Source organism: Marmota marmota, unplaced genomic scaffold, assembly GCF_001458135.2.
Source record: "Marmota marmota marmota unplaced genomic scaffold, marMar, whole genome shotgun sequence".
Taxonomy (NCBI): Eukaryota; Metazoa; Chordata; class Mammalia; order Rodentia; family Sciuridae; genus Marmota; species Marmota marmota.
Genome location: NW_026000172.1, coordinates 2,132,975 through 2,203,247, shown reverse-complemented (window position 1 = coordinate 2,203,247; position 70,273 = coordinate 2,132,975). Strand labels below are relative to the sequence as shown.

The 70,273-nt window shown below is 49.6% G+C and overlaps 1 protein-coding gene and 1 long non-coding RNA gene across 2 annotated transcripts; one reads left to right on the top strand and one right to left on the bottom strand.

The window, feature by feature from the left end:
- Positions 1 to 11,441: 11,441 nt before the first annotated feature.
- LOC125611931 lies at positions 11,442 to 15,078 on the bottom strand. Its single transcript, XR_007342189.1, has 2 exons — positions 14,655 to 15,078; positions 11,442 to 11,872 (listed from the first exon to the last, which is right to left on the bottom strand). It is a non-coding gene; the product is annotated as an uncharacterized LOC125611931 (long non-coding RNA).
- A 176-nt stretch (positions 15,079 to 15,254) lies between these two features.
- Positions 15,255 to 66,589, top strand: Eif2ak3 (eukaryotic translation initiation factor 2 alpha kinase 3). Its single transcript, XM_015506355.2, has 17 exons — positions 15,255 to 15,668; positions 27,040 to 27,169; positions 40,368 to 40,562; positions 41,079 to 41,212; positions 42,598 to 42,832; positions 43,029 to 43,191; positions 45,448 to 45,588; positions 46,362 to 46,484; positions 47,143 to 47,363; positions 49,405 to 49,517; positions 51,986 to 52,108; positions 53,976 to 54,125; positions 55,090 to 55,870; positions 58,035 to 58,202; positions 62,956 to 63,057; positions 64,212 to 64,274; positions 65,530 to 66,589. The coding sequence occupies exons 1-17, from the start codon at positions 15,394 to 15,396 to the stop codon at positions 65,704 to 65,706; spliced, it is 3,294 nt and encodes a 1,097-aa protein (XP_015361841.1). The 5' UTR covers positions 15,255 to 15,393; the 3' UTR covers positions 65,707 to 66,589.
- Positions 66,590 to 70,273: the final 3,684 nt, after the last annotated feature.

Sequence of the window (70,273 nt, the reverse complement as noted above, 5' to 3'; positions counted from 1 at the left end):
TGAGCAAAGACTTTCCTTTAATTAGACCTGCTTAGGAAATATGCCCCCTCAGAACCAATCAGGGTGGGTGGTGGGTTTCCTGAGCTTGAAGTCCAATTCTAATTCTTTAGAAGCTAGAGCCATCTTCCTCAGAAGCCCACGGAGTGTGGAGAGGAGACTAGGGATAAGTCAGAGCACTGTTTCTGGTGAGAGGAAGGAAGACCCTGAGGCTAGGGAGTAAGCAATGGCCTGTGGCCATTGTGCACAAAGGGACCCAGATATTCCGTCTTTCGCTTGTGTTTGTTATCTTCAGCTTTATTGCATTTGTGTTTTCATAGTAGGTGGCTCCAAATTCTTTTTTGGAACCAGATGGAGCTTTAAGAATATTAAACAATCAATAAAATACGCTAGTCATTGGCATCTCTTGTCTACTCAGCCCCATCTGCTAGTGTCTGGGACATGATCCTTGAGTGAGCCACACAGCAAAGGGAAAAAATAGCTGGAATTAAAATGTTCATATAGATGATTCTTATTCTGGGCATTTTGCACCAAAAAACAACAACAACAACAACAAAAACTGGTTTACAATGCTAGTCCAGTCAAACCACGACCTGCCAGCGTCTGCTCTCTGCGGAGGACAGATCCCAACAACCAGCAAGAGCACGGCAAGAAGGGTTTCCAAGCCAGCGGCCCCAAGCAGTCCTGGGTCCCCTTGTCCCGCTGATCCCATCCTGCCTGCAGGGTTCGCCTCCTCCGCCCTCGGAGCCCGCCCTTCTCCCTACCCCTGCTGCTTGGCACAGGGTTACTTATTCCAGGTGACTGCATCAGCCTTGCCCCGGGGTCAGCTCTAGTCTATAGCCATCAAAGCGGTATCAAAAAGCCAAATTGGACCATGCCGGCCGTCCCTGCTCAAATCTTTTGATGCACCTCATTTCGGGGTCAAGTCCAGACTTCTTAACAAAACACCCAGGAGCTCTTCCTTTCACGTTCCTCTCCCCGCAGCTCCTCGCCTCGCGAGCCCGGCGTTTCCTAGAGTCCCGCGTTCTGCTGGGTCTCCACGCCTCGGCAGGACCTGGTGCCTCAGCCCAGAACGTCTGCCCTGCCGCCTCCATCCTCCCTGGCCAACGCCTATCGCTGCCCCAGACCCAGGCAGGCCTAGCACTGGACGCACTCACCGCGGCCCTGCTCTCCCCTCGTAGTATTGCCTGGCACCGTGTGCACTCTCTCGCCGGTCTCTATTTTCGTAGATACACCTATTCCTATTTCGCCCACTAGAGGGCAAGTTCCTGGGGGTCCGAGCCTGAAGCCTGCGCCTCTCAGGGCGGTCCGGAGGGCCTCCCACCCGGCGCGTGAGCACTCCGAGTGTAGTTATTGGACGGGTGAGTGACGGGCGACTAGTGCATCGAATCAGCCTATTACAAGTCATGCAACCCAGGAATTGTAGAATTGCTTACAGCTTATCAAAATATGAGTTAATATATGTGGCTTCCTGGAAAGATAAAGGAAGAATGGAAACTGAGTTACAAGAACGAATTTTCAGGCCCATCCTAATCAAAAACTGGTGGAGGCTGCTGCACTTCTTGGCCCCGCCTTCCAACATCTTGGTCCTCTGGTGACATCCACCACTCACGCTGATTTCCTGCTTCCTCTTACAAGGGTGATGACACCCAGCCCTTGTAGATAACCCAGGATGACCTCACCTAGAGAAGCTTTATGCAACACCATGTGACAAACCCCTTTGCCCCACTGATGTCATTCAGAGGTTCCAGATCTCTGGTAGGGCTGGGAGAAAGAGCACTGACTGACCTACTGAGCAGAACTACAGGCAAACAAAACTAATCCTACAAGATGTTCACGATCTAGGCAGGGCATGAGGAAGGGATCTTAGACACAATGCATGATCCATTTTTTAAAAAATTGGTGTATTGAACTTCATCAGAATTTAAATTTATTAAATTTAAAACTTCACTAAGGGCCAGGCACAGTGGTGCAGGTCTGTAATCCTAGTGGCTCAGGACCTGACGCAGGCGAATGGTGAGTTCAAAGCCAGCCTCAGCAATGGTGATGCAGGTATTAAGCAACTTAGTGAGACCCTGTATCTAAATAAAAAATACAAAAGAGGGCTGGGGATGTTACTCAGTGGTTCAGTGCCCCTGAGATCAATCCCTGGTACCCAAAACAAACAAAAAATCAAAACTTTATTAAAATCTAAAATCTAAAGGGCGAAAAGCATGAAGACAAGCTACAGACAAGAGAAAATAAAAGACCACAAATCTGAAGAAGGGCGTGTATCTAAAACACCTAAGATCATTCCAAACTCAACAGTGAAAACAGTAATAATGAAACCAGATGTCCAAACCAAACAGCCAACTAGGAAATGTGCAAAAATCAAAAAGGCATCACCGAAGAGGAGACCCTAACGGCCAAAAAGCAAGAGAAAAGATTTTCAATATCACCAGCCCTTGGGGAAATGCAAAGGAAGTTAAATAGCACTCCCCACCTCCAGCTAAAACTTAATGGTGATGAGGCCAAATGCTGGCCAAGATTGGAGAAAGTGTCTCTCCTCATTGCTGGTGGGAGTGCAAAACAGTATAGCCACTCTGGAAAGCTGTTCAGGAGTTACTTTTAAAAACTAAACATGTAGCCCAATGTGGTGGTGCATACCTGTGATCCCCAGCCACTTGGGAGGCTGAGGCAGGAGGATTACAAGTTCAAAGCCAACCTCAGCAACTTGGCGAGGCCCTAAGCAACTTAGCAAGGCCCTGACTCAAAAAAACAAACAAACAAACAAAAAAAACTGAGCTGGGGATGTGGCTTAGTGGTTAAGCGCCCTGGGTTCAATCCCTGGTAACAAAAAGAATTTTCATAGGTAACTTGTGCTATTTTTCGTTGCTAGAAATATAGCTAAGGACTTTCCTAGCTCTTCTATGTTCCTATCCTGTGCAGGAGAAACACCCCTCGGAGGTGTGTACTTCACCAAGGGCAGTGCTAAGAGTCGCCACCAGGTGGCAGACCATCCTCTCTAGTGACTGACCAATTGGGCCTCCAGGGGATGTGGTAACTGGCTATATTTAGATTATGAAGTTGTTCTGTTTCTTGCTGTGAAGAATTTCTGGAACAGTGCAGTTTCTTAAAATGTTCTGACTCGGAGGTTTTGAAATGGTATACTCTTTTAAACTCGGTTCTGTGGGCTATCAACTATTTCCATTCATATGCTGGATACTGTATATGGAGGACCTGGGGCTGGTGCTGTATGAGATGTGCAGGTTGTGAGGAGTGTGTGTGTGTGTGTGTGTGTTTCAGGGTGTCCTACTGAATCCACCTATATGTCATTGTATGTCATAGAACGATCCATTTCTGGAACCTGACTTCCACAACCTGAGCAAAGCTAGAAAGAAAATCTAGTGGCCAAAGATGTTTCTGTTGCATTTCAAACCACCTGTTGAGCATCCCCAAGAACTCTCTGGATCTATGTGAGCACTCATCCCAATTTTCCTGGGAGTTTCTGTTTATATCTGAAAACACCATATCCCATGAAATTGTGGGAACAGTTGTTGGGTGCCCTACCAGGAGCCCACCTCTTCTTCCTCCCAGTCCAAGGGGGTATCAGTATAAGAGAAGGGGTCAGTTCCGGAGGATCTAGTCACTAAGCCTGCTTGTCATGAGGACAGCCAACCAGGACACAACATCTTGCTATCCGGTGGACCTAAAGCTGCCCTTGGAGTCTTGGGACAATATCCATAAGCAAATCTGGATTGCAGAAACCTGGGAAAACCCCAGTAGTGGGATGGAGAATAATTCTTTAGGGAAGGAGGAGCTTTAGTTTGGGGGTCAGAAGTCACCCTGGGGAAGGAGCATTTGAGCTGAGCCCTAAAGAGAAAAGCAGGCAGATATCCGAAGTTCTGGGGAGAAGGGATTGAAAGGGGAGCAGCAGATGCTAAGTTTTTTTAATTGGATGGAATGAAAGAAGAATGGCAATGATTACCAATGTTTGTTGACCACTAGCTAGACAGTAGGGGCACGGAGCAAAAATAACCCAGGGATACTTTAACATTTTAATGGTGGGCAAAATTGACAGAATTTCTGAGTCTTATTCAGGAAATAGTTTTCTCATTTCAATGTGACAGCCCACATCTTTTCATTCTGATATATATCTTACAGTTTCTAGAGAACTCAGAACTATTACTACCTTATTTTCTTGTGACATTAATATTTGTTTAGGAGTGGGATGTAAATATTAAGTACAGACCTAAAATTATTTTTGGCTATAAGCAGTGACCTTTATATGCTTTCCATAAGAATGAGAGAGCTTTGCCCAGTGGTCTTCACTGAGTGACAATGAATTTTCTTCCTAAAGATTACCAAATACATTGCAAATGCACATATTCTTCTATCTGGTAGGTTTGGTGGACTGAACGCGTATTGATTGCCTGCTCTGCTGCAGGTGCAAGGCTAAGTATGTCGATTTGAAAGTATTACGTCATTTCTAAACAAATCAAGTCAAGCAAATTGAAACCTTTCTGAAATCAAGAAGACATCGTCTGATAACTTATCTACTGTATTTCCTATATATGTGGACGTAGAGATATTAAGAGGTCCCGTGGCACTAGTGGTCAAATTCTATAGTGCCTTTAAGTAGAGAAGGAGTCATAATTAATAGTCCTGTCAGTAGAAGAGAAAAGGGAAAAGTGTACACAGTGGTGATGTTATGGCTAATCCACGTGAGGAGAGTTGTTTAATTCTTTGCCAAAAATAGAGTATAACAAGTGTTTTGTAAAGTCTAAATTTAAATTTTTGTTTGTATTTTGTGAAAAGATGTTCACTAAGAAAATAAGTACAAAATTTGTGTGTTAAAAACTTTCACTTGTTTCCCAGCCAAAATATTGATATCCACTTTAAAACAAACTGGGAAAATATCCAATGCAATATTTTCCTTTCAGAGGCTCCCTACAAGTGAAAGCAGATTTTATGTTATTTTATTGGCTTTTGCTTGTCTCTGTTAGATTCCTTTACAGGCTCCCAGTTCCTAGGCTCAAAGGCACAGCCCCAATGTCTGTTGGGCTCTGGGGGAGGCCTTATGGAGGATAGCCTCACAATGGCCAGAGGCTGTGCAAGACAGATCTACAAGAAACCAGGCCTCCACTCGGTATTGGCTCAGCCTTTCATACCGACTCACTCTCGCCAGAACTCCTGGGGAAGTGCCATTACCCTTCCCAAGGGCAGTGCCAGTGGCTCAAGGACCTCCCCCAGGTCCTACTTCTGGAAGACCCCACCACTTCAATACCACAGCGCTTAGGACGAATCTGAGCATGTGAACCCTGGGAATGGCCACAGCCCAGCCAGAGCACTTCTCAGCTAGTTCTGTGCGCCAGCCCCATTCCTCCAGTAGCAACTTCTTAGGTTTTAAACGTTTCCTTTACAATGGTTTAAGTTGGTTTCTGGGGTTAGCCACAGAAGAGTCCAAACTAACATTCCCTGAAGGCCTAGGGTTAATAATCCTAAAATAGCACAAGTGCCACTAGATACAGACCTGGGCGCTGAATGACAGCCCAGCTCCCCCGACCTGGCCCTGGAAGTGCTGCTGACTGAAGACCCTGCTCTGGGTGGCTCTGATCCCTGGTCTCCTGTGTGGCAGCAGCGCCCCCTGCCCCTCCATGTGTCCAACTCATTTGCCTCAGGCAGGATTGCCCTTAGGAATCCCCTTTCCACTTGGCCTGGGGTGGCCAGGACCCCAGCTCGCTGTCTGGGACCACCCTGCAGAACCTGTCCAAGGGGCAGTTCCAGCTGGAGCTGCATGTGGCATGAGGTGAGGCTCCAAGGACAGGAGCAGAGCAAAGCCACACCTGACAGGACCACCTTCCAAGATGGACATCATACAGCCCTGGAAGGACAGCAAGGGAGCTTTCTATGAGGCACAATGCAAAGGTCTCCAAGATACATTCTCTTAACTTTTCAATTAGGGAAAATTTCAAACACATACAAAGGAACACGAAACAGTCCCCTGAGGCCCACAGAAGTGCCCTCAAGCTTCAACAGACACCGGCTCCACTGGCATCTCCCCAGCTAGACCCTCATCCCTGGCAATCCTTCCCTCCAGATTATTCCAAAGCAAATCTCAGACAGTATGTGTTTCACCATGGAGGTTCCAATACCTTATGGCTCTTAGACACCATGGCAATGCCATATCACACCTAGAATTCAATCTTCCCTTGTTGGGATCACTGAGTCCACCTCTCCCTTATTCTCTTTCCCTCTTTTTTTCTCTCTCTAGCTTTTGTTTGTGTTTTTGTTTCAGTTGAGTGGTTTGGGAACAGTGGCCGAGGCCCCCAGATCAAGGCTCTGTGACTCATGACAAGGTCTGCAGGACTCAGCATTTGTGTCTCCTCCTGGCTGTGATTTATTACCACAGGACACAGAGCAAAAATCAGCCAAAGGGATGGGAGGAAGCCCAGAGGAACCAGGGGCAGCTCCCGGGGTCCTCCCAGGTGCAGCCGTGCAGGGCGCACTAAACTCCTCCAGAATTCAACTGCCGCATGCACAAAGTGTGTCTCCTAGGGACGATCACTGAACCCAGGGCCCAGCTTATGGAAGCTGGCCCAGTAGAAACCCCTGCCTAGTAGGTACCAAGGCCCCAGACTCCGAGGAGGAAGGCGGGTGCTCACTGTCAACCCCTCCGCGCAACAGCAGAGGCACAGTGAGCCATGCTCGTCACTGAGGGAATGACTGGAGCCTTCCTGGGTCCAAGTTCCAGATGCCAGCCCAGAGCCCACTGTTTAAGGAGGCATCCCAAGGACAGCCCCAGGCCTGCCCCATCGACCGTTTCCTTTGCAGGTGAATACACTGTGACTGGTTGATATCTCCTCCACCTCTTTTAGTCTTTAGAATTCCTCCTCATCTCTCATCCCTCTGTTATCATTTAAGTTATTTACATCGGAATTCTGCTTGTGCATCCGCACAGAGTCATTTGAAATACTCCTCCATGTGGTTTCTCTAAGTGTCCTTCGTCTGCCCCTCCCAGGTTTGCTTCTTTCCTCCCCTCCTTTCTTCCCAGTGTCTCTAGCTGCGGGGGGTAGGGGGCGTGCTGTGTGATGCTCTGTCCCCCAGCCTGTCTGTCTTCCAGAGCAGAGACCGATGCTTGCCCCTCGCAGGTTTTGGTTTGGTCCCAGGACCCGGTTCCAGTCCTAATCTCCCACCCCACCCGCTTTACCTCTCTGCAGACGGACAGCAGTCCTGGAACGCATGCGCAATCACGTCCAGCGCGGAGCCTGGTCAGGTTTAGGGAGGCCTGATGTTGGTTGCGTGGGGGTGAAAGCCTTCTCCGGGTTCCCTGACGATGGGTGTTGTGGGGTCACCTGTTGACCGAGTTGGATGTTAAGGCAGCAAGCTTAGGGGAGATGGAAAGACCAGGACTCCCGCTGCACCCTTGGCTGCTGGAGACCCTAGGGACCCGCTGTGAAAAGCACTTGCCACGAGCACATGATAGTCCAGGAGGAGGCAGGTCGTGAGGCAGGTGAATGAAGCACTCTGCTAGAGGGGAGCACGGCTTTGTGCAGCCGGAGAGGAGAAGCAGAGCTGCAGTGGGAGGCCGGCAGGACAGGAAGGCTTCCTGGAGGAGGCATCAATGGGCTGCGCTTTGTCTTTAACTTAGATACACAGGCCAGGTAAACTGTCAATAGGTTCATCGCCAAACACTGGAGTGAATGAGGAAGAGACACCGGACACAAACCGGATGCCTATAAAAATGTCCTCACACATGCCAGGCGCGGAATTGAGAGACCAAAGTGCAACTGTCCCTCTATGTGATCCTACCCTGGAAAGCCGTGCTCGGTGACAAGCGCCTGAAAGAACCCACAGAGCACTAGGTTGAAGTCCGGGCCCTGTGATGAGCTTGGGCAGGCAAGTGGGGACCCCTGGACCTCAGGCCCCGGGGCACCCCTCTACCCCTGACTGCCCACCCCTGAAGGCCTGGAGGGACCTCTGTTTGGGGTGTGCGGAGGCATATTTTATTTTCAGCAAACTTCCTCATAAGCACCAAGTGGGGTCCCCATGACTAGAGGGACACAGAGTGGGACAGAAACACAAGAGGCCCTCCTCCAAGGAGCCACCGAGTTGGCAGAAAGAAGAACATGGGGTGTCCCTGGGGGAGACCGAGGCTGGACCCAGTTCCTAGCAGGCCAGCCTCAGGGTGGCATTTAACCCATCATTGGAAGTGAAGCCATGGGATCAACAGAAAACTGTGGGGTTCCCAGGACTGCCCACCCACGACAGGCCAAGGGCAGGGGAAAACAGACTGTTGGTCTTGTTCACTTATCTATTTAAATGGCAGCAGTTGATGGGGACCTTGGTTATTAAATCAAAGGAGATCCATGCTTAAAAATCTCCCTCCTGGTGAGGAGGAGAGGGAAAGGGGAAATTGCCAAATTATATTGTTACATCATTTGCATGTGCAAATGTAACAACAAATTCCATCTTTACGTACAACTGCAAAGCACTAGTAAAAATATGGAAAAAATCTCTGTCCTGACTGCACAATTTGTCAACATATTAAAAACTATTGAACTCTACACCTTACATAGGAGAATCATATGGTATGTGAATTATATCCTAATAAACCTGCTAAGGAAGGAAAATGCCTCCCTTCTGCCCTCCACAACCTGTCCCTTAGCAACCCTTGTTTTCCCAAAGGTAACTCTTATCTTTCTTCTGGAGATTTAGATGAATGGATGGATAGATAAGGTAGATAGACAGGTAGGTAGGGTAGATAAGATGAAGAATTAAGGAGGATGCAAATGAATAGGTGGAGCACAGATGATTTTTAGGACAGTGAAATTATTCTGTGATGATACTATGTGGAGACATGGCATTACACATTTGTCCAAACCCACCAGAAGGTACACCACCAGTGGGGACACTATTGTGAACTGCAGACTGTGTGATAATCATGTGTCAGTTTGGGTTCGTTGTACCATAGTGGGGAATTTTTGTATTGGAAGCATAAGTTTGCTGTAAGCTTAAACTTGCTCTAAAAATAGAGCAATTAGCATATGTGAATCCCTGAGTACTGGGGGGGGGCAGGAAAAAGGGAAAAAAAAGAAAAATATATATTGAAAAATAGTTATTAGCTGGGCACGGCAGCACATGCCTATAATCCCAGTGATTCGGGAGGCTGAGGCAGGAGGATCACAAGTTCAAGACCAACCTCAGCAACTTAGTAAGGCCCCAAGCAACTTAGCAAGACCCTGCCTCAAGATAAAAAAATTAAAAACTAAAAAGAGCTTGGGATGTAGCTCAGTGGTTAAGCACCACTGGATTTAATCCTGCTGCCAAAAAGTAAAAATAAAAAAGTTTCTCCATTACAGCAGCTCTCCTTTCACGGTGGTTTGCAGGACCATCCTTTGGCAACAGGTCTTCCCTTGAAGGTTTGTCTTTGATCTTCTACTCAGCCTGATAAACTGGCTCTTGAGAGAGGCTCTGATCCTGTGCATGTTTCATGGAATCACAGATATTTCGTGGTTTGAATCTACAGTTCCGTCTTCCTTGTCTACTTGTTCCGCCTGTTCTTTGTTTCTCTCCTTTCTTGCTGACTTTGGATAAATCCCAGTGTAGTGTGGACCAAGTTTTGTTATTCAATAACCTCCATCAGCTTGATAGCTGTACATACGACTTCTATTATTCCCTCAGATCTCAACCTAGGATCACAGCATGTATCCTTGACCCAGTGCAGTATGACAAAAATCACCCCTTTATTTTTCCAAACAATGTAAAGATCTTTGACCACTTTATTTGCATCTGGCTATTTCCACCTGTGTGGTCTCATGTATGTTAATATTACATGCCTTCAACAGTACATGTATTCAGAACCCCAGAGACATCAGTGTTGGTCTAGACAACAATATATTCTCATTGATATTCATCCTCAAATTTACTTTTTTCCAATAATTATCTTCAGTTCTCCTGCCCTTCATTCATTTTTTTTGGGGGGGGGGCATAGCAGAGAGAGTGCCAGGGGCACTCCACCACTGAGCCACATCCCCAGCCCTATTTTGTATTTTACTTAGAGACAGGGACTCACTGAATTGCTTAGGGCCTCACTTTTGCTGAGGCTGGCTTTGAACTCATGACCTCCTGCCTCAGCCTCCTGAGCCACTGGGATTAAAGGTGTGGGGCACTGCACACCACATCCAGCTTTTCGTTTTCATTTTTAAAAGATATTTTCCATGAGTATAGTATTATAAAGTTCTCTGGGCTTTGTTGGTGGTGGCAGGTTTTTTTTTTTTTTTTTTTAACATACGGGGGATTGAACCCATTGTACCACTGAGCTGCATCCCAGTTCTTTTATTTTTTACTTATTTCTATTTATTTTGGACTGGGGACTGAACCCAGCATGCTGTGCCACTGAGCTGCATCCCCAGTGCTTGTTTTTCATTTTGAGACAGGGTCTTGCTAAGTGGCCCAGGCTGGCCTCAGACTTGCCATCCTGCTGCCTCTACCTTCTTAGTGGCTGAGTTGACCGGGAGATTGCTTCAGCCAGAACCCTGGTGATTGGGGTCCTGCCACGTCAGCTCCTGATTGGCCATTTCAGGTCTACTCAGCCAGTGGAAAGTCCCTTCCCACAGCCACCGTGGAAGGGGAGAGGGAGGTCGACCCAACACCTAGGAACTTCAGCCACCAGGAGAGCCGAGGTTTGACACCCACGTGTGTGGTGGGCTGGCCTTTTGCGTTTCTTGACTGCCATGAGAACTCGCTCCAGTCATGGTCTTCATTCCATGGTCACCCAGATGTGACGGCAGAGTAAACCCTCCCTTTTCAGGTGTATACTTCTGAGTTTTTATATACTTGTACACAAACCACCACAACCAAGATTGGGACTATTTCAGCCACCCTCTGTGGCCCTTCCTTTGGTCACTCCAGTTTTTGCCTTTTCCAGGATGTAGAAGGCCTCCGACAGTTCAGCCTTGGGATCTGCCTTCTCTCTCCTGGCACAGGGCTTTGAATGCACCCAGGTTGTAGGGGATCAACATGGTCCCTCCTCATTGCTGGGGAGCATACCATTGTGTGGATGTAACACAATATGTTTATTGTGGCTCTTAATTTTAGTCATCTAGTGTGTAGGCAATGGCCCCCCACGTGGTTTGGGCTTGCAGTTCTCTGAAGAACACTGATTCTGAGTATCCTTTAATGCACTTATTTGGCAGGTTTCTCTCCTCTGCTGACACATTATTCGAAGTATTCATAAGGGGAAGAATTTTTATTGGTAGGCCTCCAGCAGAATTTGCCACACTAATCTGCTGTGCTGTATTAGTTATCTATTGGCAAAATTCAGTGACTTAAAACAGCAGAAATTTATAGTCTCACATTCTTCACCCAGAGCTTACTGATCTAGCCAGAGCAAAGTTTTCTTATGGAAATGGCAGAAACATCGGAAGCCAGACAAAGTCTATACTATACGATTGCATTAAAGATTACAGAAAAGGCAGACTAATTTATTGTGACAGAAAACAGATCAGTGATTATCTGGGGCCAAGATGGGAGGAGGGATTGACTGCTTAAAAAGGGCCCAAGGACAGAAATGGGGACTTTCTGTATCTCGACTGCGGTGTATGTATTTATTGAAACTCGTCCACGGGTATCCTCCCAGAAGGTGCAGCATGGGGGACATGGGTCAGACTTCAGTAAGGCTGGTTGCAAGTACCCCTTCCTCCCGCATTGGCATTAGCTTCCCTTGTACTTCGGTGGCTGTTTGAAACAGGCTGATCTGTGAGACGCAAACAGAAGCTTGGAAAGCCCTTTGATAGGACAGATCCAGTGTTACACGCTCTTGTGCTTCCCTTTCTCTTCCTGTAGAGAGTGATGCTGGAGTTGAGATGACCACCAGGAGAAATGAGGGACATACCTGAAGTATAGAAGAATAGAGCATAAGTCTAAATCACTGTGGGGCTGCTGGAGAAAAATAAACCCTGCATGCATCTTTGCCACTGGTGAATGTTTCTGATATTTACAACCAAACCCATCCTCAACTGTTAATGCACTTTCAATTCCTAAATCTCAGCCCTGTTTTGCTGACCTCCTGGTCTAAGCTCGCTGTTCTGGCAGCCCTGGTTCAGGGTGGCTAAGTGCCAGCTTCTCCTGGTTCGGACACATTGACCATCTGTCACTCTGGGTCCCACTTTCTTACTGTTCCCTGAGACACTCAGACTCAGCTCCCAGAGCTCCCGCCTAGTCACCAGGACTCCATCCCACCTAAACCTGGCAGGCGCTTTTCAAGAGAGACCCTCCTTCAAGTTATTGTCCCAGTCAACTGACCTCGACTAAGAACTTTAAATTTTTTTTTTTTTCAAAATGGAAACATTTGCTTGTTTCTTCCTGAGTGAGAGAAAGGCTCTTTATGGCCCTTCCATTACCATGGCTTTCTGCCTGCACCTTGTCCATCTCAGCATGTATCTCTGTTTTTGTATCTCTGGTTGTTGAAGTGATGTCTGCTTCCTGGAAAGCTGGGTGTCAAGGACCAGAGGGGCAGGGACAGGGCTGTTTTGGGCACATTTTTATTCCCATTACTTGCAGGTGGCCATTTGGCATTCCCTGAATATCTGATGAATAAGTGAAAAACTTTCCCAGTGTATACAGGTGGCAGCACACTCCTAACTCATTAGCTTGGATTAATAGCCTTGCTCATGCCATGTTTATTTTTTGAAAAAAAAATTTCAAAACTATGAAGACCAGGTCCTCCAAAACACATGTTCAGGCCATTATAGGCCATTAACAATAATTTTTACCCTGTGTTAATTGTCTAACATTTTCCTTATGTCATCTATTATAATCCCTTGCTTAGGAGATCTTCCTGTTTTGCTGTGTAGGTAATAATCTGCGGTCTCTTATCTATTTTCTCTTCATGTTAAAATCAGGTATTCTCTAGGGGAACCTCCTAGTCTTACTTTCAACATGAGGGCTGCTGCTGTCCTATTTCCTCAATGTATTCTAGGATCTTGCTTGCCTATCGTCCTCTGCCTGCAGCAACTAACACACTCCCTTTCACCTGTCCTTTCCCCCATCTCCAGGCATTTATGCATCCATTCAAAAACATCTACTCAAGCTTATGGCCACCTTGCCCTGTGTGAGGGCTCTTGGAGTGCGTCAATGAGCAAATCATCACAGAATATCAGTGTGTGGCGGGAGACAGACAGTAAACAAAACAAATATGGCAATTAGTTTTTAAGGGCTAAGGAGAGAAATAAAGCAGGGAAGGCATGCAGGAAGTAAAGGGGTGCAGTTCAGTTTTAAACAAGGTGTGCAGGAGGTGCTTTGATAGTGAGGTAATAAAACCTTGACTAAGGGAACACACCTTGTGGCTATCTGGGTGTTATGGAGTTGTGTTCTATCCCCCCTAAATCTGTATTTCATATTGTTGAAATCCCAACTCCCACCCTCAGAATTAACTGTAATTGGAAATAAGATCTTTAAGGCCATGACTAAGTTAAAATGAGGCCAATATGACTGATATGTCCTTATAAGAAGAGAGAGCCAGCAAGGGTGCCTGGGCAAGTGAAGAGGCAAGAGGGTGGCCATCTACAGCCCAAGGAGGGCTCAGAAGAACCCTATCCTGTGGCACCTTGATCTTGGACTCCAGCTTCCAGAGCTGTGAAAAATTAAACTCCCATTGTTTAAGCCACTCAGTCTGTGGTGCTGGACATGGCAACCTCCGTACACTAATACACAGGGAAGTGTCCTAGGCAGGCAAAGCTCACAGGAAGACCCCTAGGTGGGACCTGGCTTTATCACAGCAAGGCGGCCACAGGGTCAGGACAGAGTGTGCACATAGTAGGAAATAAGAGGCATGGGACTCAGATCCTGGGGCACCCTGTGGTCTACGTGAGGCCTGGCTCCCGTTCTGAGTGACTGGGGCACCGTCCCAGTCCCAGTGACTGCCTTATGGGGAAGCAGGAAAACCAGTGGGAAAGTATTTCACAAGGCAAGGACTGAGTCGCTGAGTCAAATGTGGCACGGAAGAGCGGCCCTTTGCTAGCAACTGCCAGAACGATTCTGGTGAAGTTTAGGATGGAAGTCCTGACTGTAGTGAGCCTAAGAATGGGAGAAAGGAAATGAAGACAGGAGTCTAGAGTTTTGCTGTGCAGGAGGGCAAAGCAACGTGGTGAGAGCTGGAGAGGGAGATCAGGTTTTGCTTTGTTTTGGACGGGAGTAAACAGAACATGCTTGTACGCGCATGGGGAATCACGTAAGTATATACACAAATTGCCAGCCTCCTAAGAACTCTTCTTGGGGTTTCCAAGAGGTGTCATCTTCACCTCTACTCTTCTGAACACACGGATGAAGGGTGCAACTAATCGTTCCTTTCATCTGCTCAAAAATCTCCCGGGCGTTCTTAACTGCTGCAGAAGTTCGCAAGCCTTGATTGGCCATTCGCATCTCCACTTCGGGCTCTGCGTCTCATCTTGATGGTTTCAGCCTGGCGGGAGGTATAAAGCCTGCCACACCAGAGTCAGAGAACTCTGAAGTCCTATTCTGTAACTTGCTCTGTGACCTTGGACAATGACGTGAGTGCACCGGCCGGGCCCTAGCAGTCGGTAAGGAGCGGACGGGGTTATGTACAGGTCCCTGAATCCCTAACCAGCGTCCAGGCCACAGGGCTGTCCCCTGCACCGCCCCATCCCTGCAGGCACCTCCAGATCATACCGCTCTGCAGTCGCTTTATTTATTTTTTTTTCTGACTCGCTTTTGCCTTTCCAAACAGACACGGAGGCGCCGCAGCCAAAGCCTCTTTACTCTCGGAGCCTCCCGGCCACGAGGGACTTAGCCCCGACTCCTCCTTTCCCGGGGGTCCGTCCAGACCTTCACAGTCAGAATCCGCCACGTAGTAAGTGCAGCTTCCAACCAATCAAGAAGCGGTTAGCTCAGCCCTTTGAAGGGCATCCACTTCCACCATCGACAGTCACGTCCTCAGCAGCCCACCCCCTGGGAGGCGAGGCCAGACACCAGGATGGCCAATCTGCTTCAGAAAAGGTGTTCCGGGAACTGCCGAGCTCGCCAATCAGAGAGGAGCACTCGGGGCTGGGCATTTCTCATTGGTAACGCCGTCCGGAAAAGAGCCAGGCTACGAGGAATGGAAACACGATTTGATTGGTAGGTGTGATGTGGCCCATCAAGAAGAGCCCGCCCTTTGCAGAGTAGCAAGGCCCGCAGCCAATCAGAGAGCACACAGCCGACGTCGCTCCTGGGCGCTGCCAGCGGGCGGCTGTCACTCAGGAGGCGGTTCCCGCTGCCGGGCTGAGACGTGGCCGGAGCGCGGCGGGCTGCTGGGACCGTCTGGACGACTGCTGGTCTCTGGAACGTCTTGCGCTGGTTGGGGCTCGGAGCGGCGCGCGGCGGCACCTCCATGCGCGCTCGCGGGCCGGGCCGCTGATGGCACGCGCCGGCCGCCCGGGGCCGCGGGCGCTGCTGCTGCTGCTGCTGCCGCTGCTGCTGGGATTGGCGCGGCCCGGAGCGGCGGGACGCGCGCGCATCCCCGCGCCGGCGCTTGGCTTGGGCGCCGCGGCCGCCCCCACCTCGACATCTGCGGCGGGGCCCGGGGCGGCCGAGGTGACGGTGGAGGACGCCGAGGCGCTGCCCGCCGCCGCTGGGGAGCAGGATCCGCGGGCGCCGGATCCCGACGCCGCCGAACTGCGGCCGCGCGGCAGGTGAGGGTGTTCGCCGCTGGCTGCGGGCGGAGAGGCGTCCTTGCAGCCCGGGCGGGCGCAGGCGGGCTGGAAAGAAGCCTCACCCGCGGGTTGTCCTCGTTTCCGGGCTTTCTTCGTCCTCCAAGCCTCCTTTTCCTTCCCCTTGCTCTTTGCCTTGCGGGAATCACCCGGTGCCTGCGCTGCGGTGACAGCTGTTTTGAGAATGGGCTGCGGAAGGGAAGCTACGTTTTCCTTCAGACACGGCTCCGCGGTGTCCCCGACTCGGGCTGCGATCAGTATTCCTCTAATTGAGGTCTGCGGAGCACCTGCATCAAAACCACCTGGGATGTGGGTTGGGTGTAGTTTTCTAGGCTCCACCCCGGGGCTGCTGAATGGGGCTTCTGCCGGGCAGGAGCTAGATCTGCTTTTTTTAATGAGCGCCGCAGACAGTTCCTGAACGCTCTAAAAGTTTAGGAGCCATGCATGTTAGGTTCTTGAATACTGGCCACTCCTTGATAACGAAGGCTTTACTGGGTTTGGAGATGTAGTTTTGAGGTTCGAGCGCTTGCCCAGCGTGAGCGAGGTCTTCAGGTCTTGGGAAGACAAGCCGGGGGTGGGGGTAAGGGGCTGCTGTATTAACAGTAATATACGGAACTTGTAGGATTTCTTAGCCGCCTTAAACATATTGCTTTGAGGTACATGTTTTAAAGCACTTTTCAAAGACTTAATGCAAACCCAAGACATGATAATGGTAAATAAAATCTTCTGCAGCCGTCCAGTCCTAGCAAACGTGGAAGAATGTGGTGTGCTCCTTAACAAATGGAATGATGAAAGGATAAAAGGAGCATTAGGTACATTAAGCCAGGAGGGCAAGAATTAGGATCACAAAGTATCTTAAACTTACAATATAGTAATTACTAGATCATAACATGTTAGATTTAATTTTTAGTCAAGTGTCAGAACCTTGATCTGTATGCCTGGAGAGTACAATAAATAGCATAAGTGGTAACTTTCTTTAGGTACCATTTGAATGTTTATATTTGAATACTTTAAGTAACATATGTCACAAAATTGTCATAGACTTGCTAATGAGTCAGCTCTTCTGAAGAGCTTTTCTTAAAGAAGCTTCTGAAGCAGCTGCTCAGCAAATTATATGGAGTAGGATATTTTGTTTTTCTAGAATACAAGTACTGTCACTGACCAGAGCTGGAGATGCCCTGGGGTTACAGATGCTGAGCAGGCAGCCCCTGCCCTCCTAGGAGGGTGTAGTCCAGCATGAGAGTGAAATAAGGAGACCACTGTTGGCAGTACAGAGCAGGAGCAGTGCAGATTAGTGTCATAGGTGTCCCAGGATTTTCGTGGTGTTCGTTGGGTGAGACATGCTGTAGCAGGATGAGTGAGTTCTTGAAAAGTGGGTAAATATATATATATATTTTTTTTTAGAAAAAAGGAAAAAGAAGGATTATTGCTTTCCTAGCAAAGGAGAAACACAGGGGACTCCTGTCCCAGAGGCTGTGGTTCTAAGTGGGTAGAATTCTGATAGACATTGGAGTTGAGAAATCGGCAAGAGACACAAAGGCAGGAAATTACATTTAGAAAATGTTTTGTTCCATGTACATCTGTGGTGTATGTAAGCTGTGTCACAGAGATTCAGATGTGTGCTGGGCAGGGAGGAGTAGTAGAAGATGAGGCTAGACAAGTAGAAGATGAGGCTAGATTGGGGTTATTGTGTGTGTGTGTGTGTGTGTGTGTGTGTCCCCGTCCGTCTGTCTGTCTGTCCCTGTGTCCCCTTATGCTATTTAATAGTACCATCCCCTTGGAGTGCAGCAGAACTCCATAATCAGGTACCCCCTCAGACCCACTGGACCATGTAATTCACACACATTAGTTTGGGAAATGTTATGTAGCATATGTTGACATATGCTTCCAGTGTGTTTCTCTAGCTATGGTGTGTGTGGAACTGGAGGTAAGGATGCCAAAAGGCACAGGCAGGACAGGCCGAGGGAGACAGGTGGAAATGAGGGCCTGGGCCTGAACAGCATTCAGGGCAGAGAGCTGAAGTTGTGAAAAAGAGGTGGCACCCATGGATAAACCTCAGGAAATTCCCCCTCCTTGGGAAGGCAGAAGTGCCGCTGGCTAGGTTGGAACAACAAGACTAGGACGTGGAGAGGAGAGGCTGGGAGTGAGCACATGGACAATGTAAAGCAGACCCAAGTGCAGATTGCAAGAGCTCTTTGATCCCTCCCTCTCTGCCCCACTGCCTCCTGGCCTCACTGATAATAGGCAACTTTTGGGACAAGGGACCTCTGATCTCGTTTACAGACTGCAAGGAGGGAGCCTGTATAAACAGGTTACAAGTGAAAAGAGTAGACAAAGAGGTGAAGGGAATTGGGCAGGATCTAGTTGGCAGGTAGAAGGTTCAGTTTTGCTCAAATACAAGACTAAACATAAGAGGAATTTTGCCTGGAAGAGCAAGTGATCTCTGGCACATAGAGTTGGCTGAGAGGAGATGGTCCTGGTTTAGGGGTGTCTGGTAGTGTAAAGTTAAGACAGTGTGGAACAGAATTTGATAGTCAATAGAAGGTAAATATGCAAAGTTCATAGAAGTTTTTTCTAAGTGCTCTTCAACTGGAAAAGAAAAACATAGACATGCAAAATTCATAGAAGTTTTTTCTAAATGCTCTTTAACTGGAAAAGAAAAACATAGACTATCAGCTTCATAATAATAGACCAATATCCTGTTTGTTTCAGGGAGGAAGGTTAGAGGAACAGATTTGAATTAACCAACCATTTATTACAAACAGCTGTGAAGAACCACAGTCCTTGCAAAACTCACTGACCAGAGCTGGTGTGGAGGGGGGGAATCGAGATCTTTATTTTTGCATATTGTGTTTTGATGCTCAAGAAGCAAGATGAGGCTCACCTGCTCAGTGCTTTTTTTCTCTTAAAAGGATTCTTTACTCTTCACTGGTTTCATTCAGGATGCTTACTCTGCATCTCAAGCATGTGAATGAACTGTTTTTCTTTTAAAGTAGCTAAAATGAGCTTTTTTTTTTTTTTTGTGGTAGCAGTCTTGTGTTTCCTCTGCTAAACATGTTGAAATTTGAATGGTTTGGTGGCTGCAGACGTCTAGAAGAAAGCCTTAACCTTGCCTCACTCTTAAGTTTTGTGGATGTCAGTGTGACTTATGCCACGGTTTTGGACTCAACCTCTGACGTACAGATCGGAGCGTGTTCCTTGTGGTTCCTGCAGAGGGCTGGGCATCTTCACAGGAAGGCATCCTGAAGACACTGGGAAGAGCCCCTTTAGCCTGTCACACCAGCTCGGAAGTCTGTTTTCTTTCTAGTCAGCCTCTAACCGCTTGCTGTCACTCCCTGGTGCTGCCTCAGTTTGCGCCTGTAAGCAGAATTTGGGGGATTAAGAGATAACATGAAAAGACTTCGCAAATGTGAGATGGTTTATTTCCTTAATTTCTCTTTGTCTTTCCTCTCCATCCTTTTTCACAAGCTGACATGATGTGAAACTACAGGACAGAAATCTGGTCTTCCTCCTGATTTTTAGATCCATGATTTTTTTTTTTTTTTTTTGGTGTGGTACTGGGGATAGGACCCAGGGGTGCTCTACCACTGAGCTTCATCCCCAGCCTTTTTATTTATTTATTTTTTGAGGGTTCCCGAGTGTTGAACTCAAGGGCCCTCTACCACTGAGCCTCATCCCCAGCCCTATTTTATATTTTATTTAGAGACAGGGTCTCATTGAGTTGCTTAGTGCCTCGCTTTTGCTGAGGTTGGCTTTGAACTCTCCAATCCTCCTGCCTCAGCCTCCCAAGCTGCTGGGATTATAAGCATGCGCCACTGCGCCTGGCTCTTTTTATTTTGAGACAGGGTATCACTGAGCTCGGGATCCTCCTGCCTTGGTCTCCCATGTTGCTGGGATGGCAAATGTGCACCACCATGCCTGGCCATAGTCATGGTTTTGTCTGTTTGTTAACTACCAGGACCATTGACTCCTTAGCATCTCAGAATTCAAGGTTGAAAGGGAGCTCAGTCATCCAGTCCCAACAATGCTCATTCTTCTGACTCGAGACTCTCCAGGTTACCTAAAATCACATTTAAAGAATTTACACATAACTTTGAAAGCAGTTTATAAGTCAAAATAAACCTACTCTGGACAAGTGATGGACTGTCCTTCCTGTCTGCAGTTGTTCTTAGCTGCCAGTCTGGTGTCACATGACAGGAGTGGGGGCCACTATTCATTTCAACTGGGCTCCCTGTGCTGTGAGGCATCTGCAGAGGGACCCTCTTGATCTTGCTCTGAGTGGTAGTTGCCGTGTGGCTCTTCAGTCCCTGGGAACTCCATCTGCTTCTCTCCTTTTTCTGTAAGAGAGGAGCTCATATGTGCCTGTTACCAGCATGTTTAAAGCATGCAGAGGAAGGCTTTGGCTCAGGGGTGAGCGCCCACTTCATATGGGAGAATCCCTGGGTCAGTCCCCAGCTCCAGCAACCACAAGCCCTGGGGAGGACGTGTGAGTCACAGACCTGAGTGAGCACAGGAGACTAAACGTGTTTTTCTAACCGTTGTGAATAACCATTTTGATGAAAAATGTTCCACGGAGTAAAGCAGAAGTGCTTCCACAATGTTTTGGTCTAACAGGAAGAGACACCTGTCACTCTTACATCACCTGTAGCATCAAAAATCAGGTTGTTTCTTCAGGATGCAGCTGACGTGTGGAGGTGGTGGAGAACAGTTGGTGATTTCTCATATTGTACTTGTTTTGATTTGGGGCGCAGCTCGCTTGAGGGATGTTGACATAAAGGAGTTGATCTGAAGGTTCCCTTTGTAGGCAAGGAAAGTAAAGCCCAAGCAGTCTGTTTGTTTTGGAATGAGAATGTGAGAGCTTAAGGGACAGAGGATTCAGGGGAAAGAAACAAAAACACACCAGATTCAACCAGATCCCATTTTCACCTCTGTGAAAGTTGTCCCCCAGGAAAAGAAAGAAAGAAGAGCAGTTGCCAGTGCAGAAACGGCTCAGTCCATGGGACACTGTCCTGTCACCTGCTTCTCTTCTTACCCATGGGAAATTTCTACAGGAATCTGGCTCCTGATGGCTCCTTTGAAATTGCTTTATGAAGGACTTTAGCACCTGCTTCTCAGAACCCAGCTTGACTGAAGTAGGCAGATGTTCTGAGTGACTAATTCTTTAAAAAAAAAAAAAATTGCGTATTCCTTCTGGTCTTTTCTGCTAAATTGAGTGCACACTCAGAGCAGTTACAGGATAAATGACTTCTGGTGAGACCCCTGGCAGGAGGAGCACTGTGTCTATGGTGGGATGCAGCAGTAGCCACTTAGGCAGACTTAGGGTGGCAGGGCAGTAGGGTGAGTGTCGGGGATCCCCTCTTCTTGCAGACACGGCGCAGGACCCTACCTGGCCTCTGTCTTGTTTGATGTGGGTAACGGGTCTGTCCTCCTGGGTTGCTCAGCAGACACTGTTGCCTCTCACCAGGACGAGGCACTGCTCCGTCCTAGAGTGCATAAACATCTCTTCCTTGAGAGGGGGATGATTGTGTTTAATGGACTTGTTACAATGGCAACGAGAGTCCTGCAGTAGTGGAGAGTGAAGAGGATAGAGTCCTCCAGTGACAAGGGACGGCCAAGGACAGTGTGGGCCACAGGACCCTTTGAGCAGGGGCCCAGTGGGGAGTGGTATGGTGAGCCTGCGGCAATGCTCCCAGACCCCAGGGGTCTGCTTGGAGATCTGTAAGTTCCTCAGTGTTGGAAAATCACCCAATGGAAACTGGACATTTAATAAGGAGGAAGTGAACTTAAAACTCAAGTTTCTTTGCTTTGAACTAGAATTATATCAAACCTTAGATTATAATTATGTTTATTTCTTTCCAGAAATCCTGAATAATTAGATTGACTCTTAAGTATTTCCTTTAGAGATGGAGTAATTCATGAGAGACAGTATTCATTTGGCAAATGAAATATTTGAAGGCACAGGTGAAAACATAAATGAGCAAAGGAACTTTGTTGAAGAGGAAGAACCCCTGGGGTGCTGCAGGAGAGGGGGGCAGGGACAGGTAGACCCCTAGGGTGCTGCAGGTGAGGAGTGGCAGGGAGAGGTAGAGCCCCTGAAGGTGCTGCTCATTTGAGAGGTGCAGGAAAGGAGGTTGCATGGGCAGAAGAGGCACAAGGGACATTAGCAAGTGCACTGGTGCCAGGCTGGGGCTCCTGGACAGGCGAGGCAGTGTGGCCTCCCTTGGGTAAGCAGCGGGTTATCAGATCTCAGCTGTAGAACATAGCTGAGGGGAAGAGCCGTGGCTGGAAGATGTCGGAGCCTCTTGGGGTGCTCTGGTCATGGAGCCCCTGTTCTAGCTTGGGCTGGTGGCCTGAGGCAGGAAGAGGTTTCAGAAGTGGATCTGAGTACAGGGCTGGTGTGTCAATGTGGGGTGGAGGGCGCAGGCCCAGTGGACATCCTGTTCAGTGCTGGGAGACAGGTGCTCTGCTGTGTAGGAGGAGGAGGTCCTGGTGGAGAAGCAGGTGGAGGAGAGGGTGCTTGGGACTCTGTGGGTTTGGAGAGGAGGCTGTGGGCGTGGACCTGGAGGAGGAGGATGCAGGACAGAAGGTGTTAAAGGACAGAAGGTCAGAAGATGCAGAAAGGTGCAGATAGTCTGCTGAAGGCTGTCCATGGTGAGGCGCTGGCCTGCCACTGCTTCGTGGCTTCTGGGCGCACAGACGTGATGAGGAGGCGGGTGTGGCAGAGAGCAGCGGGCTCTCCTGCGGGGAGCTTGGAGGACCCAGAACAGTACTCACTGTGGAACCATCCAAGCAAAGCCTTTGCAAACCAAGCAAGGTGTGAGGAACGGACATTTCAAAGCAGTTACTGGCGGACGTGTTCCAGGCCATAAATGACTTCTTTCTTCTTCAAGGAAATGGCTCTCCAGGCCAGTCAGGGCCTGCACCGCTAGCCTTCTCTTTAAACCCACCTGGGGTGTTTGCTGAGATGTGTCCTCCAAGCCCCCTTGTGGGATGGGACCTGTGACCTTAATAGTTTTGAATCAACACTGCAGATTGTTGGTAAGGTTGAGCAGGTAGACTGGGACAGGGGACGTAGCTGAGTTTTGCCTGGAGAAAGTGGGCAAAACTGCGGCATGTGCCCAGGTCTGACTGCAGGCTCTGTCCTGTCTTCCAGTAGTGCCCTGCAGTCCCTTCAATTCTTGAATGAGTGAGTGCTTTTCATCTTCTTTATAAGGTGATCATGGGGAGATGAATGGCCTTTGTTCTCCCTGCTTTTCATCTCTACATTTGTTCTGATGCCATATCTTATTACTGATCTTTCACCCTGCATTCAACCTAAGTACTTTTTTTTTTTTGGTACTAGGGATTGAACTCATCGGCACTCAACCACTGAGCCACATCCCCAGCACTATTTTGTATTTTTTTATTTAGAGACAGGGTCTGCCTCAGTTGCTTAATGCCTTGCTGTTGCTGAAGCTGGCTTTGAACTCGTGATCCTCCTGCCTCAGCCTCCCAAGCTGCAGGGATTACAGGTGTGCGCCACTGTGCCTGGCCTCTAAGTACTTTTTTATTTTAAAGCAATATCTATTTAATGCTTTTCTCAGTCTATGCTGGTGAGCATCCCCCTTTTGGATGGTGATTAGGTGGTCTAAATAGTGGCCGGTCTGTACTGTCCTGTGCTGCTGCATCAGCTGCAGCTAAAGGGAATCCCCCTCAGGACACCTGCAGTACGAAGGAGCTAGCTTATAATGCACCCAGGCTTGGGCATGAGAGAGGGTGAAGGGGGCGTGTGTGTGTGTGTGTGTGAGTGAGTGAGTGAGTGTTGGTGGACACCTGACTGCTAGCTAGGGGGTTGCTATTACTCACATGAAGAGAGGGGTTGAAATAATGAAAGGTGCCGATGCAAATCCAGGAGCGAATAGCAGTTAGGTCAGTGATACACTCGGTTGTTCCTGCCTGTGTTTGTATTTTGAAATATTGCTCAAGTTTGCAATATTGTTATTCTTATATCATTTAAACATAATAGTTTATTAAAATACCTCATTTACTTTAAAAAACAGAATGGATTGGCCAAAAAGCACAACATTTGACTCAGTTCAGTATACCTGTGATAGTTTTTTAGTGAAAGAATAGTTAACATATTAAACCAAGTTTTTGTTAAAATGTGTTTTTATATACATATGACATGTGTCTGGGCAAATTTTATTGTTTAGTTTCTTTGTTCTGAAGGTGAAGGTAGAGTTAGCAACACTCAAAGACCAGTGCAGGCTGTGTAAGTGGAGTGCCCCAGGCGGTCCGTCCACATGTGGGTTCTCAATCTTAACACAGCCACGTTCAAGTGCGGACACCCTCTGTAGGTTTTCACGGGTTGCTGCTGCCTGCACATCAGTTCTGTTTCAGTTGAAGATTTTTGTTACTGTCGTTGGGCCACTTATTGGCAGTTAGAGATCTTGAACCAGAAAACTGGATGTGTCCATAGTGGGACTGGGAAAGAGCCAGCTGGGCTATCACACTGTGGCCTATCGCTTGATGAGATTCTGTCCTCAAGCGTGGACCTTCCTGGAAGCCTCCTCCAGCTGCTGCCGGGTTGCTTTACCCAGGAGTGCATGGTGGGAGGGGAGCTGGCTCTCTCCTGCCTGTCATCTGGAAGTGTAAGATTTGTAGCCGGGCAAAGCCTTTATTTTTGCAAACTAGACCAAGAGTTACCATTAGGAAATTTCAAAATGAGAATGAGTGTATAGTTTGGAAATGAATAATTTTGTGGCTTCAATTGGTAGACTGTGCTTTGAAAGGTCTCAGGTGGGTTTACACTCCAGATTTGTCTGTCTGTGCTCCTGGTCAGTGGAAGGGAGGGGGTGGTTTCTGTGGTCCCACCAGCAGCAGGGCCATGTGCTTGGGATTTGCATGTTCTTTAGAGCAGACATGTGCCAGCAGGTCTAGAATCCCTGCAGCACTCGCCTGTGACTCAACAGAGGTTGATGGAGGGCCTGCCTTGGATGGGGTGTGTTCCAGGCAGAACCACAGTGATGCAAAGGCCTGAGGGAAAACTATGCCTGCTGTGGTGGAGGAACTCTGGGAGTCTCCCTGCAGAAGCTTGTCGGGCACTTGGAGGGGCAGGTGGTTAGACAGGCATGTCCAGAGCCCAGGGAGAGGCCTGGAGCCAGAGAGAGAGCCAGGTGCTGCTAGCCTACAAGGTGTTTAATACCACGGACTGGATCAGAGCACCAAAAAATATACACGTAGGTAGAGAGTGTTTTATGAGAAAAAAGATGAAAAGGAACTAAAAAATGAAACCAAGAAAGAATAGCATAGAATTGAGTGTGTAAAAAAAATAAAATAAAAATTAGGAGCTAGAAGCCACCAAGGAGTGTGCTTCGTGGAGGGTTGGGGAGCTGGTCCACCTTGCTGGATGGTGAGCTGAGACCTGAGCCTGGCCCCAGGTGCTGTCTACAGGACTCCTGGGGACTACTCCAGGAATTGCTGGACAGGGCGGTCAGGCAGAGATCTGGTTCAAAACGGAGGGAGGACGTGGAGACAGTACGGAATGCTCTTCCAAGAGTTTTGATACAAAGAGCAAGAAATGGGGTGGGAGCCAGAGCAGGAGAGAGTTTTGTTTGTTCTGGTTTCTTTTTTTTGGGGGGGTGGGGTACCAGGGATTGAACTCAGGAGCACTCGACCACTGAGCCACATCCCCAGTCCTATTTTATATTTTATTTAGAGACAGGGTCTCATTGAACTGCTAACTACCTCCTGTTGCTGAGGCTGGCTTTGAATTAGCAATCCTCCTGCCTCAGCCTCCTGAGCCGCTGGGATCACAGGTTTGGCCACCTCACAGGTCTCTGGTTTCATTTTTCAGCAAGAGGAAGGTTTGATGCTGGAGGTGTCCTCGCCTTTGCAGGAGGGCCAGTGCTGTGCCGAAGTGGGCGGGGGGGCTGATGGAGTGGACCCTGAAGCTCACCTGCACGCGGGAGGGAAGCTGGAGTCCCGTCCGGTGCTGGTGAACAGGTCCCGTAGCGGGAGGCGTGCTCCAGGCACTGCCTTTCCTTCCTTGGGCAGACTGGCGAGCTCAGAGGAGCTGGGGGCCGAAGTCCGGGGAGGGGAGGCCACGTTAAGCTCCTTCCTGGGGTAGTGAGGGACATGGGAAGGATGTCGGGTTGTGCAGTGTCACCAGCCCTTTTCCAGAGTGGTGGTCGTGAGTGAAGGTGAGCCGTCAGCACAGCCGGCTTTTCCACCTGCCACGGGTCTGTGCGGTGCAGGGCAAGCTGAGGGAGCTGCTCGCAGCTGGGTCTGGGAGAGGCAGTAAGGGCCGTGTGCAGGGGCTGCTCCAGGGGAACGGCACGATGGGGTGAGGGCCATAGACCAGTGGCAGGAGGGGCCAGGGGCAGGGAGTGAGCTGGACAGAGGCGTTGGTACTGGGCGGATGCTTGAGATCTCAGAGGGCAGGGAGGTTGATGCTGGTAATGCCCTGGTCCAGGTCTGACCACCGCAGTGGCTGAGAGAGGTGGACGGAGGGGTGAGAACCCACAGAGGCAGGTGAGGCCATGACCGGAACCCGGCAGTTGACAGACACCCTGCAGGAGTCGGCTGGTGACCCTGGGGCCCTGCAGAAGTCGGCTGGTGACCCAGAGCCCTGCAGGAGTCATTTGGTGACCCTGGAACCCTGCAGGAGTCGGCTGGTGACCCCTGGGGCCCTGCAGGAATCCGCTGGTGACCCTGGGGCCCTGCAGGAGTAGGCTGGTGACCCTGGGACCCTGCAGGAGTTGGCTGGTGACCCCCGGGCCCCTACAGGAGCGGGCTGGTGCCCTGGGGCTCTGCAGGAATCGGCTGGTGATGTTGGGCCCTTCTGTGACTCCTGGGAGAGGTGATGCTGGAACAGTCTGAGCCCAAGGGCTCCAGAGGGGAGAGGGGGACCACGACATGGAGACACAGCAGCACACACACCTACCTATCGGGACCCAGGGTCAGGGGCCATGGAGAACAGCATGCTCTGCTCCTCTAGGGTATAGGTGTCCTTAGGGAGCGCCCGGTTTCTATGTGAGCAAGATGAGCGAACATTTGGGAGGATAGTTCAGGGGAAGCGCTTTGGGGAGGTGGAGGAGGTGGGAGGAGAGGACAGCAGGAGGTAGTGAGTTCCCCATGGGATTTGGTGTAGAAGGACGGTGACCTAGGCATTGGGGCTTTTCATGCCTGATATAAACAGCTGAAGGGAGTGTAGTGTCAATGGTGGTGGCAGGATGTGGAAGCGAGAGGTGGGCTCCCCTCTTTCCTCTCCCTAGTGGGGGCCTGGGGGGGCCAGGGTTCCTTCAGGTGCAGGGAATAAGTGCACAGCCTCTTAGACAGTTTTCTGATTTTGTCTCTTCATTTGAATCCACAGGTCATTAGTGATCATCAGTACTCTAGATGGACGGATTGCCGCTTTGGATGCCGAGAATCATGGTAAAAAGCAGTGGGATTTGGACGTGGGATCCGGCTCCCTGGTCTCATCCAGCCTGAGTAAGCCTGAGGTAGGACACTTCCTTTAAATGTCAACTAGAAACCTTGGTGGTGAGGAGAAGTTGCAGACATCTTTGCCTATAAAGCTTGGGCTCTGGGCCCAGCTGCCTGGGTCTGAGGCCAGTCTGGGGCTTGCGGTACCCTGGGGCAGTCACTTAGTTTTCCTTTCTTCAGTTCCCCTCTTGCGAGGGAGGGTGAATCATAGCACCTGGATCTGAGGGTGATTTGGGCCTTGAGCGAGTAGGTCCCAGAGTGCCTGAGGAACACTACCTGCCCATCAGCGTCGCACGCCATCTGAGCGACCGTGCAGCCCGACTTCTTGGCTATAGAGCCCTAGGAATAATAAGGCAAATATAAGTAAAAAGCTTGGGTTTGACAAGTTAGAAATCCACGCTGCAAAATACCATAATTGCTATTCTATACATCTTCCCTTAAGCATATGTCCTAATTATGGACATAATTCATATGGAATTTTCTTGAAATTCAGGATCCCAAAGTTGATTTCTTGCAGAAAGTTTGTACTTAATAGTTCTGAGCTCCACAGTGGTGCAGGGTGGAGCACAGATCCAAAGACACCTTGCCCCACAGCTGCTTGGGCACAAGCTCTGACACTCTGTCGAGTGGCCGAGCCCCCCAGCTTGGTTTCCTTGTCAGTGCTGGGGATACTGACTGCCTTGATGGAGGGGCAAGGGGAATGTTCCTTGTGGAGGGCGAACTTGTTTTTCTAGGAGCTGCGTCCCCACGGTCTAAGTCACTTAAGGTAAACCCAGCCTTTGGGTTGTGACTGCTACATGGCGGCACTTGCCTGTTTCAGAGTGTCCTCCATCCTCAGCCACTGGAGGCTGCAGGACAGCGCCCACCAGCAGTGAGCTTGGGAGAGGCCAAGAGGAGCCTGAGCCTGACCTGAGTGGTGCTCATGGAACTTTCTGATGGAGGCTGTCACCAGTCACCCCTCTGTCTCAACAGGCCTCCCTCCACTCCCAGAAAACCATCCAGACTCTCCTCTGCTGCCCGGGGCGGGGCGGGAACTCAGGACAGCAGCACTGTCACATTTCCACTCTGGCCGCGTGCTGAGCCAGGCCAGGCCTCAAAGTGCCTGCCGCTCACCAGACAGCGCACTGAGGTGTCTTCTGAGAGCAGCGAGCTTCCGTGGTTTTGTGGATCACAGTGCACATAGGAGTGTGGTTATGAATCACTTAAACTGTTAGTTGATATTTAGACTTTTTTGAATGGTATTCAAACAAGTTGCTGCTCCAGCCGAACTTTTCTCTTCTTGCATTCTGCTGGGACTGTGCTTGAGTGTGTGTGTTCTGCTTTGTTTTTAAACTAGACATAAAGGATGGTCAGCAGAACGAGAAGATTGTAAGCTGCTTACAGCTGAGGTGATGTTAGTGTGTTGCGGTGGTGCAAAGCATGTGTGCCTGCAGATTGAGAAACACGCACACAGATAAGCTGCATGGTCTGGCAAAGCAGGATGTGAGTGTTGTGATAACTCAAGTGCTGCTGAGTGTGAATCATAAGCAGCCAGTTGTGTCCAAAGGCTTTCTTACAAATGGCAAATGAGCCAGCCGTGTTTGAACTACATCCAACTCCCCAGCCGTCCCTAAAGCTTACCGTTTTCTGCGGTTTATCACGGTTCTCCTGTTGTCAGTGTCCTCGGTCCCTCCCATCCCCAGCCACCACTCCGTGGGTAGAGTGCTCTGAAACGTGGACTGAGGTGTGCCTTATGAGTTGTGCTGGCACCTTGACAGCGAAGAGTGAAACGCTTAACAGCCACTTTTCACCCCAGAATCCTGAGAGCAGAGCACTTTACATTATTCTGGTTTAAATTTTCTATGTTACAGGAAAAATAAAATAGAAACCCTGGAGGCGTTGACCACCTGTGAGGGCCCATGGGTCTGCTGGACTTTGCCTGGTCCTGGGAGTGTTTCTCCAGGGCACGTGTCCAGTTTGCAGACCTGCTGGCGGCTCTGGCCTCCTGCTCTGTGTGTGGGTCCCCACACTGCAGTTCCCTCGGAGTCCTCAGGTTGGGTGTTGTTCCCATTTTGTAAAAGCAGAAAGCTGAGGCTCCAGGATTATCTGCTCGAAGCCACAGGCCTACGGTGCTGCTGTCAGGAATGGCCCTGGACTCGCCAGGCTGCATAGTGCTGGCCTGTTCTGCAGTCCGTCCCCACTTGCACCCCAGCCCCGTCAGGAGCTCAGGCCGCGCAGCCTAGCGAGGCCCATGCTCTGCCTTCTGGACCCTTTTACACTCTTAAAATTTATCAAGGGCTCCCAAGAGTGTTTTTCTCCATGGATTATATCTATCTCTGTTTACAAGATTAAAAATTAAAACGAATCTCCAGAAGGCTTAGTAAATTGTTAAATAAATAACAAACCTGTTGCATGATAACATAAATAACATTTTTATTAAGAATAACTATTTTCTAGTACAAAAACAGTTTAATGAGAAAAGTGGGATTGTTTTAAATTTTTGTAAATCTCTTTAATTACTGGTATAACAGAAGCCCAGACTTTTATATCTGCCTCTGTTATTATGTTGCATTGTTGTTCTGTGGGAATTACGTGAAGGGGAAACTCAGCCCTGTGTGTGTGACATGGCTGGAGAAGAGAGAAGCATTCCAGTAGTCTGTCAAATAGGAGTGCAGGTTTTTTTCAGACACTACCCTGCAATAAGTGGGAGCTTCTTTAAGGGTTAGTTCTACTGTGGATCTGAAACCATGGCAGTGAACATTTTGTGCTCTGTTACATTAATATCCTTCATCTGTCTTGACTTTTACTCATGCATGATTTTCTAACATTTAGAAAATACATATTCACTGAGTTACATTAGATCTTACAAATGTTGACTCTGTTTCCCTACAGGATATCCAAAAAAAACTCAGTATTATTATTACTGCTGATTTCATCAGAAAAATAATAATATTATTATTATTATTATTATTATTGCCATAGTTCTGGGGATTGAGCCCAGGCCTCTTGGATGCTAAACAAGCGTTTGTCGCTGTGCTGCGCACCCAGCCTCCAAGAACCCTGGAGGACTGGAAGCTCTCAGCTGGACACCGGCAGATACACACTTTCCAGTCCTCAAGTTTTCACTTAAAATCTTGAAAATTCTTTAAACTGAGAGTCTACTTAATTCATTTCTGAGAAAGTGTCTGCCATATACCCCTCGCATAACCACAGTTACCTCAGTTGCCTGTTGAGTACAAGTGGAGCTCCTGTCTAGCCCTTGCCCTGCCCTGTCCAGCCCCTGCCCAGAGCCTGTGAGCCCTTGCCCCAGCCCCTGCCCAGCCCCAGCCCCTGCCCTGCCCTGTCCAGCCCCAGCCCAGTCCCTGTGAGCCCTTGCCCCAGCCCCTGCCCAGCTCCAGCCCCAGGCCCTGCCCAGCTCCAGCCCCAGCCCTGCCCCAGCCCAGTCCCAGCCCAGTTCCTGTAAGCACTTGTCCCAGCCCAACCCCAGCCCCAGCCCTGCCCTGTTCCGGCCCCAGCACAGCCCCAATACTGTCCAGCACAGCCCCAGCCTCTGTCCCAGCCCAGTCCCAGCCCAGTCTCTGTGAGCACTTGCCCCAGCCCCTGCCCAGTCACAGCCCAGTCCCTGTGAGCCCTTGCCCCAGCCAACCCCAGCCCTGCCCTGTTCCAGCCCCAGCCCAGCCCAGCCCAGCACAGCCCCAGCCCTGACCTAGCCCCAGCCCTGACCCAGCCTCAGCCCAGTCCCAGTCCCAGCCCTGCCCAGCCCTGCCCAGTGCAGCCCCAGCCCTGACCCAGTCTGTGCTCAGGCGCCAGCAGGGGCAGCCAGCACTGCCTTACTGTCAGTGTAGACAGCCACAGCATAAGGAACAGGGGTGTCTCATGAAGCTGTGCACCCCTCGAGGAGGACCACACTTTGAGAATTGCTGATCCAGCATGTGATGGAAACACCTTGAGAACATCTGTGGGATTGAACGTACCAGCAGGAGAGGAGAGAGTATCATGAGCGTGAGCTGTCTGCTGTTCAGTGAGATGCATTCTGCACCACAGCCAGAAGTCACGCGCACAAGCTGGGACAAGACCACAAAGCAGGATCAAAGTCTGCCACCGGAAGTGCCCTGAGCTGAGAGGGATCTGCCACCTGAAGTGCCCTGAGCTGGGAGCATGGAGAAAGAACACATCTCTAAACGCTTCGGGAGCCGTAGTTTACGAAGGGTGCTGACCTCTCTGAGAGTGGGTTCTCCTGACTGCACCCTGTGGTTTGGAGGGAAAGGATCATGCAGGGAGGAGGCTCGTTGCAGCTGTGGGAAGAAGGACCTGCATGTGTGTGGGAGACGCAACAGGTGCCTCCCAGGTGACCACAGAGACCTCAGACGCCTGTATTCACAGGTCAGCTTCTTGTTGCTTTCAGCAGAAGAGGTATGAAGATGAGCAGGAGCTCCTTATCAGTCTAGAGAGAAGCTGAGCGGTGAGGAGTCTGGTCTGGAGTCTGGTCTGCTGGGTAATGCTTATGTGGTTATTGACTGAGGACTTGATTATGGATCACTTGTACATCTGCTGGAAAAGTTAAAGGCAGCACGGGAGCTCTCTAGGCTGTGTGCCTTCTCAGATTTGGGAGCTTCTGTCCTAGTCTGGATTCCTCCACCGAAGGCTCTGTGAGCTGCAGGACAGCTTCAGTTTCCTCCTTGCTAAAGCAACGGGTTGGACTAACTCTCCAGAGGCTGCTCTGACTTCAGGACTCAGTAGAGCCAAGAACAGGAAACACCGAAATACATGTCCCAGGGGAATTGTGCACTTAGTCTTTTCATACATTCCAGGAATTTTAAAATAAATGAATGAAGCATGATCTTAGGGCGTGTGTCCTTGGCCCTGGCTTGCTGACTCCATCCTTCACTTTGTCTGACCCAGAAGGTGTATGAAAGTTGCATTCTGCTGCTTTAGTGGTGTTTTAGTCATGTCTGTGAAAGTCCCTGGGGAGGGGAGTGACAGTTCTGTTAAGAGCAGGTGTTTTACCTTGTGTTAGGAAGGGGGTTGCCTGGGGGCACAGCTCTGGATGGCCACTCTCTGCTGTTGATTCGGTGTCTACAGACTTCCTCAGGGGTTTATCAGTACAGGAGGAGCTCTTCAGGCACATGTGTCAGGGTGGATGACGGGCCCCACGGTTCATCCTTGCAGGCTGACAGATGTGCCCTGGCTACTAAGCCTGGTCTCTTCTGACGTTAATAGCAGCTCAGCATTTTGTGTTTAGTTTTTAGAAGACCTGCTGAGGTGAAATGCTTTATGTTGCATATGCAGGTTCAGCCTTGACTATGTACTGGTGATCCTTGGCTGTGGTTTCTCAGATTGTCTTAGAATTTTGTTTTACACGGTATTAGCATAACAGTCTTCCTTTGGGAGGTCTCTGGGTGTCCTTTGGATCACACTTTAAATCTGTGTAGATAAGATCCTTGAACTGTCTACTTCCTTATGTCTTGCAACATGCATATAAATACAAAAACCTTCTTTCCTCTGTTTAGAATGCTTTGTAAAGAATATTGTAATTGCATCTGTGTATATAACTCATACTAAACAAAGACCTTTATCATCTCATCATTTAGAGATACCACCTTTGTTCCTGTTTTTTATGCCCCTCTTTCCTCCCTAAAAGAACAAACAGCTCTACTGTGAGCCTATACTTAGTTTGGGGCTTTGTTTTATTTTGGGCATACTTCTCCCTGGGGCCTTGCCTTTCTGTTTCAGGCAGGTGCAGAGAAAGGCGGGCAAGCTTGAGGGTGGTGCCATCCTCTCTCCCACCCTGCTGTACCTCCCAGGCCTTAGAGCAGGGTGACTCTGAAGGGGGCACCTTTGTGGTTGCTGACTCCCAGTAGGGGGTCCGTTGGCAGACCCTTGGGCTGCTTTACTGAAAGGCCCTGCGGTCACTTTTAAAGATTCTGTATCTCCTGCTGAAGTCGTCCAAGTCATTCTGCGTTTCTCCATTTGCGCATTAACAGTGCATTTTGAGTCTGGCTGTGTTGTCTGAGATGGTGGTTTATTTGAAGAATGTCAATTCTGTAGTAAGCCGATATTTAAATAATTGCTTGGGTTAATTGCTTTTCTTTTAATTATAGACATGAAACAGTGCTTTGATTTAATTTTGTTTTATGAATCCCTTAGCAGGGCTGAGAGCAGTGCTGTGACCTAAACCAACTTATTCCAGCATGCACATTACCAGATGAGAAATTGATTTGACCCCCTGTTTTGGATGCAGAGTCTTGGTGCTCATCTTTTATCTGACTTCACAAATGCATGTTTATCCAGGCGAAGGCAGAGACCACTGTTAAAATCCGTGTACTCTCGCTGTAGGTGTGCGAGGTTTGCTTGAAAAGCCAGCTTGGGAGTCTCCCTTGAGATCTTCTGTGGGTTGACTAAGGCAAGGAAAGAAAATTTAACCCTTCTCACCTCCTTGCTTGCTGATTGTTCTCGATTATTGATTCACAGCCTTTGAAGATAACAAGGGCTACATCATTCTGGGCTTTTCCTTCTGTGGTTGCAATTAGCTGTCTCTGGAGGTGTGTTCTGGGGACCAGCTGTGCATTCTCTAGGCCCCTGCTCTCAGGCACTCCCCCTAGTGGTCATCCCTGATGCTCCTTCCCTGGGCCTGGGGTATGGCTCCCAGGGACCCTGACTTTCAGCAGTCTTCCTGGTATTTTCCCTGTCAGAGTAATTCTCCTGTTTCCAGGGAAACAGAAACAGTGTCTCCACAGTGCAACAGTTTTGGGGCATCAGCCATCTTGCTGTCTGTGTGTGTAGCTGGTTCATTGAGTTTAAGAGTTACTGAGTTAAGTCCGATACAGTGGATCATTTTGAAGAACTGAAATATGCAGAAATGCACCTGTACCTTCTCTTTGGTGTTCGTTTTCTTTAGTGATTGATGAAGTTCTTCACCGTCCATCAGAGCTTCTGTGTTAATATCAAAGAGGAGTTTTAGGGCTGATAGAGATTTCTGATAAATCAGAAACTGGTATCCATTTGATACCTCTGATTCTACATTAGATTAATCTTTGTTGGTTTTTGAGGTTTTTTTTTTTTTTTTTCTGTTTTTGAGACAGGGTCTTGCTGTGTTGCCCAGGCTGTCCTCAATTTCGCCACCCACTGGCCTCTGCCTCCCAAGATGGGGCTTTGTTTTTATGTTGTGAATCCACAGTTAGGAAAGGGCTGACCTGACCTGATGAAGCTTTCTGCCTCTTCTGCCTTAAATTTGCCTTTGGAGCAGCTCTTTTTTTTTTTTTTTTTANAGGGTGGCCAGTACCCGTGGCAGAGCGGCTGTCCACCTGTGGGATGGCCTCTGCCTCCACCTGCTGGTGCCCGCAGCCCCTTCTCATCTGCTCTGAAAAGCCACTCTGACCAGCCCTCAGGGTGGGGACTAAAAGACAAGGAAAACCGAGTGGTGAGCTAAGAAGAGGGCTGCGGAGGAAGGACGGCTTGTTTGGAGTGCCGCTGTGGGGTGCAGGATGCAGGGAGCCGCGGTCGTGGTGGGGGGCCGAGGTCATGGGGGGGGCTGGGAGCTGCACACAGAAGAGCTAGTGTCGCAGGAACTTAGAACGTCCTCCCCTGGAAGGAGGAGACAGGGGAACACTGAGGGCCACCCTCCAAATGCAGCATCTAGAGAGGGCGGTAATCACGGATGAGTGCTTCAGGGCTGCGTGGGTTCTGGTGGGGCTGCAGGTGCCCTGGGCTGGGTGGGTTCTGGTGGGGCTGCGGGTACCCAGGGCTCTGTGGATTCTGGTGGGACTATGGGTGCCCAGGGCTCTGTGGGTTCTATTGGGGCTGTGGGTGCCCAGGGCTGGGTGGGTTCTGTTGGGGTTGCAGGTGCCCAGGGCTGGGTGGTTCTGGTGGGGCTGAGGGTCTCCGGGGCTGGGTGAGTTCTGGTGGGGCTGCAGGTGCCCTGGGCTGAGTGGTTCTGGTGGGGCTGAGGGTCTCCAGGACTGGGTAGTTCTGGTGGGATTTTATGGACTTTCTCACCTTCCTTCAGTTTTTCCTGTTACTTGGTGTGAGTACTTGAAAGGTATTTTTAACTATAAATATTTCTACGGCTAGCAATGGCTAAATGGCTTAGAACAGGCACAAGGCTCCCAGAGACAGCCCTTGATTCATCAGAGTGTCACTGAAGGTCCACAGCAGAAGAGAATGAATTCCTTTCCTTTTCATTGTGGCAGAATTGGGAGCACAGGAAAAACCAGGAAGGGTCAGGAGGCCTTTGGACACCTAAGCAGTGACATCCTCAGTCAGCAATCTGGGAGTCCAGAAGGCATACCTTTTAAATTGTCTGTGGAGGAGGATCGTGGGGCCAGTGAAGTAGTGTGAGCAACTGTGTTGGCCAGCAGAGCTGCCGTGGGGCCAGCGAGGTGCGCTGTGCCCCTGCGGTGGGTCTTGGTTTCTTGTGTGGCCAATGCCCTCAGCCTCTGTGCAGAGGATCCTGTGGCTCCAGAGGTACCGTCCTGGTAAGGGGAGTTTCCAGATGACAGGAGGCAGGGGTTGCACATCCCTGGACCTTGGGGACGCCCCTCGCACCTCCCAGCGTTGGTGAGGCCGGGTGTTCTTGGTTCCTGGGGTCATCCTGGTGGCATCCATTCCTGTGGTGGCCTGTGGAGGCTCCCTGGATTCCAAGCAGGCAGGGAGTGTGCTCTGGAGCAGCCATGGTGGTGTCCTCCGTCCTCTCCTGACCATCTGTTCCTTCTGCCTTCACGTCAACTCCTGGTGATGCCGTGTCTTGCTACGTTTCCTCCCCATTCTTCTTTTGACTCTCGGGGCTTCCTGGTTTGTCCGTGAACTTGGCTTCTGTGGCGTGTCCCTTTGCTCTTTGCTGGCCTCACCAGCATTCCCAGGCTCGGTGCCCACGGGTTGCCCACATTGGGATTCCACAGTGGTGCAGCTACTAGTTGACGATGTGCTTGTGTACACACAGCTGGCTTCCAGAGCAGAAGGGGAAGTTCCTCATAGGAACATTAGAGCTAATAAATGCAGAAAGAATGACAGAGTTGGAGATGGCATTTTATCCACTCACTTGTTCATCAGTAACTATTAAGGTGGGAGACTTTTTAAAGGAAGGGATGGGGCTGACCCCCTGAGCCCATGGATTGATAGTACATTAGTGGAAGCCAGGCCACCAAATGCTGTACCTCACCGCGTGAAAACAACAGGGACACCAGATGTCTCCTGTCGGGCCAGTTTGTGTGGGGCAAGGAGGTGCTGACTGGAGACAGGGGCGTGTGGCTGCAGGGGGTGGGTCATGGACGTGCCCTGGAGGGTGCACCCTCCCTGTGGCTCCTCCCCTCTTTCTCTCTGCCTCTTGGCTGCCCTGACCTGGGCAGCTGCCTTCCCCCACATCCTCTGCATGATGGTCTGCCTCAGGCCCAGAGCTAGAGTCAGCTGGTCAAGGACCGACCCCTAGAAACCGTGGGGCAGAATAAGCTCTACGCTGTTAGGTGTTTTGGTCACAGCCACAGAAAGCTTATTGGTCACATGGTCTCTATTGCAATTAATGAACTCTGCTTCAAACATACTTGTAGATAATATGCACACGATCGTGTGGTTTGTGCCAATAAAACTTTCCTTTCCCGAATAGTGACCGGGCTGGACCTGGCCCATGGGCTGCAGCTGCGAACTTCTAGTGTAACAGGAAGTACACAACAGCAGCTGTGAAGTGTTCTCGTCCAAAACGTTGAACTTGCATCAGGCCCAAGTTCCCAGTCTCATCACACTTTTGGGGAAATACGGGGAATAAAGGAACAAGTTAAATGACATGCAAAATCCTGACTGTGGGACATTTCTCTAGGACAGACAATCTGGCGTCTCAACATACAGATGCCTGTACAAGTGGGGTGAAGGTGTGCCCGTGGGGGTGTGGGGAGTCAGATGTAACAGGTGGAAGTGACGTGGTCGCAGAGCTGAGGAATGTGGGCTCTCATTGCTCCTGGTGGTTGCGTTAGCAGTCGGACCTCTTTGTTTCTTTGTTTCTTTTTTTTTTTTTAAAGAGAGAGAGAGAGAATTTTAATATTTATTTCTTTTAGTTATCGGCGGACACAACATCTTTGTTTGTATGTGGTGCTGAGGATCAAACCCGGGCCACACGCATGCCAGGCGAGCGCTCTACCGCTTGAGCCACATCCCCAGTCCCTCTTTGTTTCTTAATTGGAGTTCCTTCCACTTGAAAATCCCAGCTCTGGTTCTGCGCCTGAGCTCAGTGAGCAGTAGCAAGCAGCAGGGCCTGGTGCTCCTTAGGCCACCTGCGTTCCTCAGGAGCAGAATTGAATAGCCTTATTGAACTGCTTGGTGGCTGCACAGACTCCCGGTTGCTGTGCTGCAGGTGCCAGACCTTTTACTCTAAAATTATGGACAGGGAAAAACAAACGGAGAAAACAAACACAAAACAACAAGCCTTTATCCTTTTCAAACAGCAAATCCATAATGAGCTTGAGATGCAGAGCAGCGAATCAGAACAGCAGCTCACAGGGACTGGTGTGTGCAGGGGAAGGAGGGCTGGGGAGGGGGAGGAAGCGCTCCTGCAACCCAAGAGGGTGACTCATCCCTTTGCCTGGTGGTGAGGTAATGCCACTGTGAGGGTGATGTCATCCCTACCTGAGCAGCATTTGGACACGCCCTCTCAAGCTCTCAAGGAAAAACACCATCTGCTTCCTCATGTGCAGCCCAAGGCCTGCAGAGGGCCAGGGCGAGGTCAGCAGCCCAGTGACTCATCAGCAGCCAATTGGTGCCGAGCAGCGCCTTCAAAATGGCCCTTGCAGTCACAACCCAGAAATGTGACATGACGACTCAGGATTGAGTCATCCTCCTTTTCTGTCGTTGTTTTATGTTTTGCACTTAGTTAATGCTGTTGAGGATTGAACTCCTAAAATAAAGCAATTTTCTCAACATGGTCAATCATATTGAACTTCCTTGTTTGTTTAAACCACATTTTTTTTGGTACCAGGAATTAAACCTGGGGGCACTTAACCACTGAGCCACATGCCCAGCCCTTTTCTGTTTGAGCGAGGGCCTTGCTCAGTTGCTGAGGCTGGCTTTGAACCTGTGATCCTTTTGCCTCAGCCTCCCCAGCAACTGGGATTACAGGCATGTACCACTGCACCCAACTTAAACCACACTCTTAAAAATCAAAGCTGAGGGCTGGGGTTGTGGCTCAGTGGCAGAGCACTCGCCTCGCACATGCGAGACCCTGGGTTCGATCCTCAGCACCATATAAAAATAAATAAATAAAATAAAAATATAAAAAAAAAATAAAATCTGAGTTTTTTTTTCTTTTGGAGTTCACAGATCATTTTGTGTGACTTGTGCTTTGCACCTACGAGCCCCATGTTCCCTCAGGACCAGCTGCTTCTGTGCAGGAGAGCCATCTCTCTGCTGCTGACCACTAACTCCTGGCCCCGTTTGAAGAGTAATAGATGAAAAAATTAAGTTCCCAGAATTGTGGTGAACCTTCAATTATGGTCTCTGCATTTAATTATGGAGCTCCCACAAGCCTCTTGACCACCTTTATGTGTAACCTCACATCTTGGAAATGGTTCAAACTACAGAAAGCTGCAGAAATGAAAGTGGCAGCACAGAGAACCAACCCTAAGCACCCAGATCTACCTACCCAACCCCAGTGGTTTGCTTTATAACTAACACAAGGGCACTGTGCTCTCACTCACTCTCTGGATCTCTCCCTTATGCACGACATTTGAGAGAAGTCAAACATACACCGTGGTGCCAGCTGCACGCCTGTTTTCTCAGCTACTCCAGAGGCTGAGGCAGGAGGATCACAAGTTTGAGGCCAGGGGTGAGGGAGGGAGTGAGAATCAGGCAGCTTCTTCCAGAGCCCAGGGTGGGGACTGGGGACTAGGAGGGAGAGTGGAGCCCCTGAGGGAGGGTGGGGAGTGCCTGCTGCTCACTGACCAAGAGGGCTGGCGGGCAGAGGAGCTGTTCCAAGGGTGGTGCCGCCCAGCGTGGGTTGGGAGGGGGTTTTGGGGTCTGCATACCACCTCACATTGCCTTTTTCCAAAGTTTGGGGCCTGGATGAGGAGGAGGCAGCTGTGCTGTTGGTTGAAGGAGAGCAGACAGCTCTGCTCAGCCAGGCCGGGTGGTCTAGGCAGGTACCAGAGCTCTTGCTCAGGAGGCTTGATGCCCACAGAGCCGCCCTGGGCTCCCGGAACCCAGCAGGACACCCCCTGCTCGGCCCAGGTGCCCCCCAGCTTCCCACTTGGTCTTGGCCTGCTCTGCCTCTGTCCCACCCAGCTGTTCATGACGGGTCGGCCGCCTCAAGACCTTGGGAAGCCCTTCCAGGTCCAGCATGGTGGTCAGCCAGTGACCCTCCCCCCACTCTCTGCCAGTTGCCGCCACCTCAGCACCCTGGACCCCAAGCACTCTGTGGATGGCCCCCCACGGCATCCAGGCCCCTTTTGCCCGTGGCGCTGCATTCCCTCACACGTTGATCTGCTTACCTACTGGGCAGTTGTCTCCCAATGGGAGTCCCTTTGGCTTCTCTGAAGGATGGACTGCTGGTCTGGCCTGCTTGTCCCTCCTGACCTCCAGACTGCCCTGTGCGCGGGGCCTCCATGCACCTGTCTGAAGGGGAAGGACCCCTGAGCAAGGAGCGCTGCAGCCAGGATGCTTGGGGACCACGCCCTGGCTGGGCAGACTCAAGGAAGTCAGTAGGGTGGCCACGGGTCAGCCCTGTGTTCCCTGCACTGAGTCTGTGACAGCAGCTGTCCTGGGTAAAGCAGGCCTGGAAAGTACTGCCTGTCACCCACGTAGGCAACCGCGCTGCCCTCTGCCGTGTGGCCCTGTGCCTCAGGGCTCCCCGGGCTCGCTCAGCTACTCCTCACCACAGAAGGTCTGAGAAAGGCCAGTCCTAAGGGCTGTGTGTGCGCACTCTGGGAGCGCTTGGCAGGTCTTCACAGTCACCCTGAGCTGATGGGCTGGCTGCTCCCTGTGCTGCTCAGGAGCTTGGGTGCTGCTCTTCCTTCAAGTTAAAGCCCGCTGGGCAGGTGGGCACGCTGTAACCCTAGCACCTTGGGAGGCTGAGGTAGGAGGATGGCAAGTTAGAGGCCAACTCGGGCAACTTAGCAAGGCCCTGCCTCCTAGTGAAAGGGGCTGAGGGTGTGGCTCAGTGGTAGAGCACTTGCCTGGTGGGCCCTGAGTTCTCCCCAGCACTGGAAAAGATAAAAAATAAAAGACGTCGACCTTTTTAAAAGCCAGCTTCTGTTTTAGGTGTTTGGGAACAAGGTGATCATCCCTTCCCTGGACGGGGACCTCTTCCAGTGGGACCGGGACCGGGAGAGCATGGAGACGGTTCCCTTCACGGTCGAGTCTCTCCTCGAAGCTTCTTATAAATTTGGAGATGATGTTGTTTTGGTTGGAGGAAAATCTCTCACGACGTATGGCCTCAGTGCCTACAGTGGGAAGGTGAGTGGCCACGTGTTCTGGGGACACTGAGGAGGGAGAAGTACTCCCAATCACAGTGTCCCTAGTGGAGGTGGCTTGAGATTTTTCCCTGAGGACAGCATTTGTTTTAAAAGGAGAACTTTGAAGTAGGAAAGGGAAACTCAACCACCCTGAGATGGGGAGGAAAGGTCAGTAGCCACGCCTCTGTGTCCCCTGCTTTGCAGACGTTATCTTGACAATTGGAGACCTGGGCAGCGTTCCTGGGGCCATCTGTTTCTATTCCCACCTCAACAGCTGAGGGTCCTCCCAGGGCAGTGAGGATGTGATGATGGGACCAGTGGCTGCCGTGTTTACCTAGCTTGACCCTGTGGACAGCCACCCATTCCCTCAGTGAGGAACCAGTGATCCAACAGATGCTCTCACGTCTTGGACACCTCCTCACACATTTCCTTGATTTCCTTTACTTTTTAAAGTTGTGGAGACTTGTCACATCTCTGCCCTCCGTGACCGTCCCCTTCGCTGGCCTTGTCTCTGTAGGTGAGGTACATCTGTTCTGCCCTGGGTTGTCGCCGGTGGGACAGCGATGAGCTGGAGGAAGAAGAGGACATCCTACTTCTGCAGCGCACCCAGAAGACCGTGAGGGCCGTCGGACCCCGCAGTGGCAATGAGAAGTGGGTGTCGGGGCTGTCGCTCGCAGGCCCTTTGGAAGCACTCTCAAGTCTCCTCCGTGGGGGTCCTGGGACCTCCTATTGCCCTGGAAGCGGCTCCTCGCTTCTGAGACGTGGGCCTCCTGGTTATTTGCAGGGGCTGGTCTGACCTCACTGTGTGATTCTGGACGGGGTGGCCAGGGCCTTGGGGTGGCTGCGAATGAGGGTGATCTTAGGTCCAGATGTTTTCGGCAGAGCCTCAGTGGCAGGAGTTCTGAATGAAGAAAGCTCTTAAGACAAAGTCAACATGCTTCTCTAGGCCTGAGCCTCTTCACCGCTGTAGCTCTGCTAGTAGGGGTTTCATAGCTGGTCTCTCTTCCAGCTTTAGAGTGATCATTTTACTCAAAGTATTAAAAATCATTCACTTGATTAGATTTCTTTTGTTTCCATCTTCAAATAATGAACCCCTTATGCAATTCTTGTATCCCGTGCCAGGTTTCCCAACCCTGATATTCAGTTCTTTAGATCCCATCTTCATCGTTTGAGAGGGAACCAGTTTTGTCCATTCTGATGCAGTGCAATTCAGTGAAGATCCCATTCATCCTCTCTCCCTTTAGTGGGCTGTGCATCTGCCCATGGCCTGGTGTCCTGTATCTGGGTGGGATGAGCTCAGCCCCCAGGAGCAGACATCTTAGCCGAGCTCCCAGTGACCAGGAAAGGGAAGGGCGGGCCCGAGGTCCATACTCCTTAAAGGGTGGGTTTGCTACTTACTAATCACGAGGAAATGTCAATGCCCCTGTGTGGGCAGGGGCCAGGACTTGCCATGGCCTGTCCATGGGGGACACTGGCGCTGAGGGACATGGCCTTGAGTCTGTCTCCTAGAAGACTCATTTGTGTGGCCTCTTGCTTGGGCTCCACTCACTGGCACACCACTGGCGTGTCCATTTCTCTGCCCATGGATGAAATGCGCCCTGATGACTGATAAGCAGACTGCATGCCACCTCGTTTTCAGGTGGCTCATGAATGTAAAGATCTGTCCATCTTTGAGAGACTGGCACAGCCTGTCCTTGGCTCCCCAGAACCAGTCTCTGCCAGGTCAGGATGCTCTCCTGGGCCCTCTCTTCTGGCAGGGAGCGGCAGAGCACCCCTTTCTAGAGTCATTTCTGGTTTTTTGTTTGGGTTTTTTTAGTTAATACTAACTTTGATCATCTAATTAGGGTGGTGTCTCTCAGGCTTATTTTTGATGTATTCTTTTTAGATGTATAGGACAGTAGAGTGTTTTAATGTCTTGACTTATTCTCCTCTTCACAAAATTGTAGCATTTGCTTCTTTGGTTTTAGGAGAGTTCTGTATTGTTTGGTCCCTGTATTTAAGTGTGAATTTCTAAAACACACCTTTGTGAATTTAAGGTGGAATTTCAGTGTTGGCCACTTTGAACTTCGGTATATTCCAGACATGGAAACTAGAGCCGGATTTATTGAAAGCAGCTTTAGACCCAGTGGGAACAAGGAAGAGTCTAAGATTATTTCAGATGTGGAAGAACAGGAAGCCGCCATGCTGGACACGGTGATAAAGGTTTCGGTAGCCGACTGGAAGGTCGTGGCGTTCAGTAAGAAGGGAGGACACCTGGAGTGGGAGTACCAGGTACCCAAAGCCCCTGAGCTTGTGACTCTCTCTCCCCGCTTGGGCAACCACACCAACTGGGAAGGAACAGACACTCCCCTCCAATTCTCAGCTGACACTCTGTGCAATAAGACGCGGGGACTCTCAATGATGTTTTACGAGGTGAAACTTCTAGTGCTATCTGAATCCTTGGTGTCTCTTCTCTGTTTCTGCTTAGTTTTGTACTCCGATCGCCTCTGCCTGGTTGGTCAGAGATGGCAAAGTCATTCCGATCAGTCTCTTTGACGACACGAGTTACACGTCTACAGAAGAGGTTTTAGAGGATGAGGAGGACATCGTGGAAGCTGCACGCGGGGCCACGGAGAGCAGCGTGTACCTGGGTGAGTGCCATCCCTCACCTGGCGGGGCCCTCAGGGACCACGAGAGTGTCTTCCCACATACAGTGGACGGCCTGTTATGGTCCAACCTGAGCACAATCCAGGGGCACATCACCGGTAGATGTGTACCTTGATTTCCATTCCAGCTGTTCTCCATTTGTCCATATCTGAAACCTTTAATTACCCCAGTACATTCTTTTCATCCAAGACCTGTATTAGAAAGGCTTACAGATATTCTTCTTGTGTGGCATGGTGTAAAGTTCCTCACACAGCCTTAGAGTTTACTCCCATCTGCCACTGCGTCTGTGTTCACTTCTATATCAGTCTGTTCTCCCCTGAAAAATTAGGATTTTTAGCTGGGCATCATGGCACATGCGTGTGATCCCAGTGAGGTGGGAGGCTGAGGCAGGAGGATTTCGAGTTCAAAGCCAGCCTCAGCATCTTAGTGAGGCCCTGTCTCTAAATAGAATATTTAAAAGGGGATGTGGCTCAGTGGTGAAGTACCCCTTGGGTTCAATCCTCTGTTACCCGCCTCCCCACCAAAAAAAAAATTAGGATTTTTTTTTCTTCAATGCATACATGTAATTAATCTGAAAAAAAAAATCTGGGGTGCCTCTCAGCAATTGAAAAAGCCTTTAAGAGTGCTGGGCACAGTGGCACACACCTCTAATCCCAGTAGCTCTGGAGACTGAGGTAGGAGGATCGCAAGTTCAAAGTCAGCTTCAGCAACTTAGTGAGGCTCTAAGCAACTCAGTGAGACCCTGACTCTAAATAAAATACAAAAAGGGCTGGGGTTGTGGCTCAGTGGTAGAGTGCCCCTGGGTTCAATCCCTAGTATAGGAAGGAAGGCAGGAAGGAAGGAAGGAAGGCAGGAAGGAAGGAAGGAAGGAAGGAAGGGAGGGAGGGAAAAAGAAAAGAAAAGAAAAGAANAGGAAGGGAGGGAGGGAGGGAGGGAGGAAGGAAGGAAGGAAGGAAGGAAGGAAGGAAGGAAGGAAGGAGAGCCTTTAAGGACTTAATATCAGATGAGCCTACTACAGTGACACAGCCACATCAATGTTTATAGCAACTCAGTTCACAATGGCTAATCTATGGAACCAACCTGTGCCCCTCGAAAGGTGAATGCATAAGGAAAATGTGGTATGTATACACAATGGAATATTACCCAACCTTAAAGAAGAATGTCAGGGCATTTCCCAGTAAATGGACGGAACTAGAGACTGACATGCTAAGTGAAATAAGCCAAACCCAAAAAACCAAAAACTGAATGTTCTCTCCGATATGTGGATGCTAACTCACAATATGGGGGTGGGGAAGAATAGACGTTCATTGGATTGGACAAAGGGAATAAAGGGGGAGGGGATGGGGGAAGGAAAGATAATAGAATGAATCGGACATCACTTTCCTACGTCCACATACGAATACACAATCAGGTAGCTATACATCATGGGCAAGCACAAGAGGGGACGCTGTGCTCCATGTATGTGTGGTATGTCCAACACACTCTACCAGCACGCATGTATGTGTGGTATGTCCAACATACACTACTGGCAAGTGTGTATGTGTGGTATGTCCAACACATTCTACTGGCTCGTCACGTGGAGTCGAGGGAAGGTGGTGGGGAAGGAGAAGGGAGGGAAAGGGGAAGTACTGGGGACTGAGAGCTCCTTATGTTCCAAGCATCTAAAATTATGTCACAATGAATCCTGATGTTATGTACAACTAAAAAGAACCAATGATAAAAGAAGAGTTATTTGTCTGTTTTGGGAAAAAAAGAAAAAGAGGTTTTAATATAGTAATTTTTTAAAACTCTTGAATCCGATCACTTGAAGAAGTGTGGCTCATTGAACACTCGGGATCCTATGAGTGCTGCCAGTGCGCCCCACCCTCACTCAGGGTGGAAGGCAAGGATCTGGAGAGAACGTGTCATGTGTTGTGGGAGTACCTGGCTGAGTGTCCACGGGTTTCTGCTGAACTGGGGGGAGCTGTCTGGTGAGCATGCAGGGATGTCCTGGGTCTGGACTTCCCACGGCAGCAGCTCTCCTGTGATTTCTGCAATGTGCTGAGTGGGCGAGAAGCACGGTGCGGGCCTGAGCCTGCTGCTGAGAATCACTGAGTCAAATTTGAGGCTTCAGCCATCTATCTTTCTTCTTTGAAGATTGCTGTGTAGCATGCAGACGACTAGAATTGATCTAATTTTATTAATCAAAGTGAACCTTTTAAAAACATCTTTGCCTGATTGACAGTGTTCTGTTGGTTCAGGAATGTACAGAGGCCAGCTGTACCTGCAGTCATCAGTGAGAATCTCAGAAAAGTTTCCTGCAAATCCCAAGGCCTTGGAGTCTGTCAGTAGTGGAAATGAGATTATTCCTTTGCCAACAATCAAATGGAAACCCTTAATCCGTAAGTGAATTACACATTTTATATATTGAGACCTAACCCTGTCTTTGCCCTAATTTTGAATACTGCAGAGATAAGAATTATTGCATACTTTATATTTTACCAACAAATTGGGAAGGCATTTCAGATATTTAATTATCACTTAGAGCATTTCTTCTTGGAAATAGCAGTTGTTTCTGTAGAAGTAAATATTAATAAACTATTTCTCTAAGAAAAACTCTTATTCACTGACTCTGCCAAACTAATGTTTAGTTCTTAACACACACATACACACACACACACACACACACACACATATACAAACATAATTTGGTACTAGGGACTGAACTCAGGGGCACTTGACCACTGAGCCACACCCCCAGCCCTATTTTGTATTTCATTTAGAGACAGGATCTCACTGAGTTGCTTAAGGCCTCACTATTGCTGAGGCTGGCTTTTAACTTCACAAATCTCCTGGCCCAGCCTCCTGAGCCACTGGGATTATAGGCATGGGCCACCAAGCATGGCTAACATATTAAGAATATTTGCATAAAAGGTTACCTGGTGATCACACCATGAGGCCTGTAATGAGCTGGGCTCAAGTGATGAGCCACCTCTGTGTGTCTTTCCATTGCTTCTCCAGATGGCTCGTGAGACATTGCTTTTGGGGGGGGGGGGCAGGAACCCTGGGCCAGGTGTTTGACATGTGTCTGACCTGAACGTTGGCTTACCCAATGGATGGCACATGCGTTTTACATTAGTGGCATAACAGTTAATGTTTTCTCATTTTCTTTCAGATTCCCCTTCCAGAACCCCTGTCCTGGTGGGCTCTGATGAATTTGACAAATGCCTTAGTAATGACAAGTTTTCTCACGAAGAGTACAGCAATGGTGCCCTTTCAATCTTGCAGTATCCATATGGTAGGTGTGATTACTCCTGAGTTGAAAATACCGAATTTTATATGTTTTATGACTTGAAATTAATTAATAGAATTAAAAAGAAAGGAGGTTGATTGGAGCTGGGCATATTTTGGGCCCAGCACAATGGTATGCACCTATAATCCCAGCTACTTGGGAGGCTGAGGCAGGAGGATCATAAGTTTAAGGTCAGCCTGGACAGCTTAGTGAGATCCTGCCTCAAAATAAAATAAAAAAGACTGGGGATGAAGCTCAGTGGTAGAATGCCTGTTTTCAATCCTAGTACCCTCACCTCCAAGAAAAAGAAATCTTGAGCACTAATTCTTGCATTTAAAGGATTGAATTAGTAATGAGGTCACCAATTAATTTTTTTTCTAATGTTGTTTATTATAAAAAAAGCTTAAGATGCTTATGTTATAAAGGAAAATGCCCGTATTTAAGGAGAAAGAAGGCTAGGGTATGCACTTAGTGGTAGAGCGCTTGCCTGCCATGCATAAGGCTAGCACTGCAAAGAAAGACAAAGTAAGGCAAAGGAAGATGTTTGACCAGAGGAGAGATGAATTTTTAAAGGAACTGGTGTTGTGGACAATGGATAGTCTGAGAAAGACGGCTTGTTGGGTTCATCTTAAATTCTAAAAGCCCTTCAATGCTTGCTTTAAAGACAACGGGTATTACCTGCCCTACTACAAGAGGGAGCGGAGCAGGCGGAGCACGCAGATCACCGTCAGGTTCCTAGACAGCCCCAGCTACCCCAAGAATGTCCGCAGAAAGGACCCGGTGCTCCTCCTGCACTGGTGGAAGGAAATCGTGGGGACGATCCTGTTCTGCATCGTGGCCACCACTTTCATCGTGCGCAGGCTCTTCCACCCTCAGCCACACCGGGTGAGCAGGCGGAGCTGGCTGCACTGGGGCGGGACGCGTCACCTGGCCGCGAGAAGGCGCTGCGGGGCGCACTGCTTGGCTATCCATCGCTGTGGGGCCTTGCGCTCTGGCGCCTGCACACTGGGCTCCGCGGCACCTGCAGCTCCCAGGTCGCGGCAGCCAGCTTGCTGTTGCACCCAGTTCCACATGGTGCTTGTGCACTGGAAGTGGAAGACATGACAGTAAGGACTTGGCAGTGCCATTATGACCATGGGACACTGTCCTGTGCTCCTGACACTGGTGCCGTGGTTCCAGCACCCCCTCTCCCTGCTCAGCCCGCTGCAGTCTGGCTGCTCCCATGCCTCTGTGGCTGCTCTCGCCTGGGCTCTGGAAAAATCTTTTTAAATGTAGTGGGTGAGCATTTCCCATCCTTCCCTTGACACCTTGAACACCTTCCTGCCACCTCCCCTTGGCACTGCTTTCCCCTGCTTGGGCATGTGTGGGTCCTCAGGTTGTCCTCCGCCTCTTTAGGTCACCTTCCTGTACCTCCTCTCTGTATTTCACAGTCTACAGTCACAGTAGACTGTGAAATAACTTTCAAGTTACAGTCTTTTCTTTCCTGGGGCCTTGGGTTCCACCTGTAGCTTGGGAGGGGACCTCCAGCCCTGAGCCCCACCCGGTGCTCCAAGCACCTTATGAACATGACCCTAGATCCCTGCTCCCTCCAGAGCAACTCCCAGTAGGAGCCATGGAGCCCCCAGCACCGACCCCAGGCGGCCTGCTTCACACTGCTTCCACCTGGTGCTGTGGGCACTCTTCCCTCGTGAAATGCTCAGCCACAGTCACCAGGGCCAGAGTTGCACTCTCATCAGTCCCCAATCCTCTTCCTCCTAAATATCTTAAAACTTGTGGTCTTCTCCGTCTCCTAGTTTCTGATTCCCTGGAGCAGACACTCACACTGAAGTTGCTCACACTGACCTACGCGGCCCTGGTCCCTCCTGGCTGCACATAGCTCTTGCTGCCTTGGCTGCTTCAAAACCCTGGTGCAGGGCTGGGCTGAGTGGCGAGGCCCTGGGTCTGATCCTTAGCACTGCATAAACATTAATATCTGAAATAATGGTGTTATGTCCATCTACAACTAAAACAACAACAAATTCTGATTATGGACCCCTCATGGCTGCTGGGGAAAAGACCAACCTTCATCCATTTCACTGTGCACCACCTGTTCCCCGCTGTCTTTACCAGTACCCCTCCATTTTTCTCCCTCCCCCCTCCCCCTGCTCTGCTACCTGCCCAGTTTCTTTCTAACCCTCCTGAGGATCTTGCCCCTGATCCCACCCGCCTCCTGTTCTCCCCTCCCGGGAGGCTAACACCTACATGTCCCTAAGCTAGAAAGGGGTTCTGGGGTCCTGAGTCAGTTCCCTGCCTCTGGGACACACACTGCCCTCCCCCAGTAGAGGGTGTTAGGTGATGCCTGACTGCCTCCTTGAGGGCTCACCCCCAGCCCCATCCTCCCAGTCCTCCTGCAGTAGCCAGCATGACAGAGCTCAGCACAGACTTGTTGGAGGGCTTGGTGGCTGCGCTGACGAGCCACAGTCATCCCCTTGACCATAGGTCTTGGCGGGAGGTGGGTGAAGACAGTGCCATACTCAACTTGCTGTTGCTGGAGGCACTTTTAAAAAAGCCTCCACAAAATTGGTCAGGGAAGAAGTGAGCCTCGCCTCCTGGAGTCCGGTCCATACCCACGTGTGCCCCTTCTCTTTACGCCTGCTTGCTTGTTAAATGCACAGGTGACATGCCGACATGGTAGAAACAGACTAGATGCATGGCAGCTGGAAGATGAGCTTATTTTTTTAAGCATGATAAAGAGAAATGCTGTATGTGTGCTTTTATATTGACTTTATTTTTCTCAGCTGCTTATTTTTCGATGCTGTTTATAACCTGAGATCGTAGCCGGCTTGAGTTCAGATTTGTATTGACAGTGATTTTGTTTATAATCTGAGATCGTAGCCGACTGAGTTCAGGTTTGTACTGATAGTGATTCTGTTTTTTACCTTATCAGCAAAGGAAAGAATCTGAAACTCAGTGTCAAACTGAAAACAAATATGATTCCACAAGTGACGGGGCCAGTGCCAGTAGCCGGAGTGACACAAAGAGCTCGGGATATGTATCACGGTAAGAGTCTGAGGGCATGGGCTGCTATGCAGCTTCTGATGGTGGACCGACCTCCAAGGTCGTGTGCGGCTGTGTGAGGGGTGGCTGTGCAGGCGGGGAGACACTGGAGCCCAGGTCAGCACCCCAGGGAGAAATGTGAGTGTGAAGCAGTGTGGATCTCAGCCGGCACCTTATTCTCTTTTCTTTTTTTTTTTGGTGGTGCTGGGGATTGAACCCAGGGCCTTGTGCATTCGAGGCAAGCACTCTACCAACTAAGCTATATCCTCAGCCCCGGCACCTTATTCTCGTTTGGTCCACCGTGACCTGGGTCGGCCTGGGTGGTGCCCCGTGGTGATTATCAGATGCGTTGGAATATGACGGAGGTCTCCGGATGCTCCTTGAACTCAGCCGCTTATTTCCTCTTTCATTCTGGTAGGAAGGGGGTCGGGGGGGACACTAATGAAACAGGTACTTGTAAAAGCAGAAGAGAGGTGGCTAGCTAAGTGGGGGTGGGGTAAGACAGCCAAATTCCATGCACACAGTTGACCCAGTGACACACAGTTGGCAAGAGCCACTCCTGTGCCCTTGCTAGTGCAGATGCCAGCTGCAGGTCGGTGGCTGTCAGCGCCTGCACGGTGAGAGGCAGAACAGGACCCCTCATACTGCACACTGAAGCTGGCAGGGCTGTATGCTGGACAGTGTGGATAGACTGGGCTGCAGAGCCCTTGCCAGGGTGACAAGCTGCCCTGGAGAAGGGCAGAGTCCATGGGGACATCCCTCAAGGCACAACGTGAACACTTGGGGGAAGCCGTGAGCTTGGGCTGGGGCTGGCTATGGTGGGTGAGAAGGCATCACCATGGGGGTTGTGTCTAGATGGACTCAAAGAGTGCAGGGCTTTAGAGCCGGGGTAGGGAGAGCTCCATGTCAGCAGTGCACACACAAACGGAATCTGCTTCCACCACTATGAGGGGCGTGGTGATGGCTCAACAGGGTGGCCATGAAGGTGATGAACCTGAGGTTTCCTGGTGCCACCAGGTCCCGGGCTCTGTTGAGAGCAAGCTCTGGGCTCGGGCCTCAGATCCCAGCCTCTCATTCATCAGCTGAGACCTTAGGCAGGACAATGCTTCTACTCGCAAGGTCTGTGACCGTCTGAGGGGGGCAGTCTAGAAGGGTGGCTCAGTGGCCCTAGGAGCAGGACAGGAGCTCGTGGGCCTTGGCGTCCAGGGAGCGGGGTGTACCAAGTACCTCTACTGGCTATTTTTAGGAATGCAGATTATCACTCCTTGTTCTCTGGAAGGTAATTGGGCCCAGGGAGGGTTGGGACCTGCAGAGTCTCCTCCTCAACATGCCATATCCAGCTGAGGCGGCTGCTAAATTAGCATGGAGCACAGTTGTGAAGCTGTGGAATATGACACTCCCCAGGTGCTCGCCAGGTCAGGGACCGTGGAGCATCGGAGACCACGCTCCCCCGTGATGGGAGCACTCTCCACAGATGTGACATTTACTGTGCACACAGCATTCACAGTTATTAGACCCTAACTTCTGGAAAGAAACAGGAGTGCTTTCCTGCACTCATGAGCCATGGCGGGAGGACAAGCGTTGAGATAACTATGCGTATGGAGGTCGGGTTGGGTAGTTCAGGGCTCCATGTTCACAGAGCCGTGGGTACACGGGCAGGTCCTGGAGAGCCATCCAGCGGAGGGAGCTGAAGAGGAGAGGACAAACGGGGCTTCACCACGTGTGGAAGCAGCTACCAGGCACTGATGGCAGGCAGTGAGTGACAGCAGGAGACCAGGCTGCATGGAAGAGGGCTGAGGAACACCCCGGGCTGGGCACACTGCCTGCCACGGCTTTGGTTCCTGAAAAGATTTCTGGCCAAAAAAGTACTTGAAGCTGGGCATGGGGTGCAGCCTGTAATCCCAGCAGCTCAGGAAGCCCAGGAACTTAACAAGGCCCTAAGCAACTCAGTGAGCCCCTGAGGGCTGGGGATGTGGCTCAGTGGTGAGCACCCCTTGGTTCACTGCCCAGTACCCAAAAACAAAAACTACTTGAATTAGGATGACTGTATTTTTTTCCTTACAATTTACGTGTAATGAAACAAGATTAAAATGAATTTAAATTGAGCATAAAATGAAGGACGTAGAAGGTTACAGAACTAAGAATATGATGTTTTGGTAGATGACAGAAAGTATGAGGTAGGACTCATCAGAAATGTGTTCTCCATAGGAATGAGTGATTAACAGGGCTTCCCTATTAAACACAGCTTTTTTATTTTTCACTAGAACATATATAAGGTTTTGTTTGCTTCATTTACATGAAGAGAAAGGCTCAGATGCAATTAATAGAATTCCGACTGCTCTTTAGAACAAGTTCTGCGTGTTGGCTGGGCTCACGGATTCTACGTGTCATCAGGTTGGACTGAGACTGATCTTACTACAGACTTCTAAGCAACTCCCGACTTCTTAAAACTCAACCTTTTGTTTCTTCAGCTATCTGACGGATTTTGAGCCGGTGCAGTGCCTGGGCCGTGGGGGCTTTGGAGTTGTCTTTGAAGCTAGGAACAAAGTAGATGACTGCGACTATGCCATCAAGAGGATCCGGCTCCCCAACAGGTAGTGGACACCTGAGTCCTGCAGAATGTCCCTCCTGTGCTCCAAGCCTCTGGAGAGAACAGCCGTCCTGGCTGCCCACATCTCGGCCAGTGCTGCCGGGCAGCCAGCTGCAGGCCATATCTGTGCCGCGGGCTTTGCATCTGCTTGGGAAGCACGCTCCTGGACTTCCCCATGAGGATAGGTGGTGACCATAGACTTGGACACCTGCTCAGGAAGTGCGCTCCCGGACTTCCCCACGAGGACAGGTGGTGGCAGTAGACTTGAACAGACTGTAGCATTTGTTTCCTATTTTTTAAAAAATATTTTTAGTTGTCAATGAACCTTTATTTATTTTTATGTGGTGCTGAGGATTGAACCCAGTGCTTCACACATGGTAGGCGAGCCCTGCCACTGAGCCCCAGCCCCAGCCCCAGACTGCAGCATTTAAAACACCTCTATTATAGTAAATAAGGGGCGGGGGTGTAGCTCAGTGGTAGAACACTCACCTAGCATGTGTAGGATCCTGGGTTCAATCACCAGCACCACCAAAAAACAAAACAATACTAATCAGAGAAAGAATTAAAAACTATTGGTATTATATTCTCTCCCCCATAATGGTCACCACTAGCATTCAGTCTTGCCTTTGGCTTCTCTCAGTCTCTGTTTAGTACCAACACACAGTTTTTTGTTTCTTCCTCCATCAAATCTTCAGCACTCCCAGGTTATTAAGAGCATCGTATTTAAATGCTAAAATATATTTAAGGTATGGCTTGGTCATAGTACAATGTTTTAGTACATAGTGCCATGTCTTGTTTAAACATTTCTTATTGTTAAAGAATTTATAATTTCAAAAAATGCTTTGCAATATTTGTCTTATGTCTAAATTTGGCCACATCTTTTTTATTTTTAACTTTTTTCCCTAGAAAATATATAAGGTTTTGTTTGCTTCATTTACACAAACAGAAGAACTAAGAATGCAATGAATAGAAATCAAACTGTGGTCTTTATTAGAACAAGTGCTGTGGATTTGCTGAGTCTGTACATTTTTACGTCTCCTAATGCTCTAGTGCTTCCTGGCTCTGAACGTGTGTGCTTCAGACTTCCCGTGACACCTCCCTATCCACCTCTGTGGCGGCTCTTGTTGGTTCTGGATTGCTGTGCAACACTCTACTGGTGGTGACAGGTTTACACCTGCCAGTGACATAGGAATTGGATGGCTTGGGTACTGTGGGACTGGTATTCTTCTTTTGCTAAATAACTTCTGAGTAGTTTAAATGTACGTGTGTGTCAGGCACCATGTAGGAGCTTCACAAAAGCCTGTGACTTTGGGTGCATGCGTGTGTGTGTGTGTGTGTGTGTGCACACTCTCAGTTACGCTGTAAGCAAGATTATCTTCCTAAACAGCCTCTCGTGAAGGACAGGCAGGCAAGCCTGGGGAAGTGGTCCATTTCTGATTCCTTTGTTTGACACACCAGCATATTTCCGTGGGTATCTGCATTCTTCGAGGTGTGGCATCTATTTACATTTCCATATCTTTCTGTACAAACATTCACTGAACTAGGCAAGTCCTCACCCTTCCCCACTCCTCCCTCTTGGGAGCAAACATTTAAGCAGTGACACATTTTCAGCTAGTCAGAAGGGCTTGACTAGAGTGAGGTGGCAGTTGTGTTGGTGGTACTGATTCCCAGGAGGGAGAGAAATGCTAAACAGAGGTGAGTGTTTTTTAATGCAGAATTTACTACACAGCTTTAAACTCACCCTGGGCTGACCTGTCTGTCCCTCATGTTGGACTCCAGGAGGCTTCTGCTTTATTGTTTTGTTTCCATATTGGAATTGAATATTTCAGCGGATGCGGACTACGCTCAGTGCTGTCTTCCCTCTGTTTCAGGGAACTGGCTAGAGAGAAAGTAATGCGGGAGGTGAAGGCCCTGGCCAAGCTAGAGCACCCGGGCATCGTCAGGTACTTCAACGCCTGGCTGGAGGCCCCCCCGGAGGAGTGGCAGGAGAAGATGGACGCCATCTGGCTCAAAGACGAGAGGTACGGTAGCCCCGAACTGAGGACTCGGGTTCTCCTTTAGGCCAGGTTTTGCTTATTTATTTAAGTTCAGGGGTTTGTTTGTCTGTTTTTTTTAAGAGAAAAGCAGTAGTTCTGTGCTGTGTCTGGAAAGTTCTCTGACCCCTGTTGAATGAGATCTCTCTTGTTAGCCTTTGGGTCTGTACTTCCCTTTGCATTGTGATCAGGGATTCATGGCACTCTTCTCTGTCTGAGGCACTAGCTGCTTCTGTTTCTCTTCATTCTTTTATTGAAAGCTTTTAAAATTAGTTTTTCTCTGAGCACTTAACAATTTATAACTCCCTTTTAAATAGTTTAAAACTATTTGTAGGGGGGAAAAAAAAAAAAAGCCCACATAAACACAGTGGCCTGAAGACACTTCCCATGGCAGCTGCCGTGTGCTAGGAGGAGGGCCCTCAGCAACTGCTCGAGAGGCACAGAGATGCCAGGCGAGGTGATCCCACATCTGCAATCCCAGCAACTAGGGAGGCAGAGGCAGGAGGATCGCAAGTTTGAGGCCAACCTGAGAACCTAGTAAGACCTTTTCTCAAAAAATAAAAAGGCCTGGGGATACAGCTAAGTGGTTAAGTACCACTGGTTCCATCTTCAATCCCTGGTACCAAAAAAAAAAAAAAAAAAAAAGCACATGTAGGTGGCCTCCGCACACCTGGTGACACTCCTGCACCCCTGCCAGGCCCCTGTTACAGTGACGGAGATTCGGAGTAGCCAGCCCAGGGAAGGGCCCGGTGCTGAGAGTGCCGGGGGAGGTTGGGCAGGGGCCTCAGACGCTCCAGAGCCCTGTCCTTGGATTCCTTCGAGTCTCACGGAAGGCCAGGGCTGCTCTGGCTCCATGCTCCTGTGGCCGTGGCTTTCCTCTGGGCGAAGCCCTCTCCATAGGGCAGCCCAGTTCCCTTGCTGTGTGCCCACCTTCGCCTTTCTACCCCTGCAGCACGGACTGGCCGCTCAGCTCGCCTAGCCTGCTGGACGCACCTTCCGTGAAGATCCGCAGAATGGACCCTTTTTCCTCCAAAGAGCACATTGAGATCATCGCCCCTGCGCCCCGGAGAAGCGCGTCTTTCTCGGTGGGGATTTCCTGCGGCCAGACCAGCTCCTCCGGGAGCCAGTTTTCCCCACTAGAGTTCTCCGACATGGACCACGGCAACGCCAGTGGATCGGAAGCCGCGGCCTGCAGCCTCGGGGACCGCTGCCCCGCAGACCGTGGCGTGGAGGGTGGCACCACAGGGGGCAGTGGCCGCAGGCACTCCTTCGAGCTGTGTCCTTCTGCGGCGCCCACCCACACGAGGTCCAGGGAGAGGACCTCCTCCTCCATCGTGTTCGAGGACTCTGGCTGTGACAACGCATCCAGCAGGGAGGAGCCCAGGGCCGAGCGCCTGCATGTCAGCAGCCTCTGTGCTCACCGAGTGGCCACCTTCAGGTACTCCAGCAGCAAGTCGTCTTCCGAAGCCACGCTGTCCATCTCTCCTCCCAGACCGACCTCGCTCAGCTTAGATCTCACCAAGAATACGGCGGAGAAACTGCAGCCCAGCTCCCCGAAGGTGTATCTGTACATCCAGATGCAGTTGTGCCGGAAGGAGACGCTCAAGGACTGGCTAAGCCGCCGCTGCATCTTGGAGCAGAGAGAGCGGAGCGCGTGCCTGCACATCTTCCTGCAGATCGCCGAGGCCGTGGAGTTCCTGCACAGCAAGGGGCTCATGCACAGGGACCTCAAGGTGGGTGTCTGCAGCACAGCACAGCGGCTTCGCTCCGATGCTGGGGTCCTGGGCAGGACCCGCGGACGTGCCTGTGCTTGGCACGGAGGAGCGGAGGGGTGCGAGGGCAGTGAGCGCATGGTGGGTAGAGCGCCTCAGGAACCACCCTGCGCCCTGGACTGCGAAGTGTGGCTGGCTGTAGCGTTTGTCCCCCCAGTCGTGATGGAGAAGAGAGGTCGTGGGCAGCCTCACCTACACACAGTTGTGCCTGCCCCGCATGTGCTTTGGGCGACAGCCCTGAACATGCCCCTGTAGTCATGGAGCAACCCGTGGAAGGGGGAGGAGTCTGTTCACCAGCGGGCTCTGAGGGGGGCGGCAGGGGACTGCACTTGTGCACCTGTTCCTGGACGTCGGGATGCAGGGGCAGCTGGGTACAGAAGGGCAGGATGCCAGTGGACAGGCCGAGTCTGCAGCCTGGCCTTGCTCTCGGTTGCCATGGTAGCGCAGGGCCGCCTGCACGCTTGCATAGTCCTTCCTGAAGCATAGCACTTCCCTGGCGTTTCTAGAAGGATCCAGAAGCTTCACTTAATTTCTGCCGCTTTCCACGTGCTCATGGCAGTCAATAATAGAGAGTAGATGTCTGGAATGTAAATGTTATTTTCTGATAAGATAATGTAAATTCTTGATCGATTTAATTTTTAAGTAACGGACTTTAGCTTTAAGCACCAAAGTTGCTGTTTAGACAAGTTATTTCCTTCTGAAGTCACGGTAGGTTTTTAAATTCCTGAATGATTTCTCAGACTTTGGGAATAATAGGAATAAGAATTAGAAAGAATCCCCACTTGCAGTACTGTCGTGGGTTGGTGGTGATCTAACCAACTTGCTGCTCCAGATGGTGGCCAGGAATGGCGCTGCCCCAGTCACGTGTCCAGAGCAGAGCCATGCTGGAGGGAGGGGCAGCATGGGAAGGGAGGCAGCTCACAGAGCATCAGAGCAGGCAAACGGCCAGCTGGCTCACAGGCACACATGGGTTGTTTTTGTTTGTTTGTTTGTTTTTGGTACTGAGGATTGAACCACCCAGAGATGCTTTTTTTTTTTTTTCAGTATTTATTTTTTAGGTGTAGATGGACATCAGGTGGTGCTGCTGGAACCTGCCTCTCTCCTCCCACTCCTGCCTCTCCCTGCATGTAAGCCCTGGAGAGCAAATGGCTGCTGCACTCTTGGCTGCCTATTTTCTTTAAAGTCTTGGAGGGGGGAGGGCAAAGTATCTTTGTCTCACCTTGGGCTGGTACACCCAGGGCACCGACCTATCCCTGAACCATCTCCTGGCAGGGAGTGGGATTCCAAAGATAGGTTAGGCCCCCTGGGGAACAGAATGCTGTCTTCCTGCTGTCTTTTTTGCATGGTGAGACTCCATTTCAGGAGCTCAGTGACTCCCTTTTTCCTTATTTGAAGGGCTGTGTTAGTTCCCTGCAAGGGAGGAAACAGTGGATTTGGTGCAAGGCACCTTGAGTTGGAGGAGCCCCGGGACGCTGGCTAGTTTCATGTGAGTTTAGAAAGGACAAGCGTCGTGCGGAAGTGTTGGGCACAGCAGCCTGGCTCTGCTTCCCTCCATGAGGGGGTTGCCTGCTTCCTGCTCTCTGGCACCAACCAAAGGATTCATCAGAGTGGTTAATTGCCACTGAGCCAGGATGGCCCTAAATGCTGTGATCGCAGGGAAGCACGGCTCTGAGGACTGCCACCACTAGCCGGTGGCCTGGGGCTGCGTTAACTTCCGGGCCTCCATAATGGGATGGACCCTCAACCGCGGGGCTCTGTGACACTGTGCGTGGCGCCTGTTGCTTGCTGTTGGTATCCTCATGCCCTGGTGGCCAGAGTGAGTGTGGAGTGCAGAGGTTGAGGACTGAGCCTGCGGAGCCCTAAGGCAGGAGGATCAAGTGTTCAAAGTCAGCCTCATCAAAGGCGAGGTGCCAAGCAACTCAGACCCTGTCTCTGAATAAAATACAAAATAGGGCTGGGGGTGTGGCTCAGTGGTCCAGTGCCCCTGAGTTCAATCCCCGATACCCACCCCAACAAAAAAAGGGGGCATGTGCTGGAGCCCGCCCAGGTTCTTACGCAACTTCTCTGTGCTCCTTCGGCTCCTCCCCGCACACACTCACGGCCTGTGCTCCGCTGTGTTTTCCAGCCCTCCAACATATTCTTCACCATGGACGATGTGGTCAAGGTGGGAGACTTTGGGCTAGTGACTGCAATGGACCAGGATGAGGAGGAGCCGGCGGTTCTGACCCCGATGCCATCCTACGCCACACACACAGGACAAGTGGGGACCAAGCTCTACATGAGCCCAGAGCAGGTGAGCCCCCCAGCTCATAGCCTGGCTGCAAGTTCTATGCCCGCGGACCTCCTCCCCTGTCTCTGCAGTGTGTACCACTGAAGTCTGACACCCAAGGGGACAGCCGGTGGGTGCTCGGGCAGCCCAGCACCCCAGGAACTGGGGTGGATCAAGGTAACCACCCCAGAAACAGGTGCTCACCCTCTGAACAAGAGCCAGAGGGCAGCAAGACCCCAGAGAGACTGTGACCACCACCCTGCCCACCCTGGTCCCTCTGTGCTCTGTGGAGACGGGGTGCTGTATGAGCTGCCCTCTGGGGATTCACAGCAGCTTCCAGAATTCACCAGGGCAGGTGACAGGCAGTGGCCCAGGGGGCCAAGTGGTGGTAGCAGGGCCCTGGGGAGCTTCGGAGCCACAGAGGGAGCCACCACCAGGCTTCTGTGGGACGGGCACACGGTGTCACCCCTCTGGCCTCAGTGACGGTTCACACCAGCAGAGTGATTGATTAAGAGCGGTGCCTCTTTCTCACAGAATTTAGTCTATCAGTGTTTGCCACAGTAGAAATTAAAACTGAGAAATTCATAAACTTTATTCATTTCATCAAAATATTAAGCCCTCAGTCCTTTCTTTCCTTTGTTTATGTTTTTTAAAATTTTTCTAATTAGTTATACAAAGCCCATCACATCTTAAGATACTCTTATGAAAAAGTATTTTCCAGAACAAAAATCAGAAGTGTGGGATTTGTTTGAATTTTTGCAAATCTCTTTATAACCTGACTTACAAACCCTGGATTCTATAACTGTGATGCACAATAACCCATGGAGGAAAGGCCGGGTTGTCCTGTCTGCTTTCACTCAGCCACTGCCATGTGGCTTTTGGTTCCTTCTTTATCTGAAGAAAACCTGGCCTCACACAGATGAGCAGTTGGAAGGGAAGCAATATTTCATGTCTGGCAACTATGCAAAAGCAGCAGGTGGTAGTTTTGGGGGTTTTTGTTTTTGTTTTGTTTGGCACTGGGGATTGAACTCAGGGGCACTCAACCACTGAGCCACATCCCAGCCCTATCTTGTATTTAGAGACAGGGTCTCACTGAGTTGCTTAGTGCCTTGCTATTGCCGAGGCTGGCTTTGAACTCGTGATTCTCCCGTCTCAGCCTCTCGACCCATGGGATTACAGGTATGCACCACCATGCATGCAAGTGATAGTTTCTTAAGAGTCATATGAGCCAGGCATGGTGGGTGGTACCCACGTGTGATCCCAGCAACTCGGGAGGCTGAGGCAGGAGGATCACAAGTTCAAAGAAGCCTGGGCAACTTGGTGAGACCCTGTCTCAAAAAAATAAAAAGGGCTGGGGATGAGGCTCAGTGGTAAATGCCCTGGGTTCAATCCCAAGTTCCAAAAAGAAAAAGTCATTTACACCATGGAATCCAAAGCTGGGTTTTCACAGTTACTTTACTGCCCCTTGGTCCATCATGTGCCTTGAGCAGAGTTTCTGCCCATACATGATTTTGCATGTGCTCTTTTGTCGTTTGGAGATGATTGGAAAGCAGCAGCACTTTCTCAGTAGTGTCCAGATGGCCACGGGGTCAGGATGTAGTACACGCAGTTATTCTTACCGCTCAGCGAGGACTTTCTGAATGCCACCTGTTTTCCCAGGGTCCGTTTCCCACCCGTCGGTGGGGGTCCACGTAGTAAAAGGCAGAGGTGTGGGTGTTACTGTGCGCACCATCTTGCCCTGCGGACCTCCACATGGGTGCTAGGCTCCCAGGACCCGTGGCCCGCACTTTGAGAACCAGTGGATTAGCTTATATCAGAGGCCCAGGATAGGAACTGCCTTGGAGGAGCAGGACTCTGTCTCACTCTCACGCTATTGGACTCATTCCCATTATTCAAATATTAATTTTTCGTGTTTTAAATATTTTGAATGAAAAAGTGTTTTAAAGAACCAGAAGTATAGACGGATTTCAAAGATAGGAAGAGTGGAGTAAGCATTTAGGTCAGAAAAACAGGCTGAGGCTGGGAACTGGTTTTCTGCAGCGCTCAGCCCAAGAAGACGCGGAGCAGCACGCAGCCCGAAGGGTCTGTGGCCTAGGAGCCCGGGTGGGTCCTGGGCTCCTTCACGTGCAGGGAGTCAGGCATTTCTAGCTGGGTAGGAGGTGAAAGGCCAGGTGGGCAGTGCAGTGGGCAGTGCGGCGGGCAGGGCTGCCTGGGCTTGTGCTGGTGTAAGGAGGCGCAGGTAACAGGGACCGTCCCTGCGATGAATGAACCGGGCACTTTCATGCTTCAGGGCACATCTGTGCTGGAAGACAGAAACCCGCTTTCTCTGATCACCGTGCAGTGAGAAGAGGTGATGGCGGTTTGTTTTGATTTTTAATTTATCTTATTTTTATTTATTTTTGCTTCTGTTTTTTGCTAGTTGGCAAACCACCCTACATAAGTGCCAGGCCAACGATGAAGGAAAAACCGTCAAAATATTAAGAAACTAATGAAAGAAGTGAGAAATGTTGAAATCCATCAGGTTCCCCAGGTTCTTTTGGAGTGTGTTGAGAGGCTTTGGTAAACATGCTGTGGCTGGCAGGAGGCTGGGAGGAGGCAGGGAGGAGCCGCGGGAAACCTAGAACAGCATCCCGGGGCCGAGTGTGTAGATGTGAGAAGGAATCCCCTCAGCAAATCTAAGCAAGGGGAAGAAAAATAAATAAATCAGAAAGGGTACAGCAAGATTTTAATTTATAAGAGCCTGTTATACATATTTTGGTTGTTTGCCAAGTATCCAACTTAATAGAAAAAGAAGTCTGTTGGTCCAAGTAAATGACCTGTCCTGGTGGAAAGAACTGTAAGATCTCAGAGTGCTGTGGACGCACGTTGCAGCCTGAGGAAAGAGTGGACGAAACGTACGCTACTCACAGTCACTGGGGACCTTGAACGAACTTTCACCTATTCTGGGCTCTTCTGCATTTGGAGTTCTTCAGCCCACATCACAGCTAACACTACAGAGATTTTAATAGCGTTTTTTAAAAGTGATTATTATTTAGGAGGTTGGAAATGATACCATTTTTGTTTTTTTGTACTGGGTATTGAACCCAGGATTGCTTACCTCTGAGCTACATCCCAGCCCTTTTAATTTTTTTTTATTTAAAATGGGATCTCAGTAAATTCCCCAGCTGGCCTTAAGCTTTCAATTCTCCTGCCTCAACCTCCAGAATTGCTGAGATTACAGGCGTGTGCCACTGCACTGTGATAATTCCTAATTTTTTAGGTGTTTTTTAGATTATTCATTAGGTTTTTTTAAAAATGTATTTCATAGCATTTAAAATTAATAATGCTTTCCTTCATGTTATATATTAATCTGTCCTTTATGTAGGACTGTGGAAACAGGAACGTATAGAGAAACATTAAGTCACTAAGGGCTGGGGGTGTAACTCAGTGCAGAGGCCGGCCTAGCGTGCCACACTGAAAGTCCCAGTCCGCAGGGTTAGTTCCTCCGTGTGTGTGTGTGTGTGTGTGTGTGTGTGTGTGTGTATGCGTCTTATAGATTCATACCTTATTTTGGAAGACAAAATTGGGATTCTATTCCATAAAATTATGGATACATTTAGAATGCGAGCACTCCTATATCAAGAAACGTTCTTAAGAAGTACTGTGGTGAGTGTGCTGAACGCGTGTTGGACATCTCTGTGGTTGGTACTGTCACCTGGGTAACTGTTGTGCCCAGATCCAGCTCAATTCCATCTGCCCAGGTGGACAGATAGTTGGGGACCTGACGTGGCCAGGAGCTTTCATTGCCCAGTTGCTTCCCAGAATTTGGGAATTCTGTTCCCATTATCCAGATTCTGTGTGTGGGGTCCCCCGTGTCCCCTGCAGGCCTGTTTCCCACACATTCTCTGTGAGGCTCCCAAGCCCAGGGAGGGTTCCCATCACTACAGTCACTGGGAAGGGGGGAGGGAGGCGCCACTGGTGGTGTCCTGGGGACTGTCCACTGCTCTTTTGGAGCGCAGGCAGGTGGGCTGCTCGGGAGGGGTGTGGAGGGGAAGCTGAGAAGCCCTCTCCAGCCTAACCCTCCTCCGCCCCTAGGAGCAAGGCCAGGAGCATTTCCTGCCCTTCTCAGGGCCCTTTCTAAACACCAAGCCTTAGGCCCAAAGAAATGTCCGAGGGCTCTGAAGTCAAGGAGGTCACTTTCCATTTGAATGAGGCCTCTTTTAGGGGTGCAGCCGGTTGATTCATGGGTCCTCTGAGCTGCTTATGCAGGGCCCCTTGTACTCAGCCTGCTGAATTCAGGGAATGCAGAAGCAGCCATCCCCTGGGTCTTCACAACCTAGCTGTGAAGAGTAAGGAATATGCACATGAAAAAATGCAGCCAAGAATGTGGCTCTGGGTAATTAAGCTCCTAATGAGGGCTGACCACAGTCGATGAATGGTTTGGAGTAATGGAGATTTTTTCATAAAAATGGGTGAGGACAGAGATGATTGCAAATGGGAGATGGGCTTGAGATAGCACTTGCTTTGAAAATCTTCACCTGGGGCAGTGGGACGGCTCCTGGGGCTGCTGTCCAGCAGCCGGCTCCAGGGTTCTGCTGGCCTTGCTGATGCATATCTCCTGGGCCTGGGCTTCCCTCTGTAGTGCAGAGTGTTGTGAGTGCCCCTGGCGAGCTGAGGGGAGGGGATTAGCCCTCCTCCCATTCCTACCCTGCACTGCGGAGTAAATGCTGGGAATCTGCAATCAAACCATGACAGTCCTGTCCTCTGCTAATTAGAGATTTCTTTTGTGGGATTTCAGATTCATGGGAACAACTACTCCCATAAGGTGGACATCTTCTCTCTGGGCCTGATTCTGTTTGAACTGCTGTACCCATTCAGCACTCAGATGGAGAGAGTCCAGGTGAGTGTCCCCCTCCCCAAAAAAAGGTTGAAAGAGAAAACGAGGTTTACAGGAAGTTACAGAAGAAGTTAGTCTTCTTGCCAGCAGAGGAGTAGGGGCAGGAGAGGTCAAGCGGGCGACCCAGGAAGCACTTTCCACTGTCTGCTCCCTGGCTTGTTCACACTGGGGCCTCAGTGCTTCACAGCCCATCAGAACCTTGCACTGGGTCCATCTGTGGGAAGTGCCGCGCCAGAGGACCCCCAAGGGATTCCAAGGGAAAGGGAATTTGGTGGACGTTGGCAGAGGACAGGAAACTGCACACTGTACTTACAGGAACCAGCAAACGACACGGGTGTTTGGTTTTCTATTTTTTCTCCTTGTTAGACTAAACCACGAGCACAGCTTTTCAGAGTGGTGAAGGTCTGGGACAGCCTGTCCCACCTCCCTTCCTCCCTTCCCGTTAGCCATGGTTCCTATTTCCCAAGCAGGCTCTGGTCACCATTTCCTCATGGTCAGTTTTGCACCTGTTGGCTTCTGGCCTTGGTGGAAGAGATGTGCTTCTCACTTAGAATTGAAGGACTCCCGCCGCTCCCCAAAAGGACCGTCCAAGCATCCATACAGTACATGGAGGGAGAGGAAATAAAAATAACGACATTGCCCAGCTCCATAAACGAAGGCCCTGTAAGTGCCAGAGAGGAACTGAAACAGGTGTGGCGCGTCAGGACGTCGGAGATGGACGCTGTGCGCCTACCCAGAACTGGGCTGGTGGCCGAAATAGATCCATGTGACCCCAGACAGCAGCCTCCACTGACACCCCTCAGGGCCCGCCCAACAGTGGGAGCTTCGCTTCAATCAGCTTTCATACTTAGCTTTCAAAATCTAATAACTAAGTAATCAGCACTATCAGGGTGGCAGCACCTCCCAGCATGCACCAGGCCCAGGGCCCGCCTACTGCCAAACGGAAACCCTGTCCGAACGGTTCCACGCTCTAGAAGGCTTTTTTTTTTTTTTTAATATTTTTTAGTTTTCAATGGGCCTTTATTTATTCATGTAGTGCTGCGAATTGAACCCAGTGCCTCACACATGCTAGGCAAGCGCCCCACCTCTGAGACACTACCCCAGCACCCACATCAGAAGGTTTTTTAAGATAAATTAATACTTCTCTTTCTTTCTAGACCTTAACTGAAGTAAGAAATCTCAAGTTTCCACCACTGTTCACTCAGAAATATCCTCGGGAGGTATGTGTGATTCTCATCCCTTATTTTCTTAATCACATTTAGAAACTTAGCAGGGTCCTTGGTAGCAGTCGCTGGCAGTTTCTTCACCTCACGGAGGAGGAAGGCAGATCTCTGGAGAAGAGTGGGGCCCAGCCTCCTCCACCAGCCTCCCCAGAGGCCTTCCACTGGCTGCTGGTTCTGCTTTAGTGGATCTGTGAGAGAGCTCATAACTAGCTTTAAGAGAGAGACTGCTGGGCAGTGCTGGGGGCCTGGGTACAGCCACAGCCCCGGGGCAGACCTGTTGGGCAGATTCTGCAGAATGGCCTTCAGAAGTGTCCTTCCTTTCCTAATGTCTAGCCCGCTGGCCTATCATTTTTAAAATTTGTACACTGGTAAATCTTGAATTTTCTTAAATAATAAGTTGAAGTAAATTGAACAGTGTGTGTTATCAAATAGGAAAAAATCAAACTTTATCTCTGAGCATTATCATAAGTCCAATGGCAAAGCACTGGATAAAAGTGAACCTTATAATTCACTTAGGTACGCTGACTTAAAATTCAATGTTTGATAAAAATTGTTATTTTACATTTTGCAAAGTTGATGAATCTATTCTCGGGATGTTCCTAAGAGCCTATGGTACATTTTAAAGGATTTAAGCCAGGTGGGGTGGCACACGCCTGGAATCCCAGCTACCTGGGAAACTGAGGCTGGAGAATTGCAAGTTTGAGGCTGTCTCAAAACAGGGTAGGGTGGGGTGTGGCTCAGGACAGAGCTCTTGTCTAGCATGCACAGGGTTCAGGGCTTAGTCCCCAGTACAACAACAAAGACAGCAATTTAAAAAAACTCGAGAGACAGTGACGTGTCCTAACTCTTGGCATTTTAATTGAAATTTTTATTGAGGCATTGTAGATTCTCATGCAGTTGAAAGATGAATTAATTTTAGAAATTCGATGATGTCAGTCTTGAAGAATGATTTAAAATGCATTTATTTCATGTTAGAAAACTCAAAATTACCCTGAAAAGTTCACTTGCTGTCTAGGTTGCTTCTGGGTTCCTGGGGCAGGGCTGAGTGGTTGTGTCAGGAGCCGCGTATCTCGCACATGGACAGCATCACAGGAGGAATGTGCGCCTGGCCAAGCACTGTATGTGGGCTGGGTGCAGCTGGGCACAGCACCTTCCTGGGTGCGGGCTCTGGGTCCAGTTCCCCCCACGACTGTCCATTGGGGCTGTCTAGCTTCCATGCCTGGCCTTGTATCACAGCAGTTTTGTATTTCAGTACGCGATGGTTGGGGACATGCTTTCTCCGACCCCCGTGGAACGGCCCGAGGCCACGGACATCATTGAAGACCCTGTGTTTGAGGACTTGGAGTTTCCAGGGAAGACTGTGCTCAGACAGCGGTCACGCTCCCTGAGCTCCTCGGGACCCAAGTCCCCGCGGCAGCCCAGCAGTTAGCCCCGGCCACCCCTTCCACCATGGCGATGGCGGACTCAACTTGTGCTTCACTCCATTTTATTCTGGACTGCTCTTTCCAAGTCAGACTGGACTTACGCCGAGCCTACCCCCTGTTGGCGGTACCTGAGGAGGGGCTGTCTGCAGGCACTGCTCCCTGTTCCCCACTGGCCTCCTGAAACTGGCCAGTGGAGCCTCCCAGGCCTGTCCTCCATCCCAGGAGGAAGCAGTCCCTCAGAGACAGAGAGCTTTGAGATGGGAATATTTTTATAATACAGAAGAAGAAAACCTCCCCACTTTGTGGTAACTATATTGCTCTAGAAATATGCTTTCTAGGGATAGGGTGATTTTGAGACTGATTGCTAAAAAGCTGACCCCACTGCTGTCCCTGTGGGTAAATGCGGGTTCCACACTTTTGGAGTCGAGTAGCACAAACTGCATAGCAGTGTATGTCTGTGACTTTGTGGTCCTGTTTGTAGCTGTGTCCTTAAATGGCTCTAGAGAAGGTCTAAGAGGTCTTTGTATTTTTACCTCCATGAAAGGGAAAATGAAGCTTTTTCTGTAAGCTGGTCAATTGGCTCGGGGAGGAGAAAAGCTCTGTAAGAAACGAATCATATATTCCAGGTCCTCCTTCCACTACGCACTAAGCCTGATCATGTCGCATATGTAATCTTTAGGTTCATTTCCCCGGACTGATTTTAGATAAGTTTAATCATCTTGCTTGTTAACATGTTTTTATTTTCCCTGTAAATGTCTATTTTTTATTTATAAAAATTCTGAAATCAATCCATTTGGGTTGGTGGTGTACAGAGCGCACATACGTGTGTTAACTATTGTGACTTCTTTCAAGTCTAAATGATTTAATAAAAAATTTTTAAATAACTTACAGTTGGCTCTTATTTGGGGAGTCAGGCCACAGGGACGGATTTCCTAATGTGCAGGTTGGGGCCGTAGGTGTACACAGCCCTGCCATCAAGGAAGGCATCTTTCACCCGATTTTCCAAAGACGTGGCAGGTCCTCACCCAGTTCACAGGGTTCATGACCAAGCAGCATCTGCAGTGCCCACCTGTGCCTGGACATGTGGAGAGGACCCTGCTCTGGAGGGAGCGACCTTCTGTACCTAACTTGTTCATGGGTGGTTTGGTACTAGGAATTGAACCCAGGAATGCTGCTCCACTAAGCCGTGTCCCCAGCCCTTCAGTTTCTTGAGACAGGGCTTCGCTCAGTTGCCCAGCTGGCTGTGAACTCCCTCCCCAGCCTCCTGAGCCACTGGGATCTGCAGGTTGTGCAGGGCTTTTTATCCTGAAGGAATATTGCATTTTATCCAATGCCTTTATCCTTCATTCTGTTGATGTGATGTAGTACGGTTATTGATTTGCGTCTGTGGAATCGTCACTGTATCTCGGGGATGTGGACTAACGTGACCGTGGTGTCCGATCTTTTTGAGGTTCTATTGAGTTCAGCTGCTGGTGTTTTGCTGAGTTTGCTTCTGTTCATCGGGGATCTCAGTCTGGAGTCTCTGTTTTGCTGTGTCCCTATCTGGTGTTGGCAATGGGGCAGTGAGGCCCCAGGGATTTGGAGGTGTCTGCCCTTCGGCTCTGGGAGCAGTGAGGAGCGTGGTGTTCTTCCAGGGTCTGGTGGTCAGCAGCGGCAGCCCAGGGTCCTGGGCTCATCTCTGGTGGACTTCACTAGTGGTCCAACTACCTGCTTGTTATTGGGCTCTTTGGGATTTTTTTTAATATGCTCTTAGTTCAGTTTTGGCATGTCATATGTCCAGAATTTGCCTATTTCTTCTAGATTGTCCAATTTGTTAACATAAAGGTTTTCAAAATAACCCTTAATGGTGCTCTTTGAATTTCTGTGGTATCAGTGGGGATGTTCCCTGATTCATCTCCAATTTTATTTACGATGTTCTTCTGTCTCTCTTTTCCGTTAGTCTAGCTAAAGGTTTCTCAGTTCTCAGCACTTTTTCACAGAAGCAATTCTCTGATTTATGGACTCTTCACATTGTCCTTTTAGCCTCTCTTTCATTGGCTTTTGCTCTGCTCTTTCCTCCTACTAGTTCCGGGTTTGGTTTACTTTTGCTTTTGTGAGACCTTGAAAGTCACCCTCAGCTTGTGTTATTTGGAACTTACTGTTTTGATATGGGCACACGTTGCTGTGCGTGGGGATCCAGAGGCTGGGGCTGGAGCTGGGCCGCCATCTCCACAGGTGCTCGGTGGGCTGTGGCTCCTGGGCTCAGGCATGTCCTGTTTCCATTTTCATTTGTTTCAAAGAGTTTTTAAATTTCCCTTCTGGTTTGCTCAATGACTTGCTGTTGTGTGCTGTTCACTTTCCCTATGTTTGCGTAAATTCTAAAGTTGCTGTAGATTTTTAGTTTCATTCTTCAACATAGTAAGGGTGACCCATAGCCAACATCACAGGGTGGGGAAAACTGAATTCATTGCCTCCAGGATCGAGAACAAGGCAAGCGGTCCCCTCTTGTTGCTCTTAGTATAGTACTGGAAATCCTAGGCAGATCAGTTAGGCAAAGAAAGAGATGAAGGACAGACACACAGGAAAGGAGGGAGTCAAATTATCCCTGTTTGCAGATGATTCGACCTGATACCTGGAAAACCCTAAAGATTCCACCAAAAGACTCTTGGAACTGATAAACAAATTCAATAAAGCAGCAGGATCCAAAATCAACATGCAGAACCCAGTAGCTCTTCCACATACCAACAATGAACTTGCTGAGAACGAAGCAAGAAAGCAATCCCACTTACAATAGCCACAGATAAAACAAAATACCTGGGAATAAACTGAGGAAGTGAAAGCTCTCTACAGTGAAAACTACAAAACTGGAGAGAAATCGAAGCCCTCCGTGTTCACGGACTGGAAGAATTCAGAGTTAAAAAGTCCACTGTCTTAAGCAATTTGGAGATTCAATGCAATCCCCATCAAAATACTAAAGACATTCTTCAAAGAACTGGAGAAAGGACCCTGAAGTTCATATGGAAGAATAAAAGACGCAGAATGGCCACAGTGAGCGGAGAGAACAAAGCTGGAGATACTACAGTACCCCATGTCCTGATAGTGAAGCCACATCACAGAGTCGGCATGGCATGGATATACGCAGACACAGGCCAGGCGTGGTGTCGCACACGTACACACAATCCCAGCGACTATGGAGGCTAAGGTAGGACAATTGCAAGTCGGAGCCCAACCTGATCATAGCTCAAAAAGAAAAAAAGCCAGGCACAGGGGTGCACACACCTGCCTTAGGAGGCTGAGGCAGGAGGACTGAGTTCAAGGCCAGCCTCAGCAACTTAGTAAGACTCTAAGCAATTCAGTGAGACCCTGTCTCTAAATAAAATACAAAAAAGGGTTGGGGATGTGGCTCAGTGGTAGAGTGCCTCTGGGCTCAATGCTGGTACCGAAAAGAAAAGAAACTGCCCCCCACAAAATAAAAACCCCAAACACATAAGTGATGGAACAGAATAGAGAAGACAGCAATAAACCCACAAAGCTTTACCAATGAAGTCTCAACAAGTGTGCCAAAAACCTACACGTGACCTTTTAAAGATGGTGTGGGGAACACTGGGTGTCCACCTGCAAAACAAACCCAACCATTGTCTCTCGCCCTGTCCAAGAGTCAGCCAAAACAGAACAGAAACCGTAGTGCAAGACCTGGAACTCTGAAAACTACTAGGGGAACACGGGGACACTCCAAGACAGCAAGCACAGGCCACGGCTGCCTGGGTAGGGCTCCAACAGCACAGGAAATAAAGCAAGAATTGAAAAACGAACGGGACCACAGCAAACCGTAAAGCTTCTGCACACAAAAGAAACGATTGACACAGTGAAGAGAGAGCCTTCAGCACGGAAGGTGGCTGCCAATCACCTGATGAGGGTTCCCATCCAGAATATGTAAAGAACTTCGAAAATTTAAGAACAAGTAGTCCAGTTTTTAAAATGGGCAAATAAGCAGCTGGGTCTGGGGCTCTGTGGTAGAGCACTTGCCTGGCATGTGTGAGGTCCTCGGTTCAATTCTCAGCACCACATATAAATTTAAAAAAACCAAAGGTCTGTTGACAACTAAAAAATTTTTTTTAAAAAAAAGGAAAGTGGGCAAATAATCTAAACAGACATTTCTTAAAAGAAGAAAATACAAATGTCCAATAAGTATATGGAAAAATGCTCAATATCATTAGCCATCAGAGAAAAGCAAATCAAAACAATGATTGCCTAGTATTCTAGAGGCCCTGGGTTCCACCTCTAGTAATGAGAAGAAAATTATATATCTATTTACATATGTATAAATAATACTAAACTACAAGGTGATACCACCTCACCTCAGAGTGGCCATTACATTACAAAAACAAGCCAGTGCTGCCCAGGATGCGGAGAGAGACACTCACATTAACTGGTGGGAATGTCAGGGCAGCCTCTGTGGAAGGTAATATGGAGGTTTCTCATAAAACAAGACAGAACTAACATATGATCCAACTGTACCACTCCCAGGTATTTATCTGAAGGAAATACAAGAGATACCTACGTGGCTATGGTTGTTGCACGATTCGCAATAAC

Excerpts from the sequence above, each read along its gene's own strand:
- Eif2ak3 (XM_015506355.2), top strand. The coding sequence starts at position 15,394 with ATGGCACGCGCCGGCCGCCCGGGGCCGCGGGCGCTGCTGCTGCTGCTG. Across the intron at positions 15,669-27,039 it reads GAACTGCGGCCGCGCGGCAG|GTCATTAGTGATCATCAGTA; the intron begins GTGAGGGTGTTC and ends TTGAATCCACAG. Across the intron at positions 63,058-64,211 it reads CTCAGATGGAGAGAGTCCAG|ACCTTAACTGAAGTAAGAAA; the intron begins GTGAGTGTCCCC and ends CTTTCTTTCTAG.